This window comes from Cololabis saira, chromosome 22 (genome assembly GCF_033807715.1).
Source record: "Cololabis saira isolate AMF1-May2022 chromosome 22, fColSai1.1, whole genome shotgun sequence".
NCBI lineage: Eukaryota > Metazoa > Chordata > Actinopteri > Beloniformes > Belonidae > Cololabis > Cololabis saira.
Window position 1 is genome coordinate 34378782 of NC_084608.1, and position 72089 is coordinate 34450870.

The 72089-nt window shown below is 39.9% G+C and overlaps 1 protein-coding gene and 1 long non-coding RNA gene across 2 annotated transcripts; both read right to left on the bottom strand.

The window, feature by feature from the left end:
• Positions 1 to 19376: 19376 nt before the first annotated feature.
• Positions 19377 to 22849, bottom strand: LOC133423159 (uncharacterized). The gene is made up of 3 exons (XR_009770802.1): positions 20773 to 22849; positions 20596 to 20617; positions 19377 to 20372 (listed from the first exon to the last, which is right to left on the bottom strand). It is a non-coding gene; the product is annotated as an uncharacterized LOC133423159 (long non-coding RNA).
• Positions 22850 to 22865: 16 nt separating this feature from the next.
• nrn1a (neuritin 1a) lies at positions 22866 to 44675 on the bottom strand. The gene is made up of 3 exons (XM_061713291.1): positions 44368 to 44675; positions 32561 to 32708; positions 22866 to 24862 (listed from the first exon to the last, which is right to left on the bottom strand). The coding sequence occupies exons 1-3, from the start codon at positions 44423 to 44425 to the stop codon at positions 24628 to 24630; spliced, it is 441 nt and encodes a 146-aa protein (XP_061569275.1). The 5' UTR covers positions 44426 to 44675; the 3' UTR covers positions 22866 to 24627.
• Between the last annotated feature and the right edge of the window lie 27414 nt (positions 44676 to 72089).

Here is a 72089-nt window from a genome sequence, read left to right on the forward strand (position 1 = left end):
AGTTACGTCTCTGCTAAAGTCAGTTACGTCTGCTAACGTCAGTTACGTCTCTGCAAACGTCAGTTACGTCTCTGCAAACGTCAGTTACTTCTCTGCTAACGTCAGTTACGTCGTTGCAAACGTCAGTTACGTCATTGCTAACGTCAGTTACGTCTCTGCTAATGTCAGTTACGTCTGCTAACGTCAGTTACGTCTCTGCAAACGTCAGTTATGTCTGCTAACGTCAGTTACGTCTCTGCTAACGTCAGTTACTTCTCTGCAAACGTCAGTTATTTCTCTGCAGACGTCAGTTACGTCTCTGCTAACGTCAGTTACGTCTCTGCTAACGTCAGTTACGTCGTTGCAAATGTCAGTTACGTCGTTGCAAATGTCAGTTATGTCTCTGCTATCGTCAGTTACGTCTCTGCTAACGCCAGTTATGTCGTTGCAATCGTCAGTTACGTCTCTGCTAACGTCAGTTACGTCACTGCTAACGTCAGTTACGTCTCTGCTAACGTCAGTTACGTCTCTGCAAACGTCAGTTACGTTGTTGCAAACGTCAGTTACGTCTCTGCAAACGTCAGTTACGTTGTTGCAAACGTCAGTTACGTCTCTGCTAACGTCAGTTACGTCTCTGCTAACGTCAGTTACGTCTCTGCTAACGTCAGTTACGTTGTTGCTAACGTCAGTTACGTCTCTGTAAACGTCAGTTACGTTGTTGCTAACGTCAGTTACATCTCTGCAAACTTCAGTTACGTCTCTGCTAACGTCAGTTACGTCTCTGCAAACGTCAGTTACGTCTCTGCAAACGTCAGTTACGTCTCTGCAAACGTCAGTTACGTTGTTGCTAACGTCAGTTACGTCTCTGCTAACGTCAGTTACGTCTCTGCAAACGTCAGTTATGGATCTGCTAACGTCAGTTACGTCTCTGCTAACGTCAGTTACGTCGTTGCTAACGTCAGTTACGTCGTTGCTAATGTCAGTTACGTCTCTGCTAACGTTAGTTACGTCTCTGCAAACAGCAGTTACGTCTCTGCTAACGTCAGTTACGTCTCTGCAAACGTCAGTTACGTCTCTACTAACGTCAGTTACGTCTCTGCTAACGTCAGTTACGTCTCTGTTAACGTCAGTTACATCTCTGCTAACGTAAGTTACGTCTCTGCTAACGTCAGTTACGTCTCTGCTAACGTCAGTTACCTCTCTGCTAACGTCAATTAAGTGTCTGCAAACGTCAGTTACATCGTTGCTATTGTCAGTTACGTCGTTGCTAACGTCAGTTACTTCTCTGCTAACGTCAGTTACGTCGTTGCTAACGTCAGTTACGTCGTTGCAAACGTCAGTTACGTCATTGCTAACGTCAGTTACGTCTCTGCTAAAGTCAGTTACGTCTGCTAACGTCAGTTACGTCTCTGCAAACGTCAGTTACGTCTCTGCAAACGTCAGTTACGTCTCTGCAAACGTCAGTTACGTTGTTGCTAACGTCAGTTACGTCTCTGCTAACGTCAGTTACGTCTCTGCAAACGTCAGTTATGGATCTGCTAACGTCAGTTACGTCTCTGCTAAAGTCAGTTACGTCGTTGCAAACGTCAGTTACGTCATTGCTAACGTCAGTTACGTCTCTGCTAATGTCAGTTACGTCTGCTAACGTCAGTTACGTCTCTGCAAACGTCAGTTACGTCTGCTAACGTCAGTTACGTCTCTGCTAACGTCAGTTACTTCTCTGCAAACGTCAGTTATTTCTCTGCAAACATCAGTTACGTCTCTGCAAACGTCAGTTATGGATCTGCTAACGTCAGTTACGTCTCTGCTAACGTCAGTTACGTCGTTGCTAACGTCAGTTACGTCTCTGCTAAAGTCAGTTACGTCGTTGCAAACGTCAGTTACGTCATTGCTAACGTCAGTTACGTCTCTGCTAATGTCAGTTACGTCTGCTAACGTCAGTTACGTCTCTTACGACATAACGCCAGTTATGTCGTTGCAATCGTCAGTTACGTCTCTGCTAACGTCAGTTACGTCACTGCTAACGTCAGTTACGTCTCTGCTAACGTCAGTTACGTCTCTGCAAACGTCAGTTACGTTGTTGCAAACGTCAGTTACGTCTCTGCAAACGTCAGTTACGTTGTTGCAAACGTCAGTTACGTCTCTGCTAACGTCAGTTACGTCTCTGCTAACGTCAGTTACGTCTCTGCTAACGTCAGTTACGTTGTTGCTAACGTCAGTTACGTCTCTGTAAACGTCAGTTACGTTGTTGCTAACGTCAGTTACATCTCTGCAAACTTCAGTTACGTCTCTGCTAACGTCAGTTACGTCTCTGCAAACGTCAGTTACGTCTCTGCAAACGTCAGTTACGTCTCTGCAAACGTCAGTTACGTTGTTGCTAACGTCAGTTACGTCTCTGCTAACGTCAGTTACGTCTCTGCAAACGTCAGTTATGGATCTGCTAACGTCAGTTACGTCTCTGCTAACGTCAGTTACGTCGTTGCTAACGTCAGTTACGTCGTTGCTAATGTCAGTTACGTCTCTGCTAACGTTAGTTACGTCTCTGCAAACAGCAGTTACGTCTCTGCTAACGTCAGTTACGTCTCTGCAAACGTCAGTTACGTCTCTACTAACGTCAGTTACGTCTCTGCTAACGTCAGTTACGTCTCTGTTAACGTCAGTTACATCTCTGCTAACGTAAGTTACGTCTCTGCTAACGTCAGTTACGTCTCTGCTAACGTCAGTTACCTCTCTGCTAACGTCAATTACGTGTCTGCAAACGTCAGTTACATCGTTGCTATTGTCAGTTACGTCGTTGCTAACGTCAGTTACTTCTCTGCTAACGTCAGTTACGTCGTTGCTAACGTCAGTTACGTCGTTGCAAACGTCAGTTACGTCATTGCTAACGTCAGTTACGTCTCTGCTAAAGTCAGTTACGTCTGCTAACGTCAGTTACGTCTCTGCAAACGTCAGTTACGTCTCTGCAAACGTCAGTTACGTCTCTGCAAACGTCAGTTACGTCTCTGCAAACGTCAGTTACGTTGTTGCTAACGTCAGTTACGTCTCTGCTAACGTCAGTTACGTCTCTGCAAACGTCAGTTATGGATCTGCTAACGTCAGTTACGTCTCTGCTAACGTCAGTTACGTCGTTGCTAACGTCAGTTACGTCTCTGCTAAAGTCAGTTACGTCGTTGCAAACGTCAGTTACGTCATTGCTAACGTCAGTTACGTCTCTGCTAATGTCAGTTACGTCTGCTAACGTCAGTTACGTCTCTGCAAACGTCAGTTACGTCTGCTAACGTCAGTTACGTCTCTGCTAACGTCAGTTACTTCTCTGCAAACGTCAGTTATTTCTCTGCAAACATCAGTTACGTCTCTGCAAACGTCAGTTATGGATCTGCTAACGTCAGTTACGTCTCTGCTAACGTCAGTTACGTCGTTGCTAACGTCAGTTACGTCTCTGCTAAAGTCAGTTACGTCGTTGCAAACGTCAGTTACGTCATTGCTAACGTCAGTTACGTCTCTGCTAATGTCAGTTACGTCTGCTAACGTCAGTTACGTCTCTGCAAACGTCAGTTACGTCTGCTAACGTCAGTTACGTCTCTGCTAACGTCAGTTACTTCTCTGCAAACGTCAGTTATTTCTCTGCAAACGTCAGTTACGTCTCTGCTAACGTCAGTTACGTCTCAGCTAACGTCAGTTACGTCGTTGCAAATGTCAGTTACGTCGTTGCAAATGTCAGTTATGTCTCTGCTATCGTCAGTTACGTCTTTGCTAACGCCAGTTACGTCGTTGCAATCGTCAGTTACGTCTCTGCTAACGTCAGTTACGTCACTGCTAACGTCAGTTACGTCTCTGCTAACGTCAGTTACGTCTCTGCAAACGTCAGTTACGTTGTTGCAAACGTCAGTTACGTCTCTGCAAACGTCAGTTAGGTTGTTGCAAACGTCAGTTACGTTGTTGCAAACGTCAGTTACGTCTCTGCTAACGTCAGTTACGTTGTTGCTAACGTCAGTTACATCTCTGCAAACTTCAGTTACGTCTCTGCTAACGTCAGTTACGTCTCTGCAAACGTCAGTTACGTCTCTGCAAACGTCAGTTACGTTACTGCAAACGTCAGTTACATCGTTGCTATTGTCAGTTACGTCGTTGCTAACGTCAGTTACTTCTCTGCTAACGTCAGTTACGTCGTTGCTAACGTCAGTTACGTCGTTGCAAACGTCAGTTACGTCATTGCTAACGTCAGTTACGTCTCTGCTAACGCCAGTTATGTCGTTGCAATCGTCAGTTACGTCTCTGCTAACGTCAGTTACGTCACTGCTAACGTCAGTTACGTCTCTGCTAACGTCAGTTACGTCTCTGCAAACGTCAGTTACGTTGTTGCAAACGTCAGTTACGTCTCTGCAAACGTCAGTTACGTTGTTGCAAACGTCAGTTACGTCTCTGCTAACGTCAGTTACGTCTCTGCTAACGTCAGTTACGTCTCTGCTAACGTCAGTTACGTTGTTGCTAACGTCAGTTACGTCTCTGTAAACGTCAGTTACGTTGTTGCTAACGTCAGTTACATCTCTGCAAACTTCAGTTACGTCTCTGCTAACGTCAGTTACGTCTCTGCAAACGTCAGTTACGTCTCTGCAAACGTCAGTTACGTCTCTGCAAACGTCAGTTACGTTGTTGCTAACGTCAGTTACGTCTCTGCTAACGTCAGTTACGTCTCTGCAAACGTCAGTTATGGATCTGCTAACGTCAGTTACGTCTCTGCTAACGTCAGTTACGTCGTTGCTAACGTCAGTTACGTCGTTGCTAATGTCAGTTACGTCTCTGCTAACGTTAGTTACGTCTCTGCAAACAGCAGTTACGTCTCTGCTAACGTCAGTTACGTCTCTGCAAACGTCAGTTACGTCTCTACTAACGTCAGTTACGTCTCTGCTAATGTCAGTTACGTCTCTGTTAACGTCAGTTACATCTCTGCTAACGTAAGTTACGTCTCTGCTAACGTCAGTTACGTCTCTGCTAACGTCAGTTACCTCTCTGCTAACGTCAATTACGTGTCTGCAAACGTCAGTTACATCGTTGCTATTGTCAGTTACGTCGTTGCTAACGTCAGTTACTTCTCTGCTAACGTCAGTTACGTCGTTGCTAACGTCAGTTACGTCGTTGCAAACGTCAGTTACGTCATTGCTAACGTCAGTTACGTCTCTGCTAAAGTCAGTTACGTCTGCTAACGTCAGTTACGTCTCTGCAAACGTCAGTTACGTCTCTGCAAACGTCAGTTACGTCTCTGCAAACGTCAGTTACGTCTCTGCAAACGTCAGTTACGTTGTTGCTAACGTCAGTTACGTCTCTGCTAACGTCAGTTACGTCTCTGCAAACGTCAGTTATGGATCTGCTAACGTCAGTTACGTCTCTGCTAACGTCAGTTACGTCGTTGCTAACGTCAGTTACGTCTCTGCTAAAGTCAGTTACGTCGTTGCAAACGTCAGTTACGTCATTGCTAACGTCAGTTACGTCTCTGCTAATGTCAGTTACGTCTGCTAACGTCAGTTACGTCTCTGCAAACGTCAGTTACGTCTGCTAACGTCAGTTACGTCTCTGCTAACGTCAGTTACTTCTCTGCAAACGTCAGTTATTTCTCTGCAAACATCAGTTACGTCTCTGCAAACGTCAGTTATGGATCTGCTAACGTCAGTTACGTCTCTGCTAACGTCAGTTACGTCGTTGCTAACGTCAGTTACGTCTCTGCTAAAGTCAGTTACGTCGTTGCAAACGTCAGTTACGTCATTGCTAACGTCAGTTACGTCTCTGCTAATGTCAGTTACGTCTGCTAACGTCAGTTACGTCTCTGCAAACGTCAGTTACGTCTGCTAACGTCAGTTACGTCTCTGCTAACGTCAGTTACTTCTCTGCAAACGTCAGTTATTTCTCTGCAAACGTCAGTTACGTCTCTGCTAACGTCAGTTACGTCTCAGCTAACGTCAGTTACGTCGTTGCAAATGTCAGTTACGTCGTTGCAAATGTCAGTTATGTCTCTGCTATCGTCAGTTACGTCTTTGCTAACGCCAGTTACGTCGTTGCAATCGTCAGTTACGTCTCTGCTAACGTCAGTTACGTCACTGCTAACGTCAGTTACGTCTCTGCTAACGTCAGTTACGTCTCTGCAAACGTCAGTTACGTTGTTGCAAACGTCAGTTACGTCTCTGCAAACGTCAGTTAGGTTGTTGCAAACGTCAGTTACGTTGTTGCAAACGTCAGTTACGTCTCTGCTAACGTCAGTTACGTTGTTGCTAACGTCAGTTACATCTCTGCAAACTTCAGTTACGTCTCTGCTAACGTCAGTTACGTCTCTGCAAACGTCAGTTACGTCTCTGCAAACGTCAGTTACGTTACTGCAAACGTCAGTTACATCGTTGCTATTGTCAGTTACGTCGTTGCTAACGTCAGTTACTTCTCTGCTAACGTCAGTTACGTCGTTGCTAAAGTCAGTTACGTCTGCTAACGTCAGTTACGTCTCTGCAAACGTCAGTTACGTCTCTGCAAACGTCAGTTACGTCTCTGCAAACGTCAGTTACGTCTCTGCAAACGTCAGTTACGTTGTTGCTAACGTCAGTTACGTCTCTGCTAACGTCAGTTACGTCTCTGCAAACGTCAGTTATGGATCTGCTAACGTCAGTTACGTCTCTGCTAACGTCAGTTACGTCGTTGCTAACGTCAGTTACGTCTCTGCTAAAGTCAGTTACGTCGTTGCAAACGTCAGTTACGTCATTGCTAACGTCAGTTACGTCTCTGCTAATGTCAGTTACGTCTGCTAACGTCAGTTACGTCTCTGCAAACGTCAGTTACGTCTGCTAACGTCAGTTACGTCTCTGCTAACGTCAGTTACTTCTCTGCAAACGTCAGTTATTTCTCTGCAAACATCAGTTACGTCTCTGCAAACGTCAGTTATGGATCTGCTAACGTCAGTTACGTCTCTGCTAACGTCAGTTACGTCGTTGCTAACGTCAGTTACGTCTCTGCTAAAGTCAGTTACGTCGTTGCAAACGTCAGTTACGTCATTGCTAACGTCAGTTACGTCTCTGCTAATGTCAGTTACGTCTGCTAACGTCAGTTACGTCTCTGCAAACGTCAGTTACGTCTGCTAACGTCAGTTACGTCTCTGCTAACGTCAGTTACTTCTCTGCAAACGTCAGTTATTTCTCTGCAAACGTCAGTTACGTCTCTGCTAACGTCAGTTACGTCTCAGCTAACGTCAGTTACGTCGTTGCAATCGTCAGTTACGTCTCTGCTAACGTCAGTTACGTCACTGCTAACGTCAGTTACGTCTCTGCTAACGTCAGTTACGTCTCTGCAAACGTCAGTTACGTTGTTGCAAACGTCAGTTACGTCTCTGCAAACGTCAGTTAGGTTGTTGCAAACGTCAGTTACGTTGTTGCAAACGTCAGTTACGTCTCTGCTAACGTCAGTTACGTTGTTGCTAACGTCAGTTACATCTCTGCAAACTTCAGTTACGTCTCTGCTAACGTCAGTTACGTCTCTGCAAACGTCAGTTACGTCTCTGCAAACGTCAGTTACGTTACTGCAAACGTCAGTTACGTTGTTGCTAACGTCAGTTACGTCTCTGCTAACGTCAGTTACGTCTCTGCAAACGTCAGTTATGGATCTGCTAATGTCAGTTACATCTCTGCTAACGTAGGTTACGTCATTGCTAACGTCAGTTACGTCGTTGCTAATGTCAGTTACGTCTCTGCTAACGTTAGTTACGTCTCTGCAAACATCAGTTACGTCTCTGCTAACGTCAGTTACATCTCTGCAAACGTCAGTTACGTCTCTGCTAACGTCAGTTACGTCTCTGCTAACGTCAGTTACGTCTCTGTTAACGTCAGTTACATCTCTGCTAACGTAAGTTACATCTCTGCTAACGTCAGTTACGTCTCTGCTAATGTCAGTTACCTCTCTGCTAACGTCAATTACGTGTCTGCAAACGTCAGTTACATCGTTGCTATTGTCAGTTACGTTGTTGCTAACGTCAGTTACTTCTCTGCTATCGTCAGTTACGTCGTTGCTAACGTCAGTTACGTCGTTGTAAACGTCAGTTACGTCATTGCTAACGTCAGTTACGTCTCTGCTAAAGTCAGTTACGTCTGCTAACGTCAGTTACGTCTCTGCAAACGTCAGTTACGTCTCTGCAAACGTCAGTAACCTCTCTGCTAACGTCAGTTACGTCGTTGCAAACGTCAGTTACGTCATTGCTAACGTCAGTTACGTCTCTGCTAATGTCAGTTACGTCTGCTAACGTCAGTTACGTCTCTGCAAACGTCAGTTACGTCTGCTAACGTCAGTTACGTCTCTGCTAACGTCAGTTACTTCTCTGCAAACGACAGTTATTTCTCTGCAAACGTCAGTTACGTCTCTGCTAACGTCAGTTACGTCTCTGCTAACGTCAGTTACGTCGTTGCAAACGTCAGTTACGTCTTGCAAATGTCAGTTATGTCTCTGCTATCGTCAGTTACGTCTCTGCTAACGTCAGTTACGTCGTTGCAATCGTCAGTTACGTCTCTGCTAGAGTCAGTTACGTCACTGCTAACGTCAGTTACGTCTCTGCTAACGTCAGTTACGTCTCTGCAAACGTCAGTTATGTTGTTGCAAACGTCAGTTACGTCTCTGCAAACGTCAGTTACGTTGTTGCAAACGTCAGTTACATCTCTGCTAACGTCAGTTACGTCTCTGTAAACGTCAGTTACGTTGTTGCTAACGTCAGTTACATCTCTGCAAACTTCAGTTACGTCTCTGCTAACGTCAGTTACGTCTCTGCAAACTTCAGTTACGTCTCTGCTAACGTCAGTTACGTCTCAACAAATGTCAGTTACGTTGTTGCTAACGTCAGTTACGTCTCTGCAAACGTCAGTTACGTCTCTGCAAACGTCAGTTACGTCTCTGCAAACGTCAGTTACGTCGTTGCTAACGTCAGTTACGTCTCTGCAAACGGCAGTTACGTCTCTGCAAACGTCAGTTATGTCTCTGCTAACGTCAGTTACGTCGCTGCAAACGTCAGTTACGTTGTTGCTAACGTCAGTTACGTCTCTGCTAAAGTCAGTTACGTCTCTGCAAACGTCAGTTACGTTGTTGCTAACGTCAGTTACGTCTCTGCAAACTTCAGTTACGTCTCTGCTAACGTCAGTTACGTCTCTGCAAACGTCAGTTACGTTGTTGCTAACGTCAGTTACGTTGTTGCTAACGTCAGTTACGTCTCTGTAAACGTCAGTTACGTTGTTGCTAACGGCAGTTACGTCTCTGCAAACGTCAGTTACGTCTCTGCAAACGTCTGTTACGTTGTTGCTAACGTCAGTTACGTCGCTGCAAACGTCGGTTACGTTGTTGCTAACGTCAGTTACGTCGCTGTAAACGTCAGTTACGTTGTTGCTAACGTCAGTTACCTCTCTGTAAACGTCAGTTACGTCTCTGTAAACGTCAGTTACGTCTCTGCAAACGTCAGTTACGTCTCTGCAAACGTCAGTTACGTTTCTGCAAACGTCAGTTACGTCTCTGCAAACGTCAGTTACGTCTTTGCTAACGTCAGTTACGTCTCTGCAAACGTCAGTTACGTCTCTGCTAACGTCAGTTACGTCTCTGCTAACGTCAGTTACGTCTCTGCTTACGTCAGTTTCGTCGTTGCTAACCTCAGTTACGTTGTTGCTAACGTCAGTTACGTCTCTGCAAACGGCAGTTACGTCTCTGCAAACGTCAGTTACATCTCTGCAAACGTCAGTTACGTCTCTGCAAACGTCAGTTACGTAGTTGCAAACGTCAGTTACGTCGTTGCAAACGTTAGTTACGTCTCTGCAAACGTCAGTTACGTCGTTGCTAACCTCAGTTACGTTGTTGCTAACGTCAGTTACGTCTCTGCTAACGTCAGTTACGTCGTTGTTAACGTAAATGCTTCGATTTAAAGTTTAAAGTGCTTTAATAGCATTGGACTTGCATGACTGTGCTGACAGACAACCATGCTAGCAACTGAACTAGCCTTTGCTCCTACGGTAAATATAAAAATAGCTACAGGTGAAGGTCGGAAAATTGGAATATTGTGTAAAAGTTAATTTATTTCAATAATTCAACTTAAAAGCTGAAACTAATATATTACATAGTCTCACTACAGGCAAAGGAAGATATTTAAGTCTTTATTTGTTATAATTTTGATGATTGAATTGTTTATTCAATCGTCGCAGCTCCGTCGCAGCTCCATCACAGCGTTTATTTTCCTGCCACTTGTCTCCGGCGCTGCGATGTGACACGATGTCTTCATCGCCCCTCCCCCGCGAGGCCTGCACAGATGTTGCCTCTTCCTCGTCATGATGTGTTGCAGCTGTAATGACTGGTGAGGACGACTTCATCAGGCTGCTCTTCCTCCTCCCTCCTCGTCCTCCTCGTCTCCGCCGAGCAGAGACGAAGCTGCGGTGATTAGACGGCTCTGCAGATGTTTCCTCTCAAACGCTCGCCCTCCTCCTCTGAACGCGCCTTCCTCCCCGTCCTCTTTCCTCCTCCTCTTCCTCCCCTCTTCCTCTTCCTCTTCCTCCTCCTCTTCCTCCCCTCTTCCTCCTCCTCCCCTCTTCCTCCCCTCTTCCTCTTCCTCCCCTCTTCCTCCTCCTCCCCTCTTCCTCCCCTCTTCCTCTTCCTCCCCTCTTCCTCCCCTCTTCCTCTTCCTCTTCCTCCTCCTCTTCCTCCCCTCTTCCTCCTCCTCCCCTCTTCCTCCCCTCTTCCTCTTCCTCCCCTCTTCCTCCTCCTCCCCTCTTCCTCCCCTCTTCCTCTTCCTCCCCTCTTCCTCCCCTCTTCCTCCTCCTCCTCCTCCTCCTCTTCCTCCCGCCGCTGAAGTGCTGATGAAGCCGCCCCGCGATGAGGGAAGACACAGATGTTCCCCGGTGATTGATCGCTCCATTTATTGTCTGAGGGCTGAATGTAATAAACTCATCACTGCAGTCCCCGAGAGCTGCGTGTGTGTGTGTGTGTGTGTGTGTGTGTGTGTGTGTGTGTGTGTGTGTGTGTGTGTGTGTGTGTGTGTGTGTGTGTGTGTGTGTGTGTGTGTGTGTGTGTGTGTGTGTGTCTGTGTGTGTGTGTGTGTGTGTAATAACCCGCAGAGTCAGGCTCCGCCCCCAGCTTCTCCGGCAGGTGATGAATGAAGGTTTTCCCGTCTCCAGGTCTCGTCCAGAGGACACAAACAATCATGTCAAAATAAAGTTTGTACACAATCTTTTGATCCTGTTTCTGTAAAAACCGTAAGAATCATCCGGTCGAGGTGGATTCAGGTTCCAATCCCTGACTCTCTGACCTTTCAGGGGTGGAGACTTCCTGCCAGAGGTTTTTTTCTAACCTCGGCTCTCTGTGACATCACAGAGGACGGAGTTCCTTACAAGGTCGTCGTGCACGACCTTGAAAACGGCCTGAAGTTTACAGCTGTCCAAAAAGGTTTTGCTTGTGGTTGCGATGGAATGTTGGCGAGCATGACGTCACTTACGGCCTTATTGAGGAGTGGAGTAGTAGTAGCAGTAGCGCCCCAGGTAGAGACCAGGTAGAGACCAGGTAGAGACCAGATAGAGACCAGATAGAGACCAGGTAAAGACCAGGTAGAGACCAGGTAGAGACCAGGTAGAGACCAGATAGAGACCAGGTAGAGACCAGGTAGCGCCCCAGGTAGCGCCCCAGGTGGCGCCCCAGGTAGCGCCCCAGGTAGCGCCCCAGGTAGCGCCCCAGATAGCGCCCCAGGTAGCGCCCCAGATAGCTACCCGGGTGTGTTTCGGGTTTTTTCAGGTTTATTTTCGGGTTTATTTTCGGGTGTGTTTTGGGTTTTTTTGGGTTTATTTTCTGGTTTTTTCTGGTTTATTTTCGGGTTTGTTTCGGGTTTTTTTGGGGTGTGTTTCGGGTTTTTCCGGGTTTATTTTCGGGTTTTTTCGGGTGTGTTTCGGGATTTTTTCATGTTTTTTACCGGTGTGTTTCGAGTTTATTTTCGGGTGTGTTTCGGGTTTTCTTGGGTTGTGTTTCGGGTTTTTTCAGGTTTATTTTCGGGTGTTAGAGACCAGATAGCGCCCCAGATAGCGCCCCAGATAGCGCCCCAGGTAGCGCCCCAGGTAGCTACCCGGGTGTGTTTTGGGTTTTTTCAGGTTTATTTTCGGGTTTGTTTCGGGTGTGTTTCGGGTTTTTTTCGGGTCTGTTTTGGGTTTTTTTGGGTTTATTTTCGGGTTTTTTCAGGTTTATTTTCGGGTTTTTCGGGTTTATTTTCGGGTTTGTTTCAGGTTTTTTTGAGGTGTGTTTCGGGTTTTTCCGGGTTTATTTTCGGGTTTTTTCGGGTGTGTTTCGGGATTTTTTCGGGTTTATTTTCGGGTGTTAGAGACCAGGTAGCGCCCCAGGTAGCGCCCCAGGTAGCTACCCGGGTGTGTTTTGGGTTTTTTCAGGTTTATTTTCGGGTTTGTTTCGGGTGTGTTTCGGGTTTTTTTCAGGTCTGTTTTGGGTTTTTTTGGGTTTATTTTCGGGTTTTTTCAGGTTTATTTTCGGGTTTATTTTCGGGTTTTTTCGGGTTTATTTTCGGGTTTTTTCGGGTTTATTTTCGGGTTTGTTTCAGGTTTTTTTGGGGTGTGTTTCGGGTTTTTCCAGGTTTATTTTCGGGTTTTTTCGGGTGTGTTTCGGGATTTTTTCATGTTTTTTACCGGTGTGTTTCGAGTTTATTTTCGGGTGTGTTTCGGGTTTTCTTGGGTTGTGTTTCGGGTTTTTTCAGGTTTATTTTCGGGTGTTAGAGACCAGGTAGCGCCCCAGGTAGCGCCCCAGGTAGCTACCCGGGTGTGTTTTGGGTTTTTTCAGGTTTATTTTCGGGTTTGTTTCGGGTTTTTTTGGGTTTATTTTCGGGTTTTTTCAGGTTTATTTTCGGGTTTATTTTCGGGTTTTTTCGGGTTTATTTTCGGGTTTTTTCGGGTTTATTTTCGGGTTTGTTTCAGGTTTTTTTGGGGTGTGTTTCGGGTTTTTCCGGGTTTATTTTCGGGTTTTTTCGGGTGTGTTTCGGGATTTTTTCATGTTTTTTACCGGTGTGTTTCGAGTTTATTTTCGGGTGTGTTTCGGGTTTTCTTGGGTTGTGTTTCGGGTTTTTTCAGGTTTATTTTCGGGTGTTAGAGACCAGGTAGCGCCCCAGGTAGCGCCCCAGGTAGCTACCCGGGTGTGTTTTGGGTTTTTTCAGGTTTATTTTCGGGTTTGTTTCGGGTGTGTTTCGGGTTTTTTTCGGGTCTGTTTTGGGTTTTTTTGGGTTTATTTTCGGGTTTTTTCAGGTTTATTTTCGGGTTTATTTTCGGGTTTTTTCGGGTTTATTTTCGGGTTTTTTCGGGTTTATTTTCGGGTTTGTTTCAGGTTTTTTTGGGGTGTGTTTCGGGTTTTTACGGGTTTATTTTCGGGTTTTTTCGGGTGTGTTTCGGGATTTTTTCATGTTTTTTACCGGTGTGTTTCGAGTTTATTTTCGGGTGTGTTTCGGGTTTTTTCGGGTTTATTTTCGGGTGTTAGAGACCAGATAGCGCCCCAGGTAGCGCCCCAGGTAGCGCCCCAGGTAGACCAGGATGCCAGACGTCCAAACTAAAATGCTAATTGACAAAAACTAAAGTAGTTACAGCTAACTGTTAATGCCCTAGTGGTCTGTAGAGGACCTGCAGGTCTGGATCTGGATCCTAGTGGTCTGTAGAGGACCTGCAGGTCTGGATCTGGACCCTAGTGGTCTGTAGAGGACCTGCAGGTCTGGATCTGGACCCTAGTGGTCTGTAGAGGACCTGCAGGTCTGGATCTGGACCCTAGTGGTCTGTAGAGGACCTGCAGGTCTGGATCTGGACCCTAGTGGTCTGTAGAGGACCTGCAGGTCTGGATCTGGACCCTAGTGGTCTGTAGAGGACCTGCAGGTCTGGATCTGCAGGACGATAAACAACGGTGTTCTGGTTGTTTCTCAGAACGTTTTTTCTAAATTCAAATGAACACGAATCACAAAACAGGCTAGAAAAGGAAGTAGGAAGATCAGGAGACGCTGAAATGAAACTAAAACAAGAGAAACCATCTCTGGAGAAGATGAAACCAGGACCAGGATCTTCGGGGTTGATGCTGTCGTTGATCCGGGGCGTCCAGCCTCCAGGATGTTGTTCTAGACCAGGACTCGGCAACCCGTGGCTCTTTAGCGCCGCCCTAGTGGCTCCTGGAGCTTTTTCAAAAATGTTTGACCCTTTTTTTTCCATTTTTTCTTCTTTTTTTCTTCTTTTTTTCCTTTTTTTCCTTTTTTTTCTTCCTTTTTCATTCCTTTTTAATCTCGACATTTCAACTTTTTCGGCTTTTTCAAAAATGTTTGACCCTTTTTTTTCAATTTTTTCTTCTTTTTTTCTTTTTTTTCTTTTTTTCCTTTTTTTTTCTTCCTTTTTCATTCCTTTTTAATTTCGACATTTCAACTTTTTTCACGAAATTTTGACTTTTTTCTCGACATTTACATTTTTTTCACGAAATTTGGAATTTTTTCTCGAAATTTCAACTTTTTTCTCGAGATTGTACTTCAACATTAATCCAAACATTTCTACTTTTTTCTTGACATTTCGACTTTTTCTCAACATTTCAACTTTTTTCTCAACATTTCAATTTTTTTCACGAAATTTTGACTTTTTTCTCGACATTTCGACTTTTTTCTCGACATTGTACTTCAACATTAATCTCGACATTTAGACTTTTTTCTCGAAATTTCGACTTTTTTCACGAAATTTGGAATTTTTTCTCGACATTTCAACTTTTTTCTCGACATTTCAATTTTTTTTCACGAAATTTTGACTTTTTTCTCGACATTTCGACTTTTTTCTCAACATTTCAACTTTTTTCTCAACATTGTACTTCAAATTTCGACTTTTTTCACGAAATTTGGAATTTTTTCACGAAATTTGGAATTTTTTCTCGACATTTCAACTTTTTTCTCGACATTTCGACTTTTTCTGAACATTTCAACTTTTTTCTCAACATTTCAACTTTTTTCTCGACATTTCGACTTTTTTCTCAACATTTCAACTTTTTTCTCGAAATTTCGCCTTTTTTCTCAACATTTAGACTTTTTTCTCGAAATTTCGCCTTTTTTCTTGAAATTTCGACTTTTTTCTCGACATTTCTCCCCCCAGTTATAGCTAATATAGAAACAGCATGTGTTGCCTTCATTCTAAGGCTTATACTGTATGAGACTTTTCATTTTTTGCGGCTCCAGACATATTTATTTTTTGTGTTTTTGGTCCAATACGGCTCTAAAACATTTTGGGTTGCCGACCGCTGATCTAGGACAATCACAAACACAAAAGGAGCCGGCAGCCGAGCAGAACCCAAAATAACGTCTGTGTTCCCGGGGATTTGGGCTAAATGGGACGGAGAACGGGCCGCGGTCCCGCCGGGCCGGGAGGAGAGTCCAGAGCAGCGGTACGGGGAATCAGGGCAGTTGCTAGGAATTCTGGGCCCCTTAAAGAATATCGCCGTGGGCCCTTTTAACAACAACAACAAATCTAACAACACTTTTTTTGTTGTTTTTGGCTACTCAAATGTCGCACTAACACATCTTTACAAGACCACATTGAACACGTATTAGCAACGTTATTAGTAACGTTCAGTTAGCAACCTTTTTTTGAATCCTTTTTTTGACCCTTTTTTCTTTTTTATCTTTTTTCTTCTTTTGTTCTCTTTTTTCTTCCTTTTTCCTTTCCTTTTTAATCTCGACATTTCGACTTTTTTCATGAAATTCTGACTATTTCCTCGACTTTGTTCTCAACATTTGACCTGTTTTTCGAAATTTTGACTTTTTTCTCAAGATTGTACTTCAACATTGATCTCGACATTTCGAATGTTTTTCTTGAAATTTTGACTTTTTTCTCAACATTTCAACTTTTTTCTCAATATTTTGACTTTTTTCTCGACACTTCGACTTTTTTCTCAAGATTGTACTTCAACATTGATCTCGACATTTCGAATGTTTTTCTTGAAATTTTGACTTTTTTCTCAACATTTCAACTTTTTTCTCAATATTTTGACTTTTTTCTCGACACTTCGACTTTTTTCTCGAGATTGTACTTCAACATTGATCTCGACATTTCAAATGTTTTTCTTGACATTTTGTTGCTGTAACAACAACAAATCTAACAAAACTTGTTTTATTGTTTTTGGCTACTCAAATGTCGCCCTAACACATCTTTACAAGACCACATTGAACACATGATGATAACGTAACGGACGTTCGTTTGATGCTCATAATTACTGATTAGGCTTGAATGCGTCATAATACAATCACTGCAGACAGAGACAGTCACTGTAGTAGCAACGTTATTAGTAACGTTCAGTTAGAGACTTTGTTTTATTCCTGACTGGTCCAGTCCTGAGTGCAGCCCAGCCGGATGAGCTAGTTAGCTGCAGCTGCGGCTCATCAAGGTAAGATAATAGTTTCAACTGCATTGCACACTCTAGCCCAGCGGTCGGCAACCCAACATGTTAAAAGAGCCGGATTGGACCAAAAACACAAAAAACAAATAAGTCTGGAGCCGCAAAAAATGAGAAGTCTTGTATCAGCCTTAGAATGAAGGCAAAGGGCGAAAGGCGAAATGTCAAGAAAAAAGTCAAAATGTTGAGAAAAAAGTCGAAATGTTGAGAAAAAAAGTCAAAATGTCGAGAACAAAGTCGAAATGTCGAGGAAATAGTCAGAATTTCGTGAAAAAAGTCGAAATGCCGGGATTAAAAAGGAAAGGAAAAAGGAAGAAAAAAAGAAGAAAAAAGAAAAAAGGGTCAAACATTTTTGAAAAAGCTCCAGGAGCCACTAGGGCGGCACTAAAGAGCCGCAGGTTGCCGACCCCAGCTCTAGCCCACTTTTACTCTCACCATTCCTGGAGAAGAACAGTTTTATGTCCTGGGCTCCTGCTCTTATTTCCTTTTCTAACCTTTTCTGGTGGCCGGATTTGTGCTTTTTGGGGGGCATGACAGCTTTCCACCATCTAGCTACTGTTAGCTAGTCCAGTCTCACGTTAGCGCTGCTCTGTTCACTCCACAGAGCTGGGTGGACCAAACCATTTCTAAGAAGGGAAGGGGCAAAGGGAATTATCAAAGTGATTTAAATGAGAGAATATTGTGTGACTGGTGGCTGTTTGAATTTGGATTCATTAGTATGAGTATATATTGTGTATTATGTATGCATAATCATTGTTTCATAGGTCACTGGGGGGGCATGTGTGGGCCCTTTGTCACCACCTTTCCCCCCTAAGCGACGGCGCTGCACGGGAATCAGCAGGTCAGGAATCAGCAGGAATCAGCAGGTCAAGAATCAGCAGGTCAAGAATCAGCAGGTCAAGAATCAGCAGGAATCAGCGGGTCAGGAATCAGCGGGTCAGGAATCAGCAGGTCAGGAATCAGCGGGTCAGGAATCAGCGGGTCAGGAATCAGCGGGTCAGGAATCAGCAGGAATCAGCGGGTCAGGAATCAGCGGGTCAGGAATCAGCAGGAATCAGCGGGTCAGGAATCAGCAGGAATCAGCGGGTCAGGAATCAGCGGGTCAGGAATCAGCGGGTCAGGAATCAGCAGGAATCAGTGGGTCAGGAATCAGCGGGTCAGGAATCAGCGGGTCAGGAATCAGCAGGAATCAGTGGGTCAGGAATCAGCAGGTCAGAAATCAGCAGGTCAGGAATCAGCAGGTCAGGAATCAGCAGGAATCAATAGGAATCAGCAGGAATCAGCAGGTCAGGAATCAGCAGGAATCAGCAGGTCAGGAATCAGCAGGAATCAGCAGGTCAGGAATCCGGGCTGAGCCGGTGGATCGGGACAGCAGAGCACGTGCAGCGAGTAAATGGGTCACGAGTTTCTACTTTGAGCAAACGGAAACCTTTGATCTGGACGGAGCAGCTGAGAAGTGGATCAGAGTCCAGATCCAGACCTGCAGGTCCTCTACAGACCACTAGGGTCCAGATCCAGACCTGCAGGTCCTCTACAGACCACTAGGTGGGCCGTGATTTTCACGCTCCTGTGGGTTTATTGATCCGATAGATGAGTCTTCCATTCCACCAGCTACCGCTGCTGCGTCACTTCAGTCTTCAGGAAAACCCATGAAGGTGTGTGGACCGGTCCGGATAGGACCAGACCGGACTGGTCTGGACCGGATCAGAATGGATGGTGCATTCATATTGAGATTTTCTGGTTCATCTGACTTGTTGAGATACAGTAAGATTGTAAAGTTACAACAGAAAAGCTGCTAAAAGATTTAAATATCCATCAGTGAAAAGCCTTAAAGTCCCAAATCAGACCTGGTTTTCTTCATGTGCAACGTTACGTTGTTGCTGCTTTCTTGTTACGTTGTTGCTTTCCTGTTACGTTGGTGTTACTTTGTTACGTTGGTGTTACGTTGTTGTTGCTTTATTGTTACGTTGTTGCTTTCCTGTTACGTTGGTGTTACTTTGTTACGTTGGTGTTACGTTGTTGTTGCTTTATTGTTACGTTGTTGTTGCCTTATTGGTACATTTTTACGTTTTTGTTACGTTGTTTTTACTTTATTGTCACGTTGTTACTTTAGTGTTACGTTGTTGCTTTATTGTTACGTTGTTGTTACTTTGTTACGTTGGTGTTACGTTTGTTTTACGTTGTAACTTTATTGTTGCGTTGTAACTTTATTGTTGCGTTGTTACTTTATTATTACGTTGTTACTTTATTGTTGCGTTGTTGTTACGTTGTTGTTGCTTTATTGTTACATTGTTATGTTGGTGTTACGTTTTTGTTACGTTGGTTTTACTTTATTGTCACGTTGTTACTTTAGTGTTGCGTTGTTGCTTTATTGTCACGTTGTTACTTTAGTGTTGCGTTGTTGCTTTATTGTTACGTTGTTACTTTATTGTTACGTTGGTGTTACGTTGTTGTTACTTGGGTGTTGCTCGTTAACAGGATGCTTTAAAAATCTTTTTTCTGTTTTTTGTAGCGGCGGAGTCAGAAGATATTCCATGCTGGACTGGGGGAAGGGCTTCTGCGTCTCCTCGTCTTCCTCTGTCTCCTCCTCCCCCTCGTCTTCCTCCTCCTCGTCTTCCTCCCCCTCGTCTTCCTCCTCCTCGTCTTCCTCCGTCTCCTCCTCCCCCTCGTCCTCCTCCCCCTCGTATTCCTCCTCCTCGTCTTCCTCCGCCTCCTCCTCCTCCTCGTCTTCCTCCCCCTCGTCTTCCTCCTCCTCGTCTTCCTCCGTCTCCTCCTCCCCCTCGTCTTCCTCCTCCTCGTCTTCCTCCTCCTCGTCTCAGCCGGCGAGGGCCAGGACGAGACGCTGCTCATGAATAATAGATCGTCCTCTCAAACACCAGTAAACGTTCACAGGAAGAACAGATTCAGTTGGTCCCCAAATAAAACCGCAGCAGACGTTTTCAAACATTAGTAATTTTATTTATTCCTCTTCATCATTTTTAGCAATTGTTATATTTAATATCTCAGTAGGCCTATCATCTATAAATCAATCTGCTGTTAAAACATCTGGGATAGATTATCTCTAATATCTTCATTCTGATGCTCTGAAAATCCTCTTCATATACATGTTCTCTTAATACATGATTGTTAAATAAATCCATCTTTTAAAACATTTTTTTTGTTACTCAACATCTCCGTAAACAAACAAACAGACGAACCAACCAGGCAACGAACAAACAAACAAACAAAGGCAGTGGAAACGTCCCCTGCGTCTCAGCAAAGGAACAAACAAGAGTTTATTGACTGTAGTTCATGATGCTACTGCGCTGTTGGGACTCTGCTTCTAAAGTACGGAGCTAAAACATGTCACCTCTACAGAGTTGTGGGATGAGTTGCCGCTAAGAGGGGGGCGTGCTAATGGCAACAGTCGGACCGCTCTTCAGCCACGGTTCCAGCTTTACACTGGCCTGAAAGTCTCCTCTTCATATTGCTGTCGACATAAAAACGTGATTCTGCTCCGGCGGCTTAGCCTCGCTCTCCTGGTGCGCGACGCGCTGCAGTGATGCAACGCAGGGATGTTGGGAGTCATCCACCAAACCTCCCCGTCACTGCCATCCCTGTCTGTTTGCTTTTTAGGGATTATACGATGTTAACGTGCCAATTTTGCAAATGAGCCGCGTCTCAAGGGACGAGTGGGCCAAATGGGCTTTTTAGGCTCCTAGCTGGCTCGCCACAATACTGGAAACCTGCTGGAAACCTGCTGGAAACTTGCACAACTGCTGGAAACCTGCCGGAAACTTGCACAACTGCTGGAAACCTGCTGGAAACCTGCTGGAAACTTGCACATCTGCTGGAAACCTGTTGGAAACCTGCACTACTGCTGGAAACCTGCTCAACTGCTGGAAACCTGCACAACTGCTAGAAACCTGCACAACTGCTAGAAACCTGCACAACTGCTGGAAACCTGCTGGAAACCTGCACAACTGCTAGAAACCTGCACAACTGGTGGAAACCTGCTGGTGATGCAATGCAGGGATGTTGGGAGTCATCCACCAAACCTCCCCGTCACTCCCATCCCTGTCTGTTTGCTTTTTAGGGATTATTGGATGTTAACGTGCCAATTTTGCAAATGAGCCGCGTCTCAAGGGACGAGTGGGCCAAATGGGCTTTTTAGGCTCCTAGCTGGCTCGCCACAATACTGGAAACCTGCTGGAAACCTGTTGGAAACCTGCACAACTGCTGGAAACCTGCTCCACTGCTGGAAACCTGCTCCACTGCTGGAAACCTGCTCAACTGCTGGAAACCTGCTGGAAACCTGCTCAACTGCTGGAAACCTGCTGGAAACCTGCTCAACTGCTGGAAACCTGCTCAACTGCTGGAAACCTGCACAACTGCTGGAAACCTGCACAACTCCTGGAAACCTGCTGGAAACCTCCAGATCCAAATGAGCCGCATCTCAAGGGACGAGTGGGCCAAATGGGATTTTTAGGCTCCTAGCTGGCTCGCCACAATACTGGAAACCTGCCGGAAACCTGCACAACTGGTGTAAACCTGCTGGAAACCTGCCGGAAACCTGCTCAACTGGTGGAAACCTGCACAACTGCTGGAAACTTGCACAACTGCTGAAAACCTGCTGGAAACCTGCTCAACTGATGGAAACCTCGTCACAGCTCCCACTCGACCTTTAGGTCACATGACGACTCAGCTCAGAATCCAGCTGAGAATCCAGTTCAGAATCCAGTTCAGAATCCAGTTCAGAATCCAGCTAGGAATCCAGTTCAGGATCCAGCTAGGAATCCAGTTCAGAATCCAGCTAGGAATCCAGTTCAGAATCCAGTTCAGAATCCAGCTAGGAATCCAGTTCAGGACCACACCTGAGACTCGCCGGAGCTCAAACGGCAGTTGTTTCCGTTCCCGTACTGGAATCAGAAACATCCGGGGAGTCTGTGGAGCCTCCAACAACCCGTCAGGTTTACAACCGTCATCTCAGTTCTTCAGCACAGGAAGCTGAGCGGTGCTGCCTCGCCACTTCCTGTCGTGATCCGGGGAGCGCAGAAGTGGATCGAGTTACTGCGAGGCTTTTACAGTTTTACTATCATCCTCGTTGAATTCTGGGAGTTTCTACCGACCCTGATGGCGGCTTCTAACGGTCCTCTGAGACGCTCGCCGCTGCCGTTCGGACCTCATCACGCGTAGCCACATTTAGCTGATTTAGCTGCTAAACTAAGCTGCTCTTTACCCAACAGCCCCAGCTTTCGTTTAGCTGAATGTTTAGCCAACTAGAACTATTAAAGTTTAGCTTCTAATTAAGGCTTTAAATGTGTTTAATTTCGTCTTTATACAATCTAACCTCGTTCAACTGCTAATTCAGGATGTTAGCGCGTAAAGACGTTTAGCGTCTATAAACCAACCAGACCTGTTCCGGTTTAGCTGCTACTCCAGATTTTGAAATAACTATTTAATCTAGTTTTCCTCTAAATCCAGAAAACTGTAATTGAGTATTTTAGCCGTTAGCCATTTTAGCTGACATAACGTTGTTAGCGCTAATCCAGACTTGAGTTACGTAGTTTAGCTTTGCTACTAATGATCAGATATCAGAGCTCATCTGGTTTAGCTACACTGACGCCAGGATGCTGAACTATCCCGCCTACACAAAGACCCGATCTAAGGCTTTATTTTAGCTAAACTCGCCTAATCTTGTGCTCAAAGCCGTTAGATAAAACATTTGTTTGACAACTTTCTCACATTTATCATCGCCGCTGAACTAAACTTTTACCTAAACGTACTCTTTTTTTATTCCTACAAAATTATTGATGGGTGGCGAAGCTCCGAAAAGTCGACGTGACTGAAAAGTCTGGGTTTGGTTGTTCTGTTCTAATGAAAACGGGCTAGCCGAGGTCCTCTAGTGGGGGTAGGAGGAGACCCGGACCTGCGGGAGGCGTTGAAGGACGTCCCGTCTCCATGACGACCACCACCTCGGGCTAACTTGAACCTGACCGCCGTCTTCTCAAGTGATGACAATCAACAGCACGTGATTATCAACACTTGAGAGTTTTTGAGCCCGTTTCCCGAGACGTTTTGAAACTCCGAGCTGACTTCGGGCGGGTTAGCGTCCGCGTCCCTGCACTCCAGAGTTTGAGGAAAAGGGGCGTCGTTCACGCCAGAAACCGTCAAAACGACACTTCTTCACATGAGGATGACTTCATAAAGTAGCTAGAACGGTGGCGGGCCGGCGACCGCCGGAACCGGATGTAAAACACTAGAAATTTAAGATAATATCTCACAACTGACTGCAAGTCATGCTGCAGGGATCATGTGGTCAACACAACGTCGTACTCCGTGTCCCGCCCACAACCACGCCCGACACAAATAGAGGGAATGCACATAATGTCACAGATGCGACTTCAAGACGGGTTTCACCCACTGAGTGGCAGAAAGACTGAGTGGCAGAAAGACTGAGTGGCAGAAAGACTGAGTGTCAGAAAGACTGAGTGGCAGAAAGACTGAGTGTCAGCGTAAACTTTCAGTTTAAGCAACTCAAAAACATCTAAAATGGGAAAGAGCTGTTGTGCGATCGACTGTACTCATAGATTTAGCAAGAAATCTGAGTTATCGTTTTACAGACTGCCGAAAAATAAGCTTAAGAGAGACAAATGGATCGCTGCAATTCACAGAAACAACTAGATTCCAGACACCGAATCGTGGATTTGTGGTTCCCATTTTGTATCAGGTAATGTTGGATTTTTGGGTAGCTAACGTTAAACGGTCAAATCATAAAGTTCAGTGTCCTCATCACTTTAATTTCTACAACAAATCCTGTCTTGAAGTCGGACCAAGCGTCAAGACTTTTGTAAGCCTTCAAGCTTTGCTTCGTGTATTTCCCCGGCGTAGAAATTAAGTACATATAAATATCAGGAAACTGGATTCGTGGACAAATATGAATGTCCATGGACCACTGGTTCTTGGTAACTGTATCAAATATTAATGTCCATGGACCACTGGTTCTTGGTAACTGTACCGAATATTAATGTCCATGGACCACTGGTTCTTGGTAACTGTACCAAATATTAATGTCCATGGACCACTGGTTCTTGGTAACTGTACCAAATATTAATGTCCATGGACCACTGGTTCTTGGTAACTGTACGGGTCACTGTCAAGTCCACCTGACGCTAATTTAAGCTTAATAATCGTCTGTTATCCCGTCTTCTCCACTAGTTGCAGCCACTCAGCGAGTAAGGAGGGTGTCCCGTGGGAAAGTGACGTCAATGCATTCCCTCTATACATTAGGCTACACCAACATCCAGCATCCGGTCCGTCACATTTACCAGTCGGCTACTGGACGTCTCAGGCCCCGTTTACACGTAGCAAAAACGGTGGTGTTTTCATGCGTTTTGGCCGTTCGTTTACACGAAAACGAAGCTCAAAGTCACCAATCATTTCTGAAAACTCCGGCCAAAGTGGAGATTTGCAAAGTTGTTTACAATTAGTTTGGCCACCGTCAATATTTTCTTGTATTTTACCTGTTTTATATTCTAACGTCACACTTAAAAGTATCTCCACTTCTCTGTCACTCCAAACGAAAGACTCTCGTTCATCTTGGAAGTAACTGGAAGTTACTCGTGTCATTTGTTGATGTTTTTTTTCCAGGATTCTGATTGGCTAGCATGACTTTATCTTCTCGTTACACTGCCCCCTGTAGGTTTGGCTGCTCATAGCACCTTAACAGCTATCTATGTGGGTTCGTGTAAATGAAAACAAAGCGTAGAGGGGGAAATATCCGTTGTTGTAAATACCCGGCTCAGTGTAAACGTGACCTGAGTCAGTACCTGGAGCTACGTGGGAGCTGTGTTAAGCAGCCCCGCGCGTGTCGGCGGCCGCGGTCGCGCCGGCGGGTCGAGCCTCCCGGACATCAATAATGCATGGCGCGCTTTCATTCTAGCTAATCACACAGTTGTACGCCGGCGAGAATCCATCAAATGTCATCACTGTCTTCATTTGGGCTGGATGTGGTGGTGAATAATGCATGGGATCCATCTCCGGGGTCAGGCGGGCTGTGATTGGACGAGGGCTCCGGCAGAGGTGCCGGCGCTGAACCCGGGCCCGGTGAGACCTCGGGACCGGGTCCTGGAGGTTGTGTTTTCACAAAGGACGAGTTTCTCTTTTCTTTTCTCTTTTTTTTTAACAGTTAGTCTTCTTTTTTTTCCACTTTGCTTCTATGTTTGTTCTGGTTTTGCGTTAAAACGCCAGCCAAGTCAGTAGGGCGGGCAGCGCGGCGAGCAGCGCCAGCGCGAGGCCCCTGGCGGCCCCGGGGCCCCCGGGGGCCCCGTTGCCGCTGCCGCACAGTTCAAACAGACTCCCCTGGAAGTTCAGGTTGCGCGACTCCTTCTTGAGTTTGTCCCAGAGGTCGGTGGCGCCCTCCTGGCAGTCGGCCAGCGCCGTGGTGGCGCAGGCGTGGAAGTTGTCCCAGTAGCTGCGGGAGAAACACGACAGGCGTTAGCGAGGCGGCTCCGGTTACAGCTGCCACCTTTCAGAAATAGAAATAAGGGACGCCCCGATTTCAGCAGCGCTGGCGCCAAAAAAAAGGGACATCCCCAAAACTTCTAAACTGCATAAAAATGTGTTTATTTTATATGAAAAAACAAAATGCTTTGATTTAAAGTTTTAAGTTTTAAATCCCACTTTTTTCAGCTCTACTTTTTCCCAATTTCCAACTAGATTCAGAGGTTCCTCTTTATTGTAAAACTTTACCACCGTATTAGAGAACGCTCGAGTACAAATACTTTCAAAAAACAAATCACAACATTTTTGCACATTTATCAAAGCTTAACCATTCATTTCCAGAACTTCTCTGCACACGCTTATTAGATTCCTGTTTTTGTTTTCTAGCAATTTTATTTTAATTTAATTTAATTTTTATTTATTTTATTCTATTTTTTATTTATTTAATTTATTATTTATTTCAATTTTAAGATTATTTTCCTTAGTTGTCCTATGTTTTACATATTTCCGTAGATATTGTTTGTTTCACCCTAGTAACCACTCGACAAGCCCTTATGGGTTTTTTGGTTCCTCCCGCACATTTTCTGTTATATTGTATTTCTTTTTTTTTATTTCCTTTTTTCTACATACTGTTTGTCTGTACTTTTTAAAACGGTTGTATATTTTTATGTGCAAATAAACTAAACTAAACTAATTATTACTATTATTTTTATTTTTCTCCTGCCTGTTCGTAATGCTCTTCCGTAGAAATTAGAATATGGCGTAAAAGTTCATTTGTTTCAATAATTCAACTTAAAAGATGAAACTAATATATTAGTCTTATTACATGCAAAAAAAGATGTGTTAAATCTTTATTTGTTATCATTTTGATGATTCAATTGTTTATTGATTTCATAAAATATTCAAATTTTTTTTAGATTTTTTTTTGGGGTTTTCATAAACTGTGAGTTATAATCACCAAAATTATAACAAATAAAGGTTTGAAATATATCTAACTTTGCATGTAGTAGGAAAATATATATTTGTTTCACCTTTAGTTGAATTTACTACGAATTAGGTTTTGCAATATATTCAAATTTTCCAACCTTCACCTGTAGATTTTGACATCAATAAATAAGAGCATAATAAATGTCCGTATTGGTTCAATACAGAACGTGACTTTTAATTCCCGATTACGTCCGTGTTTCAGGGACGGGGCAGCAGGAGGAGCTGGCGGGGAACCAGCAACCTCCGAGCAGATGGCAGGATCCTCCGTCTCTGCTGGGAATAAAACAATCTGAGGCGTCGCTTTGTTTGTCTTTCCAGTCCCCGCACAAGCAAACAGGAACCAGGAACCGGGACCACAACCAGATTTTATTACACAAGAAAGTCTTTCTAACCTTTTATAATGCGGCTGGAACTAAAGAAAACCACAAGTTGTTTTTGGTACAGGAACCATTTTCCACTTTAGCTTAAAAAACGGTTTTCATGCATGAGTTATGAGCAGAAAACATCAAATGTAAGAGCGGATACAGACCACAATTTAAATTGTGACGTTATTTAGTTTATTATATTCTGTTATTATTATTGTCGATGACGTCAACCGTATTTTGAATTGAAAAGTCAAGCATTTATCCCTCCTTCACTCTTTAAACTCCATACTTTCACTTCTTCACGTCTCCTCCCTTCCTTCTCTTTCCCTCCTTTATAGGCCTGTGTTGAAAAAAATCGATTTTCCGATTCTAAATTGATTCTCATATTAAATCCTAAAAATCTATTCATATGTCTAAAGATCGATTTTTTTTCCATCATTACAACTTTTTGTTATTTTTTTGTTTATGCCCAAAAAAGGAATGTTTTGTTGGACACGAGAATAACTGGTGCCATGATTTTGCCTTTAAATATGTTTAAAGGTATGAAAACATTACATTTTTCAGTTATAATTGCATAAATTGTCTATATTTCATTACTTTATATACTGTCTTGGGGTTACATTTGCATAAAATGCTAAAAATCAAATTCCCAAAAATTAAAAACCGAAATAGACCGAAAATGGAAAAAATAAAACCGATTTCATCCGTCTCTGTTTTCTCCCTGGATCTGTTTGGTAATTCTGACCCACGATGTTTCTGAAAGCAGTTCTATCAGCATTCTGGGAGCTGATTGGTCCTTACAGCATCATTAGCTGCCAATACTTGCTGTTGAATCTCAATATAATACTAGTAGTAATATTTTGCATAACTACAGTCATATAATTCATGCAACAGCTGAAAAACTGTTTTAATAACACTAACCCAAATCAATATCAGAATCAAATCTTGATCATTGATTCTGAATCTTAAGAATCAAATGGATTCTTGACATGTGATTCCATCCCCAGCTCTGCTCCTTTATGCAGCTTTTCTTTCAGAATGTTCCTGATTTCATCATCTTTCCCCCTTTTTTTTCCTCTTAAACCCGTCTGTCGTCTGTCAGGGGGGGGGGTGTTAATACACACACACACACACACACACACACACACACACACACACACACACACACACACACACACACGCTCGTGCTGCGTATCTAATCCAATCTTCCAATCTGCTCTTATTGATGTTGACCTCTTGAACCGAAGCATGTCGCGGCGCCGCCTCAGCGCAATTAACGGGTGTGAGTATGTGTGTGTGTGTGTGTGTGTGTGTGTGTGTGTGTGTGTGTGTGTGTGTGTGTGTGTGTGTGTGTGTGTGTGTGTGTGTGTATTAACACCCCCCCCCGGCACGCCTCGGCTCCGCTGTGATGGAGCTGTCACTGCATTAAAAAATCATGTGGGGGGTTCGGGGGTTCGGGGGCTCCATGAGCCATCTGGTGCCACCAGTTCGGGTGGTGGTCGGGGATTAAAGGGGGGGGGCAGTGAAGGGGGGGGCACATATGGACACCCCCCCCCCCCAACCAGGCTCATGGATCACTGGTGGTCTCAGTCTAGTCTAAAGACTAGAGACTAAAACATAAAAGCTTCAGAGTATCAGGACTACAAAATAAAAGCTTCAAGAGTGTCTGGGATAAAAAATAAAAGCTTCATAGTATCAGGAGGACTACAAAATAAAAGCGTGTTCAGACTAAAAAATAAAAGCTTCATAGTATCAGGACTACAAAATAAAAGCGTGTTGGGACTAAAAAATAAAAGCATGTTGAGACTAAAAAATAAAAGCTTCAAGAGTGTCGGGGCTAAAAAATAAAAGCTTTGGAATGTTGGGACTAAAAAATAAAAGCTTCAGAGTGTCGGGGCCAAAAAATAAAAGCGTGTTGGGACTACAAAATAAAAGCGTGTTGAGACTAAAAAATAAAAGCTTTATAGTATCGGGACTACAAAATAAAAGCGGGTTGGGAGTAAAACATAAAAGCTTCAGAGTGACCCCAGTGCATAAGAGCTATTCTCGCATAGATACCTTTTTCCTGGATAAAAGACTTCTATCTTCTGTAACTCAGTGTGATTATGATGCCATAGTCATTTCAGATCATGGTCCACTAACCACGAAAATCAGCATTCCTAACACACAAAATAGTTACCGCCCTTGGAGACTCAATCCTCTTCTCTTATCAGAAGAGTCTTTTACCAACTTCATTTCATCTGAAATACAATTTTTTCTTGACACTAATCAAACACCAGGAATGTCATATTCCACTATATGGGAATCTTTAAAAGCTTATCTACGAGGCCAAATAATTTCTTATTGTGCGAATAAGAAGAAAACAAATACAGTGCGCCTTAAAGAATTAACAGATCAAATCCTGGAACTAGATATGTTATATAGCTGTCAACCATCTCCTGACATGGTGAAAAAACGTTTGTCTTTGCAGACTGAATTTGATATCTTATCAACGCAACAGGCAGAATATCTCCTCTCCAAATCTAGACACGGATGCTATGAGCATGGGGAGAAAATTGGACGTATTCTCGCGCATCAGTTACGACAAAGAACTGCCAATCAGACTATACCTGCGATCAATGATGAACAAGATTCAAAGTGTACAGATAGCCTCAAAATTAACTCCTGTTTTAAAAATTTCTATCAAGTATTATACACATCGGAATGTCCAACTGAACCCTCAATGTTGGAGGATTTTTTAAGATCCCTACATGTTCCATCAGTAGACCCAGACATGGCTGATTCATTGGAGAAAGACTTCTCGGCCCTGGAAATAATATCTGCAATCAGATCTATGCAAAGCGGCAAGTCCCCAGGACCAGACGGGTATCCGACAGATTTCTTCAAAAAATTCTCAGACCAACTTGCCCCTTTACTATTGTCTGTTTTTCAAGAGTCACTTTCACATAAGGTGTTACCTCTGACCATGCGCCAAGCAGTGATCTCTGTTATTCTCAAAAAAGGAAAAAACCCTCTAGAGTGTAATTCATTCCGCCCGATTTCTCTCCTTAACACGGATGCAAAAATCCTTGCCAAGGTTCTGGCACGTCGACTAGAGGGGGTTCTGCCTTCCATTATATCACCTGACCAAACAGGCTTTATTAAGAACCGTTATTCTTTTTTCAACGTCCGACGCCTTTTTAACATCCTTTATAGCCCCTCTCCCCCTGGTGTGCCAGAGGTCGTCCTCTCACTTGATGCTGAAAAGGCGTTTGACCGGGTGGAGTGGGACTATCTTTTCAGCACACTGGAGAGATTTGGATTTGGCAATAAATTCATATCATGGATCAGACTTTTATATACTTCTCCAACGGCTGCTGTTCGTACTAATAATAATCTGTCCCCTTTCTTCGAGCTTAAACGTGGTACAAGACAGGGATGCCCCATGTCACCGCTTCTCTTTGCGGTCGCAATGGAACCACTAGCTTTAGCTCCGAGGCAAAATGCGGATATCAGAGGAATTCACCGAGCAGGGGAGGAGCACAAAGTCTCGCTTTATGCGGATGACATGCTCCTATATATATCACAACCCCCTTTTGAGTATCCCTAAATTAATGACCTTACTAAAAGAATTTGGCAAAAAAAAATCTGGCTACAGGGTCAATGTTCAAAAAAGTGAGTTGATGCCTGTTGGCACTAGTAATAATGCAACATCCTTAAACTCACTCCCCTTTAAAATTAGCCCCAAAAAATTCAAATATCTCGGCATATGGATTACAGATAAACATAAAGATCTTTATGCTGTTAACTATCAGCCCCTGTTATCAAACTTAAATCAGGATATTGAACGATGGGATCCTCTGCCTTTATCTCTAGGTGGAAGAATTAATACAGTAAAAATGAATATACTGCCCAAATTTTTATATATATTTCAGTGTCTTCCCATCTTCTTAACTAAATCTTTTTTTACTAAATTAAATAATCAAATATCAAGTTTTATTTGGAACAAAAAACCGCCCCGGATAAAAAGAAGTGTACTTCAGAGACCTCGCTCAATGGGAGGAATGGCACTCCCTAATTTCTTGTATTACTATTGGGCTGTTAACATTCGGGTACTGTTATATTGGATGGATAACAATAATGATAACGTTGACACTGGATGGCTAAATCTGGAGGGGGCGTCTGTAAATTCCACATCTTTAAAAGCCTTACTGTGTTCTAAGTTGCCATTTCCACAGCCCATTTCTAACTTTACCTCCAACCCTGTTGTTTTGCATTCAATCAAGATCTGGAACCAATTCAGAAGATCCTTTGCACTTACAGAGCTTTCTCAGGCTGCCCCAATTACACTGAATCATATGTTTGTCCCATCGTTAATAGATGGGGTCTTTGATATGTGGTCCAGAAGAGGTATGGTATCCCTGTCTGATCTGTATATTGATGGCAGCTTTGCCTCCTTTGAACAGTTGGTACAAAGATATCACATTCCCAAATCACATTTTTATAGATATCTGCAGCTCCGGAATTTTGTATTCTCAAACTTTGTATGCTCTCCCTTACGTCCTCCAACTGGCCTATTAGATTAAATTTTTGATTGTAAACTAGTCAGAAAACGAACTATTAGCACAATATACGAAATACTATATTCTAATAACTTGATGCCTTTGGACCTCCTCAAAAATAAATGGGAGACAGATTTAAATCAGCAAATTATGGACGACACTTGGCACAAAATAATACAGGGAATTTTTTCATCTTCCATCTGTCTTAGACATGCTGTCATTCAGTTTAAAATTGTACATCGTCTGCACTGGTCTAAAGTTAGGCTCTCTAAGATCAGTGCTGATATCGACCCCACTTGTGATAGGTGCGGGCGAGATCCAGCCACTCTCCTACACATGTTCTGGACGTGTCCAAAGCTCTGCGCTTTCTGGCAGCCCATCTTTGAGACCTTTTCTAAGATCTTTGCAAAAAGGCTTGCACCGTCTCCATTCATTGCACTTTTTGGTGTACCTCAGATAGACTCCCAGCTAGAGATGTGGGAAAGAATGATGGTGGCTTTCTGCTCTCTCCTAGCTAGGAGACTGATATTACTGAAATGGAAAGACCCAGCACCTCCAACATACAGTCATTGGGTTCGGGAAATCATGTACCATATCAAGTTGGAGAAGATCAGATACACAATAAGGGGGTCTACTAGAAAATTTTATAACATTTGGCAGCCTTTCTTAATGTTTGTTGAAGATATGGAGGCAGACAGTATAGTACACTAAACCTCTGTTGCTGTCCTCAGTCATCTTTTACTATTGTATCTCTTTTGTTGCTATTTGTTTGTTTTTTGTTATCTGGCTATATGAGCACTGAATGCTGAACTATGTATTTCATACTGTGAACTCTATATGTCTGGTATTTGGGAGGGGGGGGGGGTCGATGGGTTTTTTGTTTTCTTCTTGTGTGTCCTGTTGAACTTATGTTAAACTGTAAACTATAACTTGTAAAACTAAATAAAAATACCTTGATCAAAAAAAAAAAAGCTTCAGAGTGTCGGGGCTAAAAAATAAAAGCTTTGGAATGTTGGGACTAAAAAATAAAAGCGTGTCGGGGCTAAAAAATAAAAGTGTGTTGGGACTACAAAATAAAAGCCTCGGTCCTGGTTCCAGGTTCCAGACGACCGTCTGGGTCCAGTCTGGGTCTGATGGTCCAGTCTGGGTCTGATGGGTCTGATGGTCCAGTCTGGGTCTGGTGGTCCAGTCTGGGTCTGATGGTCCAGTCTGGGTCTGCTGGTCCAGTCTGGGTCTGATGGTCCAGTCTGGGTCTGATGGTCCAGTCTGGGTCTGATGGTCCAGTCTGGGTCTGCTGGGTCTGATGGTCCAGTCTGGGTCTGATGGTCCAGTCTGGGTCTGGTGGTCCAGTCTGGGTCTGGTGGTCCAGTCTGGGTCTGATGGGTCTGATGGTCCAGTCTGGGTCTGATGGTCCAGTCTGGGTCTGATGGTCCAGTCTGGGTCTGATGGTCCAGTCTGGGTCTGATGGTCCAGTCTGGGTCTGATGGTCCAGTCTGGGTCTGATGGGTCTGATGGTCCAGTCTGGGTCTGATGGTCCAGTCTGGGTCTGATGGTCCAGTCTGGGTCTGATGGGTCTGATGGTCCAGTCTGGGTCTGATGGTCCAGTCTGGGTCTGATGGTCCAGTCTGGGTCTGATGGTCCAGTCTGGGTCTGATGGTCCAGTCTGGGTCTGATGGTCCAGTCTGGGTCTGATGGTCCAGTCTGGGTCTGATGGGTCTGATGGTCCAGTCTGAGGTTTCTAGACCCCCCTGGTTTGGGTGGTGGTTCTGGACTCACCTGCAGATCTGGTGCAGGTTCTGCCGGTCGTCCAGGTCTTGGGGGTAGTTGGCCATGTTGTCTCCCAGCTGGATCAGACAGTCCGAGAAACCCTTGAACACCGAGTCGCACTGGGCGGCGCCGACCAGCACCGTCTGCAGCACAGAGACTGGGGGGGGGGGACCGGGACCAGGACCAGGACCAGGAGGAGGTGAACCAGGACCAGGACCAGGACCAGGACCGGGACCAGGACCAGGACCAGGAGGAGGTGAACCAGGACCAGGACCAGGACCAGGACCAGGACCAGGACCAGGAGGAGGTGAGAGAGGAGAGGGGGAGAGATAAAGATGTACATTATAAGACCACGCAGCTCTCTGATTGGCTGATCGGTCTCTTCAGCAGGAAGTCCATGTTCATAAAGACTCTTTTTATCAAAAACATCTAGAAGGTTCTCAGATTCTGAACTGCAGGAGGAGGAATTAAAATATAATAAATAAAATATATATAAAATACATCAAATATAGACGACAGTGTCGTCAGCAAATGGAATGAACGACAACGAAAAGGACCTGAAACAGAAGGATGAAGAGAAACAGGTGGAGTTGGAGAAGTAGCTCATCCATCCATCAATCCATCATCCATCATCCATCCATCCATCCATCCATCCATCCATCCATCCATCCATCCATCCATCCATCCATCCATCAATCCATCATCCATCCATCCATCCATCCATCCATCCATCATCCATCCATCCATCCATCCATCATCCATCCATCCATCCATCCATATATTCATCCATCCATCAATCCATCCATCCATATATTCATCCATCCATCCATCCATCATCCATCCATCCATATATTCATCCATCCATCCATCCATCCATCCATCCATCCATATATTCATCCATCATCCATCCATCATCCATCCATCATCCATCCATCCATCCATCATCCATCCATCATCCATCCATCATCCATCCATCCATCCATCCATCCATCATCCATCCATCCATCCATCCATCCATCCATATATTCATCCATCCATCAATCCATCATCCATATATTCATCCATCCATCATCCATCCATCAATCCATCCATCCATATATTCATCCATCCATCATCCATCCTTCATCCATCCTTTCATCCATCCATCATCCATCCATCATCCATCCATCCATATATTCATCCATCCATCATCCATCCATCCCTCATCCATCCATCCATCATCCATCCATATATTCATCCATCCATCCATCATCCATCCATCATCCATCCATCCATCCATCATCCATTCATCATCCATCCATCCATCCATCATCCATCCATCCATATATTCATCCATCCATCCATCCATCTATCATCCATCCATCCATATATTCATCCATCCATCATCCATCCATCATCCATCCATCATCCATCCATCATCCATCCATCCATATATTCATCCATCCATCCATCCATATATTCATCCATCCATCATCCATCCATCATCCATCCATATATTCATCCATCCATCATCCATCCATCATCCATCCATATATTCATCCATCCATCATCCATCCATCATCCATCCATCATCCATCCTTCATCCATATATTCATCCATCCATCCATATATTCATCCATCCATCATCCATCCATCCATCCCTCATCCATCCATCCATCATCCATCCATCCATCCATCCATCATCCATTCATCATCCATCCATCCATATATTCATCCATCCATCCATCCATCCATCATCCATCCATCCATATATTCATCCATCCATCATCCATCCATCCATATATTCATCCATCCATCATCCATCCATCCATCCATCTATCATCCATCCATCCATATATTCATCCATCCATCATACATCCATCCATATATTCATCCATCCATCCATCCATCCATATATTCATCCACCCATCCATCCATCCATCATCCATCCATCTATATATTCATCCATCCATCCATCATCCATCCATCCATCCATCCATCATCCATCCATCCATCCATCCATCATCCATCCATATATTCATCCATCCATCCATCCATCCATCCATATATTCATCCATCCATTCATCCATCATCCATCCATTCATTCATCCATCCATCCATCATCCATCAATCCATATATTCATCCATCCATCCATCCATCCATCATCCATCCATCATCCATCCATCCATCATCCATCCATCCATCCATCCATCCATCCATCCATCATCCATCAATCCATCCACCCATATATTCATCCATCCATCCATCATCCATCCATCCATTCATCCTTTCATCCATCCATCCATCCTTTCATCCATCCATCCATATATTCATCCTTTCATCCATCCATCCATCCATCCATCCTTTCATCCATCCATATATTCATCCATCGATATATTCATCCATCATCCATCCATCTTTTCATCCATCCATCCATCCATCTTTTCATCCATCCATATATTCATCCATCATCCATCCATCATCCATCCATCCATCATCCATCCATCCATCATCCATCCATATATTCATCCATCATCCATCCATCTTTTCATCCATCCATCATCCATCTTTTCATCCATCCATATATTCATCCATCCATTCATCCATCATCCATCCATCATCCATCTTTTCATCCATCCATATATTCATCCATCCATCATCCATCCATCCATATATTCATCTATCCATTCATCCATCATCCATCCATCCATCATCCATCCATCCATCATCCATCCATATATTCATCCATCCATCCATCCATCTATCCATCATCCATTCATCATCCATCCATATATTCATCCATCCATTCATCCATCATCCATCCATCCATCATCCTTCCATCATCCATCCATCATCCATCCATCCATCATCCATCCATCATCCATCCATTCATTCATCCATCAATCCATCATCCATCCTTTCATCCATCCATCTATCCTTTCATCCATCCATCATCCAGCCATCATCCATCCACCATCCATCCATCCATCATCCATCCATCATCCATCCATATATTCATCCATCATCCATCCATCCATCATCCATCCATATATTCATCCATCATTCATCCATCCATCATCCATCCATCCATCCATATATTCATCCATCCATCCATCCATCTTTTCATCCATCCATATATTCATCCTTTCATCCATCCATCATGCATCCATCCTTTCATCCATCCATATATTCATCCTTTCATCCATCCATCATCCATCCATCCTTTCATCCATCCATCTTTTCATCCATCCATCATCCATCTTTTCATCCATCCATATATTCATCCATCATCCATCCATCCATCATCCATCCATGTATTCATCCATCCATCCATCAATCCATCATCCATCCATCCATCCATCCATCCATCCATCATCCATCCATCCATCCATCCATCATCCATCCATCCATCCATCCATATATTCATCCATCCATCAATCCATCCATCCATATATTCATCCATCCATCCATCCATCATCCATCCATATATTCATCCATCCATCCATCCATCCATCCATCCATATATTCATCCATCATCCATCCATCATCCATCCATCATCCATCCATCCATCCATCATCCATCCATCATCCATCCATCATCCATCCATCCATCCATCCATCCATCATCCATCCATCCATCCATCCATCCATCCATATATTCATCCATCCATCAATCCATCATCCATATATTCATCCATCCATCATCCATCCATCAATCCATCCATCCATATATTCATCCATCCATCATCCATCCTTCATCCATCCTTTCATCCATCCATCATCCATCCATCATCCATCCATCCATATATTCATCCATCCATCATCCATCCATCCCTCATCCATCCATCCATCATCCATCCATATATTCATCCATCCATCCATCATCCATCCATCATCCATCCATCCATCCATCATCCATTCATCATCCATCCATCCATCCATCCATCATCCATCCATCCATATATTCATCCATCCATCCATCCATCTATCATCCATCCATCCATATATTCATCCATCCATCATCCATCCATCATCCATCCATCATCCATCCATCCATATATTCATCCATCCATCCATCCATATATTCATCCATCCATCATCCATCCATCATCCATCCATATATTCATCCATCCATCATCCATCCATCATCCATCCATATATTCATCCATCCATCATCCATCCATCATCCATCCATCATCCATCCTTCATCCATATATTCATCCATCCATCCATATATTCATCCATCCATCATCCATCCATCATCCATCCATCCATCCATATATTCATCCATCCATCCATCCATCTTTTCATCCATCCATATATTCATCCTTTCATCCATCCATCATGCATCCATCCTTTCATCCATCCATATATTCATCCTTTCATCCATCCATCATCCATCCATCCTTTCATCCATCCATCTTTTCATCCATCCATCATCCATCTTTTCATCCATCCATATATTCATCCATCATCCATCCATCCATCATCCATCCATGTATTCATCCATCCATCCATCCATCCATCATCCATCCATCCATCATCCATCATCCATCCATCCATCCATCCATCCATCATCCATCCATCTTTTCATCCATCCATCATCCATCTTTTCATCCATCCATATATTCATCCATCATCCATCCATCCATCATCCATCCATGTATTCATCCATCCATCCATCCATCCATCCATCATCCATCCATCCATCATCCATCATCCATCCATCATCCATCCATCCATCCATCCATCAATCCATCATCCATCCTTTCATCCATCCATCTATCCTTTCATCCATCCATCCATATATTCATCCATCCATCATCCACCCATCATCCATCCATATATTCATCCATCATCCATCCATCCATCATCCATCCATATATTCATCCATCATTCATCCATCCATCATCCATCCATCCATCATCCATCCATCATCCATCCATCCATCCATCATCCATCCATCCATCCATCCATTCATCCTTTCATCCATCCATCCATCCTTTCATCCATCCATCCATATATTCATCCTTTCATCCATCCATCCATCCTTTCATCCATCCATATATTCATCCATCGATATATTCATCCATCATCCATCCATCTTTTCATCCATCCATCATCCAGCCATCATCCATCTTTTCATCCATCCATATATTCATCCATCATCCATCCATCCATCATCCATCCATGTATTCATCCATCCATCCATCCATCCATCATCCATCCATCCATCATCCATCCATCATCCATCCATCATCCATCCATCCTCCATCCATCATCCATCTTTTCATCCATCCATCCATCCATCCATCCATCAATCCATCATCCATCCTTTCATCCATCCATCTATCCTTTCATCCATCCATCCATATATTCATCCATCCATCATCCAGCCATCATCCATCCACCATCCATCCATCCATCATCCATCCATCATCCATCCATATATTCATCCATCATCCATCCATCCATCATCCATCCATATATTCATCCATCCATCATCCATCCATATATTCATCCATCCATCCATATATTCATCCATCCATTCATCCATCATCCATCCATTCATTCATCCATCCATCCATCCATCATCCATCAATCCATATATTCATCCATCCATCCATCCATCCATCATCCATCCATCATCCATCCATCCATCATCCATCCATCATCCATCCATCCATCCATCCATCATCCATCAATCCATCCACCCATATATTCATCCATCCATCCATCATCCATCCATCCATCCATTCATCCTTTCATCCATCCATCCATCCTTTCATCCTTTCATCCATCCATATATTCATCCTTTCATCCATCCATCCATCCTTTCATCCATCCATATATTCATCCATCGATATATTCATCCATCATCCATCCATCTTTTCATCCATCCATCATCCATCTTTTCATCCATCCATCCATCCATCCATCTTTTCATCCATCCATATATTCATCCATCATCCATCCATCATCCATCCATATATCCATCATCCATCCATCCATCATCCATCCATATATTCATCCATCCATCCATCCATATATTCATCCATCCATTCATCCATCATCCATCCATTCATTCATCCATCCATCCATCCATCATCCATCCATCCATCCATCATCCATCAATCCATATATTCATCCATCCATCCATCCATCATCCATCCATCATCCATCCATCCATCATCCATCCATCATCCATCCATCCATCCATCCATCCATCATCCATCCATCCATTCATCCTTTCATCCATCCATCCATCCATCCTTTCATCCATCCATCCATATATTCATCCTTTCATCCATCCATCCATCCTTTCATCCATCCATATATTCATCCATCGATATATTCATCCATCATCCATCCATCTTTTCATCCATCCATCATCCAGCCATCATCCATCTTTTCATCCATCCATCCATCCATCTTTTCATACATCCATATATTCATCCATCATCCATCCATCCATCCATCCATCTTTTCATCCATCCATATATTCATCCATCATCCATCCATCTTTTCATCCATCCATCATCCATCTTTTCATCCATCCATATATTCATCCATCCATTCATCCATCATCCATCTTTTCATCCATCCATATATTCATCCATCCATCATCCAGCCATCCATCCATCCATCATCCATCCATCATCCATCCATATATTCATCCATCATCCATCCATCCATCATCCATCCATATATTCATCCATCATTCATCCATCCATCATCCATCCATCATCCATCCATCCATCCATATATTCATCCATCCATCCATCCATCATCCATCCATCTTTTCATCCATCCATATATTCATCCTTTCATCCATCCATCATCCATCCATCCTTTCATCCATCCATATATTCATCCATCCATCCATCCATCCATCATCCATCCATCTTTTCATCCATCCATCATCCATCTTTTCATCCATCCATATATTCATCCATCATCCATCCATCCATCATCCATCCATGTATTCATCCATCCATCCATCCATCCATCATCCATCCATCATCCATCCATCCTCCATCTTTTCATCCATCCATCCACCCATCATGCATCATCCATCATCCATCCATCCATCATCCATCCATCCATCATCCATCCATCCATCATCCATCCATCCATCCATCATCCATCCATCATCCATCCATCCATCATCCATCCATCATCCATCCATCCATCATCCATCCATCATCCATCCATCATCCATCCATCCATCCATCATCCATCCATCCATCATCCATCCATCCATCCATCATGCATCCATCCATCCATATATTCCTCCTTGATCCATCCATCCATCCATCCATTCATCATCCATCCGTCCATCCATCATCCATCCATCATTCATCCATCCATCCATCCATCATCCATCCATCCATCATCCATCATCCATCCATCCATCCATCCATCATCCATCCATCCATCCATCCATATATTCATCCTTGATCCATCCATCCATCCATCCATCCATCCATCCATCCATCCATCATCCATCCGTCCATCCATCATCCATCCATCATTCATCCATCCATCCATCATCCATCCATCCATCCATCCATCCATCCATCCATCCATCCATCCATCCATCCATCCATCCATATATTCATCCTTGATCCATCCATCCTTCCAGATTGTAGTTGTCCCTCGTTAACAAACAGAAAACCCCACGAGACCGCGTGTCCACCCGCCTCGTGCCAGACACGCCCCCTAACATGCCCCGCCCCTAACTGGCCCCGCCCCCTTAGTTCTCTGAATCAGCCTGATTGATTGTTTGTGTTCCGGTTCTGCTCGATCGGGCTGGATTAACATTAACACGCGTGACGTGTCGGACAGACACGGCTGTTAGTGAGGAGGGGCACGAGCCGCGGCGCTTTGAGAGAGAAAACTACATTATAATCATCTCAAGACAATATTCCCCCTTTTTACTTTAACTTCAATCATTCAGGAGAAATTCTGCTTTTATAAACTCAAGTCGTGACTTTATTCATTTGTATTTTGTATTTGTATTTTATTTTTAAAGGAAAAGAAGCAGGGACAGTCCCTGGTTGATGTAAAAGAGGTTCCAGACACACATACATTACATACAGTCCAGAAATAAAGACACACAGCAGTAAATACCCGAATAAATACACAATTAGAACGTTCTCAAGAAGAGAACGTTTAATTTAGAAAAAAAAAAATCTGTCTTTAAAAATCCTTATTTTGTGAGAGAAAGGTCTTTTTTTTTTTTAAAGGTGCAAATATCAAGAATAAATCCTGACTTAAATTCTGACGTTATCAAGTCTGAAATGTGTAAGATAAAAGTTAAAATCATGGTCCATCCATCCATATATTCATCCATCCATCCATCCATATATTCATCCATCCATATATTCATCCATCCATCCATTCTTTCATCCATCCATCCATATATTCATCCATCCATCCATCCATATATTCATCCATCCATATATTCATCCATCCATCCATCATCCATCCATCCATTCTTTCATCCATCCATCCATATATTCATCCATCCTTCCATCATTCATTCATTCATTCATTCATTCATTCATTCATTCATTCATTCATTCATTCATTCATTCATTCATTCATTCATTCATTCATCCATCCATCCATCCATACATACATACATACATACATCCATCCATACATACATACATACATACATACATACATACATACATACATACATACATACATACATACATACATACATACATACATACATACATACATACATACATACATACATACATACATACATTCATTCATTCAACCTTCCATCCCCCTTTTTACTTTAACTTCAATCATTCAGGAGAAATTCTGGTTTTATAAACTCAACGTTTCAAGTCGTGACTTTATTCAATAGAACGTTTTCAAGAAGAAAACGTTTAATTTAGAAAAAAAAACATTTCTGTCTTAAAAATCCTTATTTTGTGAGAGAAAGGTCTTTTGTTTAAAGGTGCAAATATCAAGAATAAATCCTGACTTAAATTCTGACTTTATCAAGTCTGAAATTTGTAACATAAAAGCTTTAAATCATGGTTTCATTTTTAAATTTGTATTTAAAAAAAACAAAAGGTTATAATTTAAAAAATTGCAAAAGAAACCAGATTTCTTTACATTAAAAATGAGCAAAAATACCAGAGAATGTTCTTCTTTCTACTCTGATGAATTTGTAAAAAGATCAAAATCAACGCAGCAGTTGGAGGGAAATAACTGAAATAATAATAAGAAGAAGAAGAAGAAGAAGAAAAGGCTTTTACAGAAATACCGAATGTTTCTCTTTAAAACACAAACTTGTGCCAGAAATGTACAAATTTACACGACAAAGTTGTGACTTTATGAATTTGGACATTTGAAAAATACAAAAGCCAGAAAAATACTCCGAATTTCTGGATCAAAAAATTCCCCAATTTTATCCAACAAAACTCAAATTAAAATATTTACATGAAAAAAATCGGATTTTATCAACTCAGTTATTTACGAGAAAATTCACAAATCGGGAATTTATAAGTTTGACATTTGCACAATAAAAAATATGAATAATAAATAAAAAATACTGACTTTATCAGCGCTCAGATCTGTGGGAGACTCTTTTATAATTAGGAATAAAAGCCGCAGCTTCTTAATTACAGAAGAAATCCTTTAATTAGTCCCGGGTGTTAATGATTAACGTGAACGCGCCCCCAGCGGCCGCGCGCATCGCCGCGTCCGTGTCGCGTGTCGGCGGCTAAAACGCTTTTGAGCAGTTTTATCATTTTTATCTTCCTTCTCTGCTGGTTTTATTCGGATGTTGGGACTTTTTCAGATCGAATAAATCAATTAAGATGATTATAAATATCCGGACTCCCGCCGCGCATGCGCTGATTGCTCCGGATGTTTCGATGTGAAACTGATTCCCTCTCTCAGAATCATTACATCACCTCTAACTAAAGAGGCTGCGCGCTCCCGCGGCCGCACGACGCGCTCCCGATCAGATCAGATCAATCACATCGATCAGATCGATCAGCCCCTGGTTTTCTACCTTGTTGTTTTTGTTTGTTTCAATAACAAAGACAAGCAGATTCTTTTATTCCGAAGGATCATTAAAGTCTCTATTTATTCCGTTTCAAATGTCTCGGTTTTATTCCGCGTTTTAAAGGAAAAAATATGGTTTTTATTTCTGTTTTTTTTCTTCTTCTGATGAATAAAAACTCTCTTTTTTTTCTTCTAAATTTCTATTTTCGTTCACGGATTCCACGAAGGTGAGGAACCAGAACCAGAACCAGAACCAGAACCTGGACCTGGACCTGGACCTAGAACCGGTCCTGAGGAACCAGGACTTGGACCATAACCCGGTCCTGGTTCTGGTTCTGGTTTCTGAGGAACCCTACCCCCCCCCCCCCCCCAGAACTTCTCTCCCGAACCGGACTCCCGCATCTGCAGACTAATCCCGCCGCTCTGCGCATGCGCGGCCCGGAACCCCGCCAAGGCCGTGAACGGGGCTCGTGTACAGTAAAGGGGGGACCCTCGCGCACGCGCACAGGCGCGCTCCCGCGGACCCGTCCAACAATAGAACCCGCCGCGGGCACGCGCATCTGCGTCCTGAATAATTCAGGATCATTTTTCCTCCAAAAAGGAAAATTCCCTTTTTCCCCAAAGAGCTGTAACACAATTTCTGACATTAATGAAATGTGTTTGACATAGTAAAAATAAAACATATAAAACCCTCTACACGTCGTTGAGCGTCTTTGAGATCCTTTAAAGGCGCTTTATAAATAACATGTATTATAATAATTCAGCTAAATGTGCCGCGGCGCAGAGCAGAGCAGAGCAGCGGGTTATGCAACTCAGCTGCAGAACAGAAGCTCAAACGAGCGGAAACCGGGAATAAAAAAGAAATAAAATAAAACCCTCTGAAATGAGAGAAATAAGACGCATCTTTTTAGTCGCTCCAGACGCAGAAAGAGACGCGTGTGCAGCGGGTTGCGGGTTCGAGGCCGGACAGGGACGAAGGGGCAGAAATGTGTGTGCTCGCGCACTGCGGCGGGGGCTCGTGCACGCGCACGGAAACCCGAGACCCGAAAAACCCGCAAAACCCGCAGTGGCAGAATCTGGTTCCCGGAACCCCCAGGAACCGTGCGTGAGGCCGGGGCACCCCACACACACACACACACACACACACACACACACACACACACACACACACGCGCGCGCGCGCGCGCACATACACGCACGCGCTCCACGCACCAACTCTCCCATTCAGTTAAAAGTGTTTAAATAAATAAAAAACTAAAAATAAAATTAAAAAACACGTGAAAATGCGACCAGCGTGGGACAACCTGTGTGTGTGTGTGTGTGTGCGTGTGTGTGCGTGTGCGTGTGCGTGTGTGTGTGTGTGTGTGTGTGTGTGTGTGTGTGTGTGTGTGTGTGTGTGTGATATGTGTGTGTGTATGATATACGTGTGTGTGCGCGTGGGCGTGTGGAGGGGGGCATCCCCCTGCTCCACGCGCACGCCGCGGTTCGGATCCCCCGCCGGGTCGTTCCGACCCAGAACTGCCGCAAACGGAACCGGGACGGTTCTGAAGCTTTTCCTTCGGATGTAGAAAAATTATCCCTAACGAATTCCAGTCAAAAAAAAAAAACATAAATGATTAAATTTAAGGGTTTTTTTAAATTATTTTTTGCCAGAAAATGTAATCTTGAAAAACCAAGAACCGGCGGGGGAACCGGGACCAGAACCGGTCCAGGCTCGGGTCCTTTTTTTAAATAAGATAATAAAAAGTGTGCCGGTTCCAGCACCGCGGGAACAGGTGGAACAAAGGCGGGTCCTCACCCAGGTGCAGCGCGAGCAGCGCCAGCACGGGCCACGTCACTGCCATCACTCCCGGCATGCCCCGCGTCACGGAGCCGCAGCGGAGCCGCAGAGGACGAGAGGCGGCGCGGGACGCGCCATCCGCGGCGGAGGCTCCGGCTGCCCCCGGTCCCGGTCCCGGTTCCTCCCGGTGCCCGGTTACGCGCTTCTCCCGCCTAGTTCGCGGTTCCCACTTCGCGGTTCCGATGCTGCTCCTCCGAGCTCTGGGAGCGACTCCCGTCCGGACCGACACCAGAAAAGAGGACGAGAGAAAGCCCCTCCTCCTCTCCTCCTCTCCTCCCTCCTGCATCCCTCCATCCCTCCATCCCTCCATCCCGCCTCCTCCATCATCACCAGTTTTGGATTTTATTGTGACCTCATCTGTTTTTTTCGGGTTCTGAAGGGGAAGGAAGGAAGTGACTCAAATGTCTCATTTAAATTTCTTCTCCTCTTTTTTTTTAGCAGAACGACTCATTTTTAATTCATGAAAAGAAGAAAGAAACGAAAATAAAAGCCTTTCCTCTTCTCCACGCGCAAACAGCTTCAGTGGAAAAGAGCCAAACCGAATTAGATAAACGAAAATTATTTAGATGTAGCTAAAAAAACGATTAAATGAAAAATAGAAAAATAAAGAATAAAAAGAAAAGAAAATATTCATTCATTCATTGAATTGTACAGACTATTTATATAATTATGGGTTTTAATAGAACATAAAAAATTCAATTTACAATTTAAATTATTGCAAAATCATTCAAATTCTACATTTATTTTAGAAACATTTAATTAACGAATATTTTAAATCATTCAATAATTAATTCAAAAGAGAATTATGCATAAAAATATCCACATTTAAACATTTATTATTTATACGAGCCGCTGTTTTCCTTTTGGTCGCTTTGAGCCACGCCCACTTTCGGAGTGACGTTTTATAGTGTAAAAATTGACATCTCTTTGTTTTCATTTATGTATATTTATGTTGACTTCTGTACATTTGTGTTTGTATTCAGACGAAGTGACGCACTAAATATTTGGAACAAAAGATGATGTGAAAGGAGTTGATGCATTTTTATGTATGTATGTGTGTATATATATATATATATATATATATATATATATATATATATATATATATATATATATATAATTATTATTTGTCAGAACTGGATTTTTATTCTCTCAGAGCATTTGAGTGGAAGGATTGTTTAACGTAAAATAATTGGGCTGGGGATCGATTCAAATGTCAAGAATCAATTTGATTCTAATTCTTAAGATTCAGAATCGATTATCAAGATTTGATTCGATTCGATCCGATATTGATTTGGGTTAGTGTTATTAAAACAGTTTTTCAGCTGTTGCATGAATTATATGACTGTAGTTCTACAACATATTAATACTAGTATTATATTGAGATTCAACAGTATTGCAGCTAATGATGCTGTAAGGACCAATCAGCTCCCAGAATGCTTTGAAGAAACATCTTGTGGGTCAGAATTGAGGATTTGATTATTCGCATTTTATGCAAATGTAACCCCCAAGACAGTATGTAAAGTAATGAAATATAGACAATTTATGCAATTATAACTTTAATGTTTTCATACCTTTAAACATATTTAAAGGCAAAAACATGAACCAGTTATTCTGGTGTTCAACAAAACATTCCTTTTTTGGGCATAAACAAAAACATACCAAAAGTTGTAATGTAATGATGAACAAAAATTGATCTTTAGACATAACAATCGCTTTTTAGGAATTAATATGAGAATTGATTAAGAATCGGAAAATCAATGTTTTCGTTGCCCGGGTGATGTGTTTGGATCATTGTCCTGCTGAAAGACCCACGTTTCATCTCCAACGCCCCGCTGATGGAAGGTTTTCACTCTAAACCTCACCATTCATGGCTCCCTTCACTCTCTCCCTACACGGATCAGTCGTCCTGGTCCCTCTGCAGGAAAACATCCCCAAACCATGATGTTTCCACCCCCGTGCTGCACAGTAGGGATGCTGTTCTTTGGATGCAGCTTTCCTTTACGTTTCCATGCAGTAAAAATTCAGGTTAAGGTCAATATTCCAGTTACTGAAACATTGGGAATAATGTGTTTCCATGCGTGAGCTAACATGGTTATCCCTGTTTACATAATTAATCATTTATCTGGATCAAACCAGCGACGCACGGAGAACATCATGACGCAATTCCCGTCATTTCTGCTTCTTCTTCCTTCCATTCAGGTTATTCAAAGGGGTTATTTTTTGTTTTAACCACATGTTTTTACTGGTTACCAGTATAAAAGAGACCTTTTATACTGGTTACCAGTTAAAACAGGTGTCTTTTATACTGGTAACCAGTTAAAACATGTCTTTTATACTGGTAACCAGTTAAAACAGGTATTTTATACTGGTAACCAGTTAAAACAGGTCTCTTTTATACTGGTAACCAGTTAAAACAGGACTCTTTTATACTGGTAACCAGTTAAAACAGGAGTCTTTTATACTGGTAACCAGTTAAAACCAGTTAAAACAGGTGTCTTTTATACTGGTAACCAGTTAAAACCAGTTAAAACAGGTGTCTTTTATACTGGTAACCAGTTAAAACATGTCTTTTATACTGGTAACCAGTTAAAACAGGTCTTTTATACTGGTAACCAGTTAAAACAGGTCTCTTTTATACTGGTAACCAGTTAAAACAGGACTCTTTTATACTGGTAACCAGTTAAAACAGGTATTTTATACTGGTAACCAGTTAAAACAGGAGTCTTTTATACTGGTAACCAGTTAAAACAGGTCTTTTATACTGGTAACCAGTTAAAACAGGACTCTTTTATACTGGTAACCAGTTAAAACAGGACTCTTTTATACTGGTAACCAGTTAAAACAGGACTCTTTTATACTGGTAACCAGTTAAAACATGTGTCTTTTATACTGGTAACCAGTTAAAACCGGTCTTTTATACTGGTAACCAGTTAAAACCGGTGTCTTTTATACTGGTAACCAGTTAAAACTGGTGCATTTTATACTGGTAACCAGTTAAAACAAGTCTCTTTTATACTGGTAACCAGTTAAAACAGGTGTCTTTTATACTGGTAACCAGTTAAAACAGGTCTTTTATACTGGTAACCAGTTAAAACATGTCTTTTATACTGGTAACCAGTTAAAACAGGAGTCTTTTATACTGGTAACCAGTTAAAACAGGACTCTTTTATACTGGTAACCAGTTAAAACATGTCTTTTATACTGGGAACCAGTTAAAACAGGAGTCTTTTATACTGGTAACCATTTAAAACATGTCTTTTATACTGGTAACCAGTTAAAACAGGTGTCTTTTATACTGGTAACCAGTTAAAACAGGAGTCTTTTATACTGGTAACCATTTAAAACATGTCTTTTATACTGGTAACCAGTTAAAACAGGTGTCTTTTATACTGGTAACCAGTTAAAACAGGAGTCTTTTATACTGGTAACCAGTTAAAACATGTCTTTTATACTGGTAACCAGTTAAAACATGTGTCTTTTATACTGGTAACCAGTTGAAACAGGAGTCTTTTATACTGGTAACCAGTTAAAACAGGTGTCTGTTATACTGGTAACCAGTTAAAACAGGAGTCTTTTATACTGGTAACCAGTTAAAACAGGTCTTTTATACTGGTAACCAGTTAAAACAGGTCTTTTATACTGGTAACCAGTTAAAACAGGTGTCTTTTATACTGGTAACCAGTTAAAACATGTCTTTTATACTGGTAACCAGTTAAAACAGGTGTCTTTTATACTGGTAACCAGTTAAAACAGGTGTCTTTTATACTGGTAACCAGTTAAAACAGGTATTTTATACTGGTAACCAGTTAAAACAGGTCTTTTATACTGGTAACCAGTTAAAACAGGTCTTTTATACTGGTAACCAGTTAAAACAGGTCTCTTTTATACTGGTAACCAGTTAAAACAGGTATTTTATACTGGTAACCAGTTAAAACAGGTCTTTTATACTGGTAACCAGTTAAAACATGTCTTTTATACTGGTAACCAGTTAAAACAGGAGTCTTTTATACTGGTAACCAGTTAAAACAGGAGTCTTTTATACTGGTAACCAGTTAAAACATGTGTCTTTTATACTGGTAACCAGTTAAAACATGTGTCTTTTATACTGGTAACCAGTTAAAACATGTCTTTTATACTGGTAACCAGTTAAAACAGGAGTCTTTTATACTGGTAACCAGTTAAAACAGGTCTTTTATACTGGTAACCAGTTAAAACAGGTCTTTTATACTGGTAACCAGTTAAAACATGTCTTTTATACTGGTAACCAGTTAAAACATGTCTTTTATACTGGTAACCAGTTAAAACAGGTCTTTTATACTGGTAACCAGTTAAAACAGGTGTCTTTTATACTGGTAACCAGTTAAAACAGGTATTTTATACTGGTAACCAGTTAAAACAGGTCTCTTTTATACTGGTAACCAGTTAAAACAGGTCTTTTATACTGGTAACCAGTTAAAACAGGTCTCTTTTATACTGGTAACCAGTTAAAACATGTCTTTTATACTGGTAACCAGTTAAAACAGGAGTCTTTTATACTGGTAACCAGTTAAAACAGGAGTCTTTTATACTGGTAACCAGTTAAAACAGGAGTCTTTTATACTGGTAACCAGTTAAAACAGGTCTTTTATACTGGTAACCAGTTAAAACAGGTCTTTTATACTGGTAACCAGTTAAAACCGGTCTCTTTTATACTGGTAACCAGTTAAAACATGTCTTTTATACTGGTAACCAGTTAAAACAGGTCTTTTATACTGGTAACCAGTTAAAACAGGTCTTTTATACTGGTAACCAGTTAAAACATGTCTTTTATACTGGTAACCAGTTAAAACAGGTGTCTTTTATACTGGTAACCAGTTAAAACATGTCTTTTATACTGGTAACCAGTTAAAACAGGTCTCTTTTATACTGGTAACCAGTTAAAACATGTCTTTTATACTGGTAACCAGTTAAAACAGGTCTCTTTTATACTGGTAACCAGTTAAAACAGGTCTCTTTTATACTGGTAACCAGTTAAAACAGGTCTTTTATACTGGTAACCAGTTAAAACAGGTGTCTTTTATACTGGTAACCAGTTAAAACATGTCTTTTATACTGGTAACCAGTTAAAACAGGTCTTTTATACTGGTAACCAGTTAAAACAGGTCTTTTATACTGGTAACCAGTTAAAACAGGTGTCTTTTATACTGGTAACCAGTTAAAACAGGTCTTTTATACTGGTAACCAGTTAAAACAGGTCTTTTATACTGGTAACCAGTTAAAACAGGTCTTTTATACTGGTAACCAGTTAAAACAGGTCTTTTATACTGGTAACCAGTTAAAACAGGTCTCTTTTATACTGGTAACCAGTTAAAACAGGTGTCTTTTATACTGGTAACCAGTTAAAACAGGAGTCTTTTATACTGGTAACCAGTTAAAACAGGTGTCTTTTATACTGGTAACCAGTTAAAACCAGTTAAAACAGGTGTCTTTTATACTGGTAACCAGTTAAAACAGGTCTTTTATACTGGTAACCAGTTAAAACATGTGTCTTTTATACTGGTAACCAGTTAAAACAGGAGTCTTTTATACTGGTAACCAGTTAAAACAAGTCTCTTTTATACTGGTAACCAGTTAAAACAGGAGTCTTTTATACTGGTAACCAGTTAAAACAGGAGTCTTTTATACTGGTAACCAGTTAAAACAGGAGTCTTTTATACTGGTAACCAGTTAAAACAGGACTCTTTTATACTGGTAACCAGTTAAAACAGGAGTCTTTTATACTGGTAACCAGTTAAAACCAGTTAAAACAGGTGTCTTTTATACTGGTAACCAGTTAAAACAGGAGTCTTTTATACTGGTAACCAGTTAAAACAGGTCTTTTATACTGGTAACCAGTTAAAACAGATGTCTTTTATACTGGTAACCAGTTAAAACAGGTCTCTTTTATACTGGTAACCAGTTAAAACAGGTCTCTTTTATACTGGTAACCAGTTAAAACAGGTCTTTTATACTGGTAACCAGTTAAAACAGGTGTCTTTTATACTGGTAACCAGTTAAAACATGTCTTTTATACTGGTAACCAGTTAAAACAGGTCTTTTATACTGGTAACCAGTTAAAACAGGTCTTTTATACTGGTAACCAGTTAAAACAGGTGTCTTTTATACTGGTAACCAGTTAAAACAGGTCTTTTATACTGGTAACCAGTTAAAACAGGTCTTTTATACTGGTAACCAGTTAAAACAGGTCTTTTATACTGGTAACCAGTTAAAACAGGTCTTTTATACTGGTAACCAGTTAAAACAGGTCTCTTTTATACTGGTAACCAGTTAAAACAGGTGTCTTTTATACTGGTAACCAGTTAAAACAGGAGTCTTTTATACTGGTAACCAGTTAAAACAGGTGTCTTTTATACTGGTAACCAGTTAAAACCAGTTAAAACAGGTGTCTTTTATACTGGTAACCAGTTAAAACAGGTCTTTTATACTGGTAACCAGTTAAAACATGTGTCTTTTATACTGGTAACCAGTTAAAACAGGAGTCTTTTATACTGGTAACCAGTTAAAACAAGTCTCTTTTATACTGGTAACCAGTTAAAACAGGAGTCTTTTATACTGGTAACCAGTTAAAACAGGAGTCTTTTATACTGGTAACCAGTTAAAACAGGACTCTTTTATACTGGTAACCAGTTAAAACAGGAGTCTTTTATACTGGTAACCAGTTAAAACAGGACTCTTTTATACTGGTAACCAGTTAAAACAGGAGTCTTTTATACTGGTAACCAGTTAAAACCAGTTAAAACAGGTGTCTTTTATACTGGTAACCAGTTAAAACAGGAGTCTTTTATACTGGTAACCAGTTAAAACAGGTCTTTTATACTGGTAACCAGTTAAAACAGATGTCTTTTATACTGGTAACCAGTTAAAACAGGAGTCTTTTATACTGGTAACCAGTTAAAACTGGTGTCTTTTATACTGGTAACCAGTTAAAACAGGAGTCTTTTATACTGGTAACCAGTTAAAACTGGTGTCTTTTATACTGGTAACCAGTTAAAACAGGTCTTTTATACTGGTAACCAGTTAAAACAGGAGTCTTTTATACTGGTAACCAGTTAAAACAGGTGTCTTTTATACTGGTAACCAGTTAAAACAGGTCTTTTATACTGGTAACCAGTTAAAACAGGAGTCTTTTATACTGGTAACCAGTTAAAACAGGTCTTTTATACTGGTAACCAGTTAAAACAGGTCTTTTATACTGGTAACCAGTTAAAACAGGAGTCTTTTATACTGGTAACCAGTTAAAACAGGTGTCTTTTATACTGGTAACCAGTTAAAACAGGTCTTTTATACTGGTAACCAGTTAAAACAGGAGTCTTTTATACTGGTAACCAGTTAAAACAGGACTCTTTTATACTGGTAACCAGTTAAAACAGGTGTCTTTTATACTGGTAACCAGTTAAAACAGGTGTCTTTTATACTGGTAACCAGTTAAAACAGGAGTCTTTTATACTGGTAACCAGTTAAAACAAGTCTCTTTTATACTGGTAACCAGTTAAAACATGTGTCTTTTATACTGGTAACCAGTTAAAACCAGTTAAAACAGGTGTCTTTTATACTGGTAACCAGTTAAAACAGGAGTCTTTTATACTGGTAACCAGTTAAAACAGGTCTTTTATACTGGTAACCAGTTAAAACAGGTCTTTTATACTGGTAACCAGTTAAAACATGTCTTTTATACTGGTAACCAGTTAAAACATGTGTCTTTTATACTGGTAACCAGTTAAAACAGGACTCTTTTATACTGGTAACCAGTTAAAACAGGTCTTTTATACTGGTAACCAGTTAAAACAGGAGTCTTTTATACTGGTAACCAGTTAAAACAGGACTCTTTTATACTGGTAACCAGTTAAAACATGTCTTTTATACTGGTAACCAGTTAAAACATGTCTTTTATACTGGTAACCAGTTAAAACAGGTGTCTTTTATACTGGTAACCAGTTAAAACAGGAGTCTTTTATACTGGTAACCAGTTAAAACAGGTCTTTTATACTGGTAACCAGTTAAAACAGGTCTTTTATACTGGTAACCAGTTAAAACATGTCTTTTATACTGGTAACCAGTTAAAACAGGAGTCTTTTATACTGGTAACCAGTTAAAACAGGTCTTTTATACTGGTAACCAGTTAAAACAGGTCTTTTATACTGGTAACCAGTTAAAACATGTCTTTTATACTGGTAACCAGTTAAAACATGTCTTTTATACTGGTAACCAGTTAAAACAGGTCTTTTATACTGGTAACCAGTTAAAACATGTCTTTTATACTGGTAACCAGTTAAAACAGGTCTTTTATACTGGTAACCAGTTAAAACATGTGTCTTTTATACTGGTAACCAGTTAAAACAGGACTCTTTTATACTGGTAACCAGTTAAAACAGGAGTCTTTTATACTGGTAACCAGTTAAAACATGTCTTTTATACTGGTAACCAGTTAAAACATGTGTCTTTTATACTGGTAACCAGTTAAAACAGGACTCTTTTATACTGGTAACCAGTTAAAACAGGTGTCTTTTATACTGGTAACCAGTTAAAACAGGTGTCTTTTATACTGGTAACCAGTTAAAACAGGTGTCTTTTATACTGGTAACCAGTTAAAACAGGACTCTTTTATACTGGTAACCAGTTAAAACAGGTGTCTTTTATACTGGTAACCAGTTAAAACATGTGTATTCTATACTGGTAACCAGTTAAAACAGGTGTCTTTTATACTGGTAACCAGTTAAAACAGGTGTCTTTTATACTGGTAACCAGTTAAAACAGGTGTATTCTATACTGGTAACCAGTTAAAACAGGTCTTTTATACTGGTAACCAGTTAAAACATGTCTTTTATACTGGTAACCAGTTAAAACAGGAGTCTTTTATACTGGTAACCAGTTAAAACATGTCTTTTATACTGGTAACCAGTTAAAACATGTCTTTTATACTGGTAACCAGTTAAAACAGGAGTCTTTTATACTGGTAACCAGTTAAAACAGGAGTCTTTTATACTGGTAACCAGTTAAAACAGGTCTTTTATACTGGTAACCAGTTAAAACATGTCTTTTATACTGGTAACCAGTTAAAACAGGTGTCTTTTATACTGGTAACCAGTTAAAACCGGTGTCTTTTATACTGGTAACCAGTTAAAACAGGAGTCTTTTATACTGGTAACCAGTTAAAACATGTCTTTTATACTGGTAACCAGTTAAAACATGTCTTTTATACTGGTAACCAGTTAAAACCGGTGTCTTTTATACTGGTAACCAGTTAAAACAGGAGTCTTTTATACTGGTAACCAGTTAAAACATGTCTTTTATACTGGAAACCAGTTAAAACATGTCTTTTATACTGGTAACCAGTTAAAACAGGAGTCTTTTATACTGGTAACCAGTTAAAACAGGTCTTTTATACTGATAACCAGTTAAAACAGGTGTCTTTTATACTGGTAACCAGTTAAAACAGGTCTCTTTTATACTGGTAACCAGTTAAAACAGGAGTCTTTTATACTGGTAACCAGTTAAAACAGGTGTCTTTTATACTGGTAACCAGTTAAAACATGTCTTTTATACTGGTAACCAGTTAAAACAGGTCTCTTTTATACTGGTAACCAGTTAAAACATGTCTTTTATACTGGTAACCAGTTAAAACAGGTCTCTTTTATACTGGTAACCAGTTAAAACAGGTCTCTTTTATACTGGTAACCAGTTAAAACAGGTCTTTTATACTGGTAACCAGTTAAAACAGGTGTCTTTTATACTGGTAACCAGTTAAAACATGTCTTTTATACTGGTAACCAGTTAAAACAGGTCTTTTATACTGGTAACCAGTTAAAACAGGTCTTTTATACTGGTAACCAGTTAAAACATGTGTCTTTTATACTGGTAACCAGTTAAAACAGGAGTCTTTTATACTGGTAACCAGTTAAAACAAGTCTCTTTTATACTGGTAACCAGTTAAAACAGGAGTCTTTTATACTGGTAACCAGTTAAAACAGGAGTCTTTTATACTGGTAACCAGTTAAAACAGGAGTCTTTTATACTGGTAACCAGTTAAAACAGGACTCTTTTATACTGGTAACCAGTTAAAACAGGAGTCTTTTATACTGGTAACCAGTTAAAACAGGACTCTTTTATACTGGTAACCAGTTAAAACAGGTGTCTTTTATACTGGTAACCAGTTAAAACAGGAGTCTTTTATACTGGTAACCAGTTAAAACCAGTTAAAACAGGTGTCTTTTATACTGGTAACCAGTTAAAACAGGAGTCTTTTATACTGGTAACCAGTTAAAACAGGTCTTTTATACTGGTAACCAGTTAAAACAGATGTCTTTTATACTGGTAACCAGTTAAAACAGGAGTCTTTTATACTGGTAACCAGTTAAAACTGGTGTCTTTTATACTGGTAACCAGTTAAAACAGGTCTTTTATACTGGTAACCAGTTAAAACAGGAGTCTTTTATACTGGTAACCAGTTAAAACAGGTGTCTTTTATACTGGTAACCAGTTAAAACAGGTCTTTTATACTGGTAACCAGTTAAAACAGGAGTCTTTTATACTGGTAACCAGTTAAAACAGGTCTTTTATACTGGTAACCAGTTAAAACAGGTCTTTTATACTGGTAACCAGTTAAAACAGGAGTCTTTTATACTGGTAACCAGTTAAAACAGGTGTCTTTTATACTGGTAACCAGTTAAAACAGGTCTTTTATACTGGTAACCAGTTAAAACAGGAGTCTTTTATACTGGTAACCAGTTAAAACAGGACTCTTTTATACTGGTAACCAGTTAAAACAGGTGTCTTTTATACTGGTAACCAGTTAAAACAGGTGTCTTTTATACTGGTAACCAGTTAAAACAGGAGTCTTTTATACTGGTAACCAGTTAAAACAAGTCTCTTTTATACTGGTAACCAGTTAAAACATGTGTCTTTTATACTGGTAACCAGTTAAAACCAGTTAAAACAGGTGTCTTTTATACTGGTAACCAGTTAAAACAGGAGTCTTTTATACTGGTAACCAGTTAAAACAGGTCTTTTATACTGGTAACCAGTTAAAACAGGTCTTTTATACTGGTAACCAGTTAAAACATGTCTTTTATACTGGTAACCAGTTAAAACATGTGTCTTTTATACTGGTAACCAGTTAAAACAGGACTCTTTTATACTGGTAACCAGTTAAAACAGGTCTTTTATACTGGTAACCAGTTAAAACAGGAGTCTTTTATACTGGTAACCAGTTAAAACAGGACTCTTTTATACTGGTAACCAGTTAAAACATGTCTTTTATACTGGTAACCAGTTAAAACATGTCTTTTATACTGGTAACCAGTTAAAACAGGTGTCTTTTATACTGGTAACCAGTTAAAACAGGAGTCTTTTATACTGGTAACCAGTTAAAACAGGTCTTTTATACTGGTAACCAGTTAAAACAGGTCTTTTATACTGGTAACCAGTTAAAACATGTCTTTTATACTGGTAACCAGTTAAAACAGGAGTCTTTTATACTGGTAACCAGTTAAAACAGGTCTTTTATACTGGTAACCAGTTAAAACAGGTCTTTTATACTGGTAACCAGTTAAAACATGTCTTTTATACTGGTAACCAGTTAAAACATGTCTTTTATACTGGTAACCAGTTAAAACAGGTCTTTTATACTGGTAACCAGTTAAAACATGTCTTTTATACTGGTAACCAGTTAAAACAGGTCGTTTATACTGGTAACCAGTTAAAACATGTGTCTTTTATACTGGTAACCAGTTAAAACAGGACTCTTTTATACTGGTAACCAGTTAAAACAGGAGTCTTTTATACTGGTAACCAGTTAAAACATGTCTTTTATACTGGTAACCAGTTAAAACATGTGTCTTTTATACTGGTAACCAGTTAAAACAGGACTCTTTTATACTGGTAACCAGTTAAAACAGGTGTCTTTTATACTGGTAACCAGTTAAAACAGGTGTCTTTTATACTGGTAACCAGTTAAAACAGGTGTCTTTTATACTGGTAACCAGTTAAAACAGGACTCTTTTATACTGGTAACCAGTTAAAACAGGTGTCTTTTATACTGGTAACCAGTTAAAACATGTGTATTCTATACTGGTAACCAGTTAAAACAGGTGTCTTTTATACTGGTAACCAGTTAAAACAGGTGTCTTTTATACTGGTAACCAGTTAAAACAGGTGTATTCTATACTGGTAACCAGTTAAAACAGGTCTTTTATACTGGTAACCAGTTAAAACATGTCTTTTATACTGGTAACCAGTTAAAACAGGAGTCTTTTATACTGGTAACCAGTTAAAACATGTCTTTTATACTGGTAACCAGTTAAAACATGTCTTTTATACTGGTAACCAGTTAAAACAGGAGTCTTTTATACTGGTAACCAGTTAAAACAGGAGTCTTTTATACTGGTAACCAGTTAAAACAGGTCTTTTATACTGGTAACCAGTTAAAACATGTCTTTTATACTGGTAACCAGTTAAAACAGGTGTCTTTTATACTGGTAACCAGTTAAAACCGGTGTCTTTTATACTGGTAACCAGTTAAAACAGGAGTCTTTTATACTGGTAACCAGTTAAAACATGTCTTTTATACTGGTAACCAGTTAAAACATGTCTTTTATACTGGTAACCAGTTAAAACCGGTGTCTTTTATACTGGTAACCAGTTAAAACATGTCTTTTATACTGGTAACCAGTTAAAACCGGTGTCTTTTATACTGGTAACCAGTTAAAACAGGAGTCTTTTATACTGGTAACCAGTTAAAACATGTCTTTTATACTGGTAACCAGTTAAAACATGTCTTTTATACTGGTAACCAGTTAAAACAGGAGTCTTTTATACTGGTAACCAGTTAAAACAGGTGTCTTTTATACTGGTAACCAGTTAAAACAGGTCTCTTTTATACTGGTAACCAGTTAAAACAGGAGTCTTTTATACTGGTAACCAGTTAAAACAGGTGTCTTTTATACTGGTAACCAGTTAAAACAGGAGTCTTTTATACTGGTAACCAGTTAAAACAGGTCTTTTATACTGGTAACCAGTTAAAACAGGTCTTTTATACTGGTAACCAGTTAAAACAGGAGTCTTTTATACTGGTAACCAGTTAAAACAGGTGTCTTTTATACTGGTAACCAGTTAAAACAGGAGTCTTTTATACTGGTAACCAGTTAAAACAGGACTCTTTTATACTGGTAACCAGTTAAAACAGGTGTCTTTTATACTGGTAACCAGTTAAAACAGGTGTCTTTTATACTGGTAACCAGTTAAAACAGGAGTCTTTTATACTGGTAACCAGTTAAAACAAGTCTCTTTTATACTGGTAACCAGTTAAAACCAGTTAAAACAGGTGTCTTTTATACTGGTAACCAGTTAAAACAGGAGTCTTTTATACTGGTAACCAGTTAAAACAGGTCTTTTATACTGGTAACCAGTTAAAACATGTCTTTTATACTGGTAACCAGTTAAAACAGGTCTTTTATACTGGTAACCAGTTAAAACAGGAGTCTTTTATACTGGTAACCAGTTAAAACAGGTCTTTTATACTGGTAACCAGTTAAAACAGGTGTCTTTTATACTGGTAACCAGTTAAAACAGGTCTTTTATACTGGTAACCAGTTAAAACAGGTGTCTTTTATACTGGTAACCAGTTAAAACAGGACTCTTTTATACTGGTAACCAGTTAAAACAGGTGTCTTTTATACTGGTAACCAGTTAAAACAGGTGTCTTTTATACTGGTAACCAGTTAAAACAGGTGTATTCTATACTGGTAACCAGTTAAAACAGGACTCTTTTATACTGGTAACCAGTTAAAACAGGAGTCTTTTATACTGGTAACCAGTTAAAACAGGAGTCTTTTATACTGGTAACCAGTTAAAACAGGAGTCTTTTATACTGGTAACCAGTTAAAACAGGTCTTTTATACTGGTAACCAGTTAAAACAGGTCTTTTATACTGGTAACCAGTTAAAACATGTCTTTTATACTGGTAACCAGTTAAAACATGTCTTTTATACTGGTAACCAGTTAAAACATGTGTCTTTTATACTGGTAACCAGTTAAAACAGGACTCTTTTATACTGGTAACCAGTTAAAACAGGTGTCTTTTATACTGGTAACCAGTTAAAACAGGTCTTTTATACTGGTAACCAGTTAAAACATGTCTTTTATACTGGTAACCAGTTAAAACAGGTCTTTTATACTGGTAACCAGTTAAAACATGTCTTTTATACTGGTAACCAGTTAAAACATGTCTTTTATACTGGTAACCAGTTAAAACATGTGTCTTTTATACTGGTAACCAGTTAAAACAGGACTCTTTTATACTGGTAACCAGTTAAAACAGGTGTCTTTTATACTGGTAACCAGTTAAAACAGGTGTCTTTTATACTGGTAACCAGTTAAAACAGGTGTATTCTATACTGGTAACCAGTTAAAACAGGTCTTTTATACTGGTAACCAGTTAAAACAGGTCTTTTATACTGGTAACCAGTTAAAACAGGAGTCTTTTATACTGGTAACCAGTTAAAACAGGAGTCTTTTATACTGGTAACCAGTTAAAACATGTCTTTTATACTGGTAACCAGTTAAAACATGTCTTTTATACTGGTAACCAGTTAAAACAGGTGTCTTTTATACTGGTAACCAGTTAAAACAGGTCTTTTATACTGGTAACCAGTTAAAACATGTCTTTTATACTGGTAACCAGTTAAAACAGGAGTCTTTTATACTGGTAACCAGTTAAAACAGGTCTTTTATACTGGTAACCAGTTAAAACAGATGTCTTTTATACTGGTAACCAGTTAAAACATGTCTTTTATACTGGTAACCAGTTAAAACAGGAGTCTTTTATACTGGTAACCAGTTAAAACATGTCTTTTATACTGGTAACCAGTTAAAACATGTCTTTTATACTGGTAACCAGTTAAAACCGGTGTCTTTTATACTGGTAACCAGTTAAAACAGGAGTCTTTTATACTGGTAACCAGTTAAAACATGTCTTTTATACTGGTAACCAGTTAAAACATGTCTTTTATACTGGTAACCAGTTAAAACAGGTGTCTTTTATACTGGTAACCAGTTAAAACAGGTCTCTTTTATACTGGTAACCAGTTAAAACTGGAGTCTTTTATACTGGTAACCAGTTAAAACATGTCTTTTATACTGGTAACCAGTTAAAACAGGTCTTTTATACTGGTAACCAGTTAAAACAGGACTCTTTTATACTGGTAACCAGTTAAAACAGGTCTCTTTTATACTGGTAACCAGTTAAAACAGGTGTCTTTTATACTGGTAACCAGTTAAAACAGGTGTCTTTTATACTGGTAACCAGTTAAAACAGGTCTTTTATACTGGTAACCAGTTAAAACAGGTCTTTTATACTGGTAACCAGTTAAAACAGGAGTCTTTTATACTGGTAACCAGTTAAAACAGGTCTTTTATACTGGTAACCAGTTAAAACATGTCTTTTATACTGGTAACCAGTTAAAACAGGTCTTTTATACTGGTAACCAGTTAAAACATGTCTTTTATACTGGTAACCAGTTAAAACATGTCTTTTATACTGGTAACCAGTTAAAACAGGTGTCTTTTATACTGGTAACCAGTTAAAACAGGTCTTTTATACTGGTAACCAGTTAAAACATGTCTTTTATACTGGTAACCAGTTAAAACATGTCTTTTATACTGGTAACCAGTTAAAACTGGTGTCTTTTATACTGGTAACCAGTTAAAACAGGTCTTTTATACTGGTAACCAGTTAAAACAGGTCTTTTATACTGGTAACCAGTTAAAACAGGAGTCTTTTATACTGGTAACCAGTTAAAACAGGTCTTTTATACTGGTAACCAGTTAAAACAGGTCTTTTATACTGGTAACCAGTTAAAACAGGTCTTTTATACTGGTAACCAGTTAAAACATGTCTTTTATACTGGTAACCAGTTAAAACAGGTGTCTTTTATACTGGTAACCAGTTAAAACAGGTCTTTTATACTGGTAACCAGTTAAAACAGGTCTTTTATACTGGTAACCAGTTAAAACAGGTGTCTTTTATACTGGTAACCAGTTAAAACAGGTCTTTTATACTGGTAACCAGTTAAAACAGATGTCTTTTATACTGGTAACCAGTTAAAACAGGTGTCTTTTATACTGGTAACCAGTTAAAACATGTCTTTTATACTGGTAACCAGTTAAAACATGTCTTTTATACTGGTAACCAGTTAAAACAGGACTCTTTTATACTGGTAACCAGTTAAAACAGGTCTTTTATACTGGTAACCAGTTAAAACAGGTCTTTTATACTGGTAACCAGTTAAAACAGGTCTTTTATACTGGTAACCAGTTAAAACAGGTCTTTTATACTGGTAACCAGTTAAAACAGGTCTTTTATACTGGTAACCAGTTAAAACAGGAGTCTTTTATACTGGTAACCAGTTAAAACATGTCTTTTATACTGGTAACCAGTTAAAACAGGTGTCTTTTATACTGGTAACCAGTTAAAACAGGAGTCTTTTATACTGGTAACCAGTTAAAACCGGTCTCTTTTATACTGGTAACCAGTTAAAACAGGTGTCTTTTATACTGGTAACCAGTTAAAACAGGTGTCTTTTATACTGGTAACCAGTTAAAACAGGAGTCTTTTATACTGGTAACCAGTTAAAACATGTCTTTTATACTGGTAACCAGTTAAAACAGGTGTCTTTTATACTGGTAACCAGTTAAAACAGGTCTTTTATACTGGTAACCAGTTAAAACAGGAGTCTTTTATACTGGTAACCAGTTAAAACATGTCTTTTATACTGGTAACCAGTTAAAACAGGTCTTTTATACTGGTAACCAGTTAAAACAGGAGTCTTTTATACTGGTAACCAGTTAAAACAGGTCTTTTATACTGGTAACCAGTTAAAACATGTCTTTTATACTGGTAACCAGTTAAAACAGGTCTCTTTTATACTGGTAACCAGTTAAAACATGTCTTTTATACTGGTAACCAGTTAAAACAGGAGTCTTTTATACTGGTAACCAGTTAAAACAGGAGTCTTTTATACTGGTAACCAGTTAAAACATGTCTTTTATACTGGTAACCAGTTAAAACAGGTCTTTTATACTGGTAACCAGTTAAAACAGGTCTTTTATACTGGTAACCAGTTAAAACAGGTCTCTTTTATACTGGTAACCAGTTAAAACAGGTGTCTTTTATACTGGTAACCAGTTAAAACTGGAGTCTTTTATACTGGTAACCAGTTAAAACATGTCTTTTATACTGGTAACCAGTTAAAACAGGTGTCTTTTATACTGGTAACCAGTTAAAACAGGTGTCTTTTATACTGGTAACCAGTTAAAACAGGTCTTTTATACTGGTAACCAGTTAAAACATGTCTTTTATACTGGTAACCAGTTAAAACAGGTGTCTTTTATACTGGTAACCAGTTAAAACATGTCTTTTATACTGGTAACCAGTTAAAACATGTCTTTTATACTGGTAACCAGTTAAAACAGGTCTTTTATACTGGTAACCAGTTAAAACAGGAGTCTTTTATACTGGTAACCAGTTAAAACATGTCTTTTATACTGGTAACCAGTTAAAACAGATGTCTTTTATACTGGTAACCAGTTAAAACAGGTGTCTTTTATACTGGTAACCAGTTAAAACATGTCTTTTATACTGGTAACCAGTTAAAACATGTCTTTTATACTGGTAACCAGTTAAAACAGGACTTTTATACTGGTAACCAGTTAAAACAGGTCTTTTATACTGGTAACCAGTTAAAACAGGTGTCTTTTATACTGGTAACCAATTAAAACAGGACTCTTTTATACTGGTAACCAGTTAAAACATGTCTTTTATACTGGTAACCAGTTAAAACATGTCTTTTATACTGGTAACCAGTTAAAACAGGTGTCTTTTATACTGGTAACCAGTTAAAACAGGTCTTTTATACTGGTAACCAGTTAAAACAGATGTCTTTTATACTGGTAACCAGTTAAAACAGGTGTCTTTTATACTGGTAACCAGTTAAAACATGTCTTTTATACTGGTAACCAGTTAAAACATGTGTCTTTTATACTGGTAACCAGTTAAAACAGGTGTCTTTTACACTGATAACCAGTTAAAACAGGTGTCTTTTATACTGGTAACCAGTTAAAACAGATGTCTTTTATACTGGTAACCAGTTAAAACAGGTCTTTTATACTGGTAACCAGTTAAAACAGATGTCTTTTATACTGGTAACCAGTTAAAACAGGTCTTTTATACTGGTAACCAGTTAAAACAGGTGTCTTTTATACTGGTAACCAGTTAAAACAGGTCTTTTATACTGGTAACCAGTTAAAACAGATGTCTTTTATACTGGTAACCAGTTAAAACAGGTGTCTTTTATACTGGTAACCAGTTAAAACAGGTCTTTTATACTGGTAACCAGTTAAAACAGATGTCTTTTATACTGGTAACCAGTTAAAACAGGTCTTTTATACTGGTAACCAGTTAAAACAGATGTCTTTTATACTGGTAACCAGTTAAAACAGGTGTCTTATATACTGGTAACCAGTTAAAACATGTCTTTTATACTGGTAACCAGTTAAAACAGGTCTTTTATACTGGTAACCAGTTAAAACATGTCTTTTATACTGGTAACCAGTTAAAACATGTCTTTTATACTGGTAACCAGTTAAAACATGTATTTTATACTGGTAACCAGTTAAAACATGTCTTTTATACTGGTAACCAGTTAAAACATGTCTTTTATACTGGTAACCAGTTAAAACAGGAGTCTTTTATACTGGTAACCAGTTAAAACATGTGTCTTTTATACTGGTAACCAGTTAAAACAGGAGTCTTTTATACTGGTAACCAGTTAAAACAGGAGTCTTTTATACTGGTAACCAGTTAAAACATGTCTTTTATACTGGTAACCAGTTAAAACATGTCTTTTATACTGGTAACCAGTTAAAACAGGAGTCTTTTATACTGGTAACCAGTTAAAACATGTGTCTTTTATACTGGTAACCAGTTAAAACAGGAGTCTTTTATACTGGTAACCAGTTAAAACAGGTCTTTTATACTGGTAACCAGTTAAAACAGGAGTCTTTTATACTGGTAACCAGTTAAAACATGTCTTTTATACTGGTAACCAGTTAAAACATGTGTCTTTTATACTGGTAACCAGTTAAAACAGGAGTCTTTTATACTGGTAACCAGTTAAAACAGGAGTCTTTTATACTGGTAACCAGTTAAAACAGGTCTTTTATACTGGTAACCAGTTAAAACAGGTGTCTTTTATACTGGTAACCAGTTAAAACAGGTCTTTTATACTGGTAACCAGTTAAAACATGTCTTTTATACTGGTAACCAGTTAAAACAGGAGTCTTTTATACTGGTAACCAGTTAAAACAGGTCTTTTATACTGGTAACCAGTTAAAACATGTGTCTTTTATACTGGTAACCAGTTAAAACATGTCTTTTATACTGGTAACCAGTTAAAACAGGTGTCTTTTATACTGGTAACCAGTTAAAACAGGTCTTTTATACTGGTAACCAGTTAAAACAGGTGTCTTTTATACTGGTAACCAGTTAAAACAGGTGTCTTTTATACTGGTAACCAGTTAAAACAGGTCTTTTATACTGGTAACCAGTTAAAACAGGTCTTTTATACTGGTAACCAGTTAAAACATGTCTTTTATACTGGTAACCAGTTAAAACAGGTCTTTTATACTGGTAACCAGTTAAAACAGGACTCTTTTATACTGGTAACCAGTTAAAACAGGTGTCTTTTATACTGGTAACCAGTTAAAACAGGTGTCTTTTATACTGGTAACCAGTTAAAACAGGTGTCTTTTATACTGGTAACCAGTTAAAACAGGTCTTTTATACTGGTAACCAGTTAAAACAGGTCTTTTATACTGGTAACCAGTTAAAACAGGTGTCTTTTATACTGGTAACCAGTTAAAACAGGTGTCTTTTATACTGGTAACCAGTTAAAACATGTCTTTTATACTGGTAACCAGTTAAAACAGGAGTCTTTTATACTGGTAACCAGTTAATACAGGTCTTTTATACTGGTAACCAGTTAAAACAGGTGTCTTTTATACTGGTAACCAGTTAAAACAGGACTCTTTTATACTGGTAACCAGTTAAAACAGGAGTCTTTTATACTGGTAACCAGTTAAAACAAGTCTCTTTTATACTGGTAACCAGTTAAAACAGGAGTCTTTTATACTGGTAACCAGTTAAAACAGGTGTCTTTTATACTGGTAACCAGTTAAAACAGGACTCTTTTATACTGGTAACCAGTTAAAACAGGAGTCTTTTATACTGGTAACCAGTTAATACAGGTCTTTTATACTGGTAACCAGTTAAAACAGGTGTCTTTTATACTGGTAACCAGTTAAAACAGGACTCTTTTATACTGGTAACCAGTTAAAACAGGAGTCTTTTATACTGGTAACCAGTTAAAACAAGTCTCTTTTATACTGGTAACCAGTTAAAACAGGAGTCTTTTATACTGGTAACCAGTTAAAACAGGTCTTTTATACTGGTAACCAGTTAAAACAGGTCTTTTATACTGGTAACCAGTTAAAACAGGTCTTTTATACTGGTAACCAGTTAAAACAGGACTCTTTTATACTGGTAACCAGTTAAAACAGGAGTCTTTTATACTGGTAACCAGTTAAAACAGGAGTCTTTTATACTGGTAACCAGTTAAAACATGTCTTTTATACTGGTAACCAGTTAAAACAGGTCTTTTATACTGGTAACCAGTTAAAACAGGCGTCTTTTATACTGGTAACCAGTTAAAACAGGTCTTTTATACTGGTAACCAGTTAAAACAGGTCTCTTTTATACTGGTAACCAGTTAAAACAGGTGTCTTTTATACTGGTAACCAGTTAAAACAGGAGTCTTTTATACTGGTAACCAGTTAAAACAGGTCTTTTATACTGGTAACCAGTTAAAACAGGTCTTTTATACTGGTAACCAGTTAAAACAGGTCTTTTATACTGGTAACCAGTTAAAACATGTGTCTTTTATACTGGTAACCAGTTAAAACATGTCTTTTATACTGGTAACCAGTTAAAACAGGTCTTTTATACTGGTAACCAGTTAAAACAGGTCTTTTATACTGGTAACCAGTTAAAACATGTGTCTTTTATACTGGTAACCAGTTAAAACATGTCTTTTATACTGGTAACCAGTTAAAACAGGTATTTTATACTGGTAACCAGTTAAAACAGGTCTTTTATACTGGTAACCAGTTAAAACAGGTCTTTTATACTGGTAACCAGTTAAAACATGTCTTTTATACTGGTAACCAGTTAAAACAGGTCTTTTATACTGGTAACCAGTTAAAACAGGACTCTTTTATACTGGTAACCAGTTAAAACAGGTGTCTTTTATACTGGTAACCAGTTAAAACAGGTGTCTTTTATACTGGTAACCAGTTAAAACATGTCTTTTATACTGGTAACCAGTTAAAACATGTCTTTTATACTGGTAACCAGTTAAAACATGTCTTTTATACTGGTAACCAGTTAAAACAGGTCTTTTATACTGGTAACCAGTTAAAACATGTCTTTTATACTGGTAACCAGTTAAAACAGGTCTTTTATACTGGTAACCAGTTAAAACAGGTGTCTTTTATACTGGTAACCAGTTAAAACAGGTCTTTTATACTGGTAACCAGTTAAAACATGTGTCTTTTATACTGGTAACCAGTTAAAACATGTCTTTTATACTGGTAACCAGTTAAAACAGGTATTTTATACTGGTAACCAGTTAAAACATGTCTTTTATACTGGTAACCAGTTAAAACAGGTCTTTTATACTGGTAACCAGTTAAAACAGGTCTTTTATACTGGTAACCAGTTAAAACATGTCTTTTATACTGGTAACCAGTTAAAACAGGTCTTTTATACTGGTAACCAGTTAAAACAGGTGTCTTTTATACTGGTAACCAGTTAAAACATGTGTCTTTTATACTGGTAACCAGTTAAAACAGGTGTCTTTTATACTGGTAACCAGTTAAAACATGTGTCTTTTATACTGGTAACCAGTTAAAACAGGTCTCTTTTATACTGGTAACCAGTTAAAACAGGAGTCTTTTATACTGGTAACCAGTTAAAACAGGAGTCTTTTATACTGGTAACCAGTTAAAACAGGTCTTTTATACTGGTAACCAGTTAAAACATGTCTTTTATACTGGTAACCAGTTAAAACAGGTGTCTTTTATACTGGTAACCAGTTAAAACAGGAGTCTTTTATACTGGTAACCAGTTAAAACAGGTCTTTTATACTGGTAACCAGTTAAAACAGGCGTCTTTTATACTGGTAACCAGTTAAAACAGGTCTTTTATACTGGTAACCAGTTAAAACAGGCGTCTTTTATACTGGTAACCAGTTAAAACAGGTGTCTTTTATACTGGTAACCAGTTAAAACATGTCTTTTATACTGGTAACCAGTTAAAACAGGTATTTTATACTGGTAACCAGTTAAAACATGTCTTTTATACTGGTAACCAGTTAAAACAGGTGTCTTTTATACTGGTAACCAGTTAAAACATGTCTTTTATACTGGTAACCAGTTAAAACAGGCGTCTTTTATACTGGTAACCAGTTAAAACATGTCTTTTATACTGGTAACCAGTTAAAACAGGTCTCTTTTATACTGGTAACCAGTTAAAACAGGTCTTTTATACTGGTAACCAGTTAAAACAGGTCTTTTATACTGGTAACCAGTTAAAACAGGTGTCTTTTATACTGGTAACCAGTTAAAACAGGTCTTTTATACTGGTAACCAGTTAAAACATGTCTTTTATACTGGTAACCAGTTAAAACATGTCTTTTATACTGGTAACCAGTTAAAACAGGTCTTTTATACTGGTAACCAGTTAAAACAGGTGTCTTTTATACTGGTAACCAGTTAAAACAGGTGTCTTTTATACTGGTAACCAGTTAAAACATGTGTCTTTTATACTGGTAACCAGTTAAAACAGGTCTCTTTTATACTGGTAACCAGTTAAAACAGGAGTCTTTTATACTGGTAACCAGTTAAAACAGGTCTTTTATACTGGTAACCAGTTAAAACAGGCGTCTTTTATACTGGTAACCAGTTAAAACAGGTCTTTTATACTGGTAACCAGTTAAAACAGGAGTCTTTTATACTGGTAACCAGTTAAAACAGGTCTTTTATACTGGTAACCAGTTAAAACATGTCTTTTATACTGGTAACCAGTTAAAACAGGCGTCTTTTATACTGGTAACCAGTTAAAACAGGTCTTTTATACTGGTAACCAGTTAAAACAGGAGTCTTTTATACTGGTAACCAGTTAAAACAGGTCTTTTATACTGGTAACCAGTTAAAACATGTCTTTTATACTGGTAACCAGTTAAAACAGGTGTCTTTTATACTGGTAACCAGTTAAAACAGGTGTCTTTTATACTGGTAACCAGTTAAAACATGTCTTTTATACTGGTAACCAGTTAAAACAGGTGTCTTTTATACTGGTAACCAGTTAAAACAGGAGTCTTTTATACTGGTAACCAGTTAAAACAGGTCTTTTATACTGGTAACCAGTTAAAACAGGCGTCTTTTATACTGGTAACCAGTTAAAACAGGTCTTTTATACTGGTAACCAGTTAAAACAGGCGTCTTTTATACTGGTAACCAGTTAAAACAGGTGTCTTTTATACTGGTAACCAGTTAAAACAGGAGTCTTTTATACTGGTAACCAGTTAAAACAGGTCTTTTATACTGGTAACCAGTTAAAACAGGTGTCTTTTATACTGGTAACCAGTTAAAACAGGAGTCTTTTATACTGGTAACCAGTTAAAACAGGTCTTTTATACTGGTAACCAGTTAAAACAGGCGTCTTTTATACTGGTAACCAGTTAAAACAGGAGTCTTTTATACTGGTAACCAGTTAAAACAGGTCTTTTATACTGGTAACCAGTTAAAACAGGAGTCTTTTATACTGGTAACCAGTTAACACAGGTCTTTTATACTGGTAACCAGTTAAAACAGGAGTCTTTTATACTGGTAACCAGTTAAAACAGGTCTTTTATACTGGTAACCAGTTAAAACAGGTGTCTTTTATACTGGTAACCAGTTAAAACAGGTGTCTTTTATACTGGTAACCAGTTAAAACAGGCGTCTTTTATACTGGTAACCAGTTAAAACAGGTCTCTTTTATACTGGTAACCAGTTAAAACAGGTGTCTTTTATACTGGTAACCAGTTAAAACATGTCTTTTATACTGGTAACCAGTTAAAACATGTCTTTTATACTGGTAACCAGTTAAAACAGGAGTCTTTTATACTGGTAACCAGTTAAAACAGGTCTTTTATACTGGTAACCAGTTAAAACATGTCTTTTATACTGGTAACCAGTTAAAACAGGTGTCTTTTATACTGGTAACCAGTTAAAACAGGAGTCTTTTATACTGGTAACCAGTTAAAACAGGAGTCTTTTATACTGGTAACCAGTTAAAACATGTCTTTTATACTGGTAACCAGTTAAAACATGTCTTTTATACTGGTAACCAGTTAAAACAGGAGTCTTTTATACTGGTAACCAGTTAAAACATGTCTTTTATACTGGTAACCAGTTAAAACATGTCTTTTATACTGGTAACCAGTTAAAACAGGAGTCTTTTATACTGGTAACCAGTTAAAACAGGAGTCTTTTATACTGGTAACCAGTTAAAACATGTCTTTTATACTGGTAACCAGTTAAAACATGTCTTTTATACTGGTAACCAGTTAAAACAGGAGTCTTTTATACTGGTAACCAGTTAAAACATGTCTTTTATACTGGTAACCAGTTAAAACAGGTGTCTTTTATACTGGTAACCAGTTAAAACAGGAGTCTTTTATACTGGTAACCAGTTAAAACAGGTGTCTTTTATACTGGTAACCAGTTAAAACAGGTCTTTTATACTGGTAACCAGTTAAAACATGTCTTTTATACTGGTAACCAGTTAAAACAGGTGTCTTTTATACTGGTAACCAGTTAAAACATGTCTTTTATACTGGTAACCAGTTAAAACAGGTGTCTTTTATACTGGTAACCAGTTAAAACAGGTGTCTTTTATACTGGTAACCAGTTAAAACAGGTGTCTTTTATACTGGTAACCAGTTAAAACAGGAGTCTTTCATACTGGTAACCAGTTAAAACAGGTGTCTTTTATACTGGTAACCAGTTAAAACAGGAGTCTTTTATACTGGTAACCAGTTAAAACAGGTGTCTTTTATACTGGTAACCAGTTAAAACATGTCTTTTATACTGGTAACCAGTTAAAACAGGTGTCTTTTATACTGGTAACCAGTTAAAACAGGTGTCTTTTATACTGGTAACCAGTTAAAACATGTCTTTTATACTGGTAACCAGTTAAAACAGGTGTCTTTTATACTGGTAACCAGTTAAAACATGTCTTTTATACTGGTAACCAGTTAAAACAGGTGTCTTTTATACTGGTAACCAGTTAAAACAGGAGTCTTTTATACTGGTAACCAGTTAAAACAGGAGTCTTTTATACTGGTAACCAGTTAAAACATGTCTTTTATACTGGTAACCAGTTAAAACAGGTGTCTTTTATACTGGTAACCAGTTAAAACATGTCTTTTATACTGGTAACCAGTTAAAACAGGTGTCTTTTATACTGGTAACCAGTTAAAACAGGAGTCTTTTATACTGGTAACCAGTTAAAACAGGACTCTTTTATACTGGTAACCAGTTAAAACAGGTCTTTTATACTGGTAACCAGTTAAAACAGGACTCTTTTATACTGGTAACCAGTTAAAACAGGTCTCTTTTATACTGGTAACCAGTTAAAACAAGTCTCTTTTATACTGGTAACCAGTTAAAACAAGTCTCTTTTATACTGGTAACCAGTTAAAACAAGTCTCTTTTATACTGGTTCCAGGTCTGTGAAAGACTGAAATCCTGCTTGTTTGTAGGAATCAAATAATTATTTTAGTAAGGAATTTAACGATGAATTCAGTAAAAATCCTATAATGTGATTTCCTGAATTCTTTCCCCCCATTCTGTCTCTCAGAGTTGAAGTTCCCTGTGATGGAAATGACAGGCTCTTCTTTGTAAGTGGGAGAACTTTTGGTGGCTGAGAAAATACTATTTTTTACAATACCTACGCAACCGATTTGTATATAATCAATACATAGATAACCATTACGTACGTAACTGATCCGTACGTAACTGATCCGTACGTAACGGATACGTATGTAACCGATCTGTACGTAACTGATCTGTACGTAACTGATCCGTATGTAACGGATACGTACGTAACCGATCTGTACGTAACTGATCTGTACGTAACTGATCCGTACGTAACGGATACGTACGTAACGGATACGTACGTATCCGTTACATACGTAACTGATCCGTACGTAACTGATCTGTACGTAACTGATCCGTACGTAACCGATACGTACATAACTGATCCGTATGTAACCGATACGTACGTAACTGATCTGTACGTAACGATCCGTACGTAACCGATCCGTACGTAACCGATCCGTACGTAACTGATCCGTACGTAACCGATACGTACGTAACTGATACGTACGTAACCGATCCGTATGTAACCGATACGTACGTAACTGATCTGTACGTAACGATCCGAATGTAACAGATACGTACGTAACCGATCCGTACGTAACCGATCCGTACGTAACCGATCCGTACCTACCAGATACGTAGGTAACCGATACGTACGTATGGATGAGCAAAATGCTTGGGTGCAATGATACAGTGTTTATTTTTTATTTATTTATTTTTATCCTTATTTTCTTACACTAGTCAGTAGCTTATGTTGCTACAATGTTTTTATTGTTTTGTATTGATTGTTTTTGTTTTTTTATTTTTATATATATATATTTTTTTTTAATTATGTTTGCATAATGTTATGTTCGCATGTGTTAGCTAGTCATATTTAAGGAGAGGGGGTGAGAGTTTATAAGTTTTACTTCTTCTCACTCCCTTTCGAATATGTACTTTGTTATGTCTCATGTTAAGACGATTGTCTTATTTCTTTCTTTTTTTATATGATTCATATTCAAAATAAACACTACTACTACTACTACTACGTAACCGATCCGTACGTAACTGATCCGTACGTAACTGATACGTACGTAACGGATACGTACGTAACCGATCCGTACGTAACCGATCTGTATGTAACCGATACGTACGTAACTGATCCGTACGTAACTGATCCGTACGTAACTGATCCGTATGTAACTGATCCGTACGTAACCGATCCGTACGTAACCGATCCGTACGTACCGATCCGTACGTAACCGATCCGTACGTAACCGATCCGTACGTAACCGATCCGTACGTAACCGATCCGTACGTAACCGATCCGTACGTAACCGATCCGTACGTAACCGATCCGTACGTAACCGATCCGTACGTAACGGATACGTACGTAATCGATCCGTAGGTAACTGATCCGTACGTAACGGATACGTACGTAATCGATCCGTAGGTAACTGACCCGTACGTAACCGATCCGTACGTAACGGATACGTACGTAACCGATACGTACGTAACCGATCCGTACGTAACCGATCCGTACGTAACCGATCCGTACGTAACCGATCCGTAGGTAACTGATCTGTACGTAACCCATCCGTACGTAACTGATCTGTACGTAACCG

What these genes read in the sequence shown, in the direction of transcription:
- nrn1a (XM_061713291.1), bottom strand. Translation starts at nt 44,425, where the DNA reads ATGCCGGGAGTGATGGCAGTGACGTGGCCCGTGCTGGCGCTGCTCGCG. An exon ending in GCTGCTCGCGCTGCACCTGG is followed by an intron (nt 32,709 to 44,367) that starts GTGAGGACCCGC and finishes CCCCCCCCCCAG; the next exon opens with TCTCTGTGCTGCAGACGGTG. An exon ending in AACCTGCACCAGATCTGCAG is followed by an intron (nt 24,863 to 32,560) that starts GTGAGTCCAGAA and finishes TTTCTCCCGCAG; the next exon opens with CTACTGGGACAACTTCCACG.